The sequence below is a fragment of the Sciurus vulgaris genome (assembly GCF_902686455.1).
Source record: "Sciurus vulgaris genome assembly, chromosome: 16".
NCBI lineage: Eukaryota > Metazoa > Chordata > Mammalia > Rodentia > Sciuridae > Sciurus > Sciurus vulgaris.
This window is the reverse complement of record NC_136477.1, coordinates 6,737,887-6,809,975: the sequence shown is the minus strand read 5'-3', so window position 1 is coordinate 6,809,975 and position 72,089 is coordinate 6,737,887. Positions and strand designations below refer to the sequence as shown.

At 39.3% G+C, this 72,089-nt stretch overlaps 2 protein-coding genes and 1 pseudogene across 3 annotated transcripts; 1 reads left to right on the top strand and 2 right to left on the bottom strand.

Annotated features, from left to right (window-relative positions):
* Nucleotides 1–2,592: 2,592 nt before the first annotated feature.
* On the bottom strand, nucleotides 2,593–3,569 carry LOC306647069 (olfactory receptor 7G2-like; annotated as a pseudogene). The gene has a single exon. The product of its transcript is annotated as an olfactory receptor 7G2-like (transcript).
* Nucleotides 3,570–19,313: 15,744 nt separating this feature from the next.
* LOC306646503 (olfactory receptor 7G2-like) lies at nucleotides 19,314–20,249 on the bottom strand (the record flags this gene model as incomplete). Its single annotated transcript, XM_079115099.1, has 1 exon — nucleotides 19,314–20,249. One exon carries the CDS (start codon nucleotides 20,247–20,249, stop codon nucleotides 19,314–19,316), a length of 936 nt encoding a protein of 311 aa, XP_078971225.1.
* Nucleotides 20,250–40,919: 20,670 nt separating this feature from the next.
* Nucleotides 40,920–41,858, top strand: LOC306646133 (olfactory receptor 7G2-like; the record flags this gene model as incomplete). Its single annotated transcript, XM_079114592.1, has 1 exon — nucleotides 40,920–41,858. One exon carries the CDS (start codon nucleotides 40,920–40,922, stop codon nucleotides 41,856–41,858), a length of 939 nt encoding a protein of 312 aa, XP_078970718.1.
* Between the last annotated feature and the right edge of the window lie 30,231 nt (nucleotides 41,859–72,089).

The following is a 72,089-nucleotide window of genomic DNA, read 5'->3' as shown; positions in this document are numbered from 1 at the left end:
TGCATAGATGGAAATTATTAGCATTGATTATGAATGTTGTCATAATAACTTGCAAATAATCAGGAAAGCTGTTAACCTGTGATACAAAGGCTAGTCTGGTTGTAATAAAATAGTTAGGGATTGCTATCACATTACACTTAGTTTCCTAGGTCTGGGGTGCTACAGTAATTAAGAGGTGATATCACTGAAGGAATAGATGAGGCAGGTCAGAAAAACATCATCACATAAATGAACTATTTGTTTATTGGTGAATCTTATGTAAAAATGAACTTGGACTTGTAGCTCAGCTCAAAGTCAAAAGTAAATTCCAAAAGATATCAGGCCTCTAAACTAAAAGGCATGCCTTAGATCAGCTTTCATGGTCTACAATTTTCTAGAATTATTAAGCACTAGCCATGATGGAATATTGACGAATTACAGTGAAACTGACAATTGTTTGCATTCACTAAACACTGTGTAGATGATTAAAAGTGATACACATGACTAAATAAACCACCAGTTCATAGAACTTTCAAAGGATTACACACCAATTAAGGAATACTTATATATTAATTTTTTGCAACATCAATAAGGCTGAGGCTGTATCTTACTAGTAGGGTACTTGTTTATTAACCAGAAGAGGAAATATATATGTCAAATGTATGAAAAGAGTCTCAACATAGTAAGAGAAACAAGATTGTCAAGGCAACCAAACAGGTTTTGTGATGATGTGGAACTCCAGCACCACCAAACGGGTAGGCAAATTAGTTCAACCACCTAAGAAAACTCCCCAGATATGAAATATTGTCAATTATGGCAGCTCTTCAGGGTGCAATCCCATCAAAAGTCAATACACACCTGTAGAGATGGTCACAATGGTAATGATCTGCGGAGGACTAATTGTGGTGGTCAGAATGATCCAAATCAAGGACAGCAAACTTCTACTGTAAAGAACTAGATAACAAATGCTTTCAGCTTCAGGAATCACAAAGTTTCCCCTGCAACTTCTCAACATTTCCTGCAGTGGAAACAGCCTTAGATACTATCATGAGTAAGTATGCTTATATTTAACAACACCAAAAAGAAAAGTTGTTGAAACTACACATAGGAAAAAAAGAAACCCCTAAGGTCAATAATTTTTCCTGAGGTTAAAACTATACTTCATCTTCACCAGAAGACCTGGAAAAAGAACATGGAGTCCTCTTTATTCACAATTTCAGAAAAACAGCCACCCAAATTTGATATATATGGGAAAGACTACCTATATTATTCTGTCACCACACACCATGCTAAAATGGAGAGCACTGTAAATAAATGCACAACTGCTAAACCCAGACACTTGACGTGATCTCAGAACTATACTGATAAAAATAACAACTGAGATATAGAAATCCTCATTCTTTTGACACTTTATCAAAGGGAAACAAATGAGTTGCACAGACATCAAAACAGGGTGAGAAGAACGTAGTGAAGTCCAAAGAAATGAGCATTCTGGGGACAAACACGGGCAACACTTGCAATCAAAAACTGGGTGAACGAATCCAGTATTTCTCTCTACTTACATCTGTTTTATAATTTAGGAAATTACATCTAGGGGATGCCCAGAGAATCTGGGACATGTACCTTCTCTGCAAAGACACCTTTGTACATAAGTCCGTTCATCTTCTTATTAGGCTCACACCCACAAGTGAAAGGGTTTCAGAGGTGGAAGTGTTGCTCTGAGGGCCACCATTCCACTCATGACAGAGATGAGTTCTTGGTGGCCCCAAGGAAAGCTCCATCATCAAAGGACCAACAGCAGGGCACTGCTTCCTGTCTCTGGCATCGTGTTGAGGATGGCACCTATGTCTGCTAGAAAGACCTGGTGACTCTAAGAACAAGTCCTAGGAAGAGGTCACTTCATGTAGAACTCAATGAAGCTCGAATGCCCTAAAATACACCTTTCCAACCCCTCGGGCCCTTGTAATGAACAATAACTCTCCTTACAGCTGTAGCATTTTAAACACAGGGCTTTTATTTTTTCATGAGAAATAGACATCTTCCTTCATTGATGAAGCCACAATCTCAGATATCACAAAAGCATCTCAAACTGCTGAGATGTGTTGATATTGTAAACAATGAAACTGAATAGGGTGGATGGTGACATTGCCTCCGTAGGATACCATTGTCCACAGATGAGTCTCAGTAACCTCTTAGTAGATGGTGAAAATCGAACTTTTGCTTCACATTAGGTCCAGCTGGGGAGAGCAACCCACCTGGCCCTAACCATGGGATCCTGCAGAAGTTGTTCTTCATGGTACTAACACAGCCTTCCTGGAGCCTTTCTCTGCCCTATCCTCCTACCTCAGTGTTCTTTCTTTTGAAACTGACCCAACAATAATTGCTAAAATTCAAACACCTGACTTAGTCTCTCATTCTATGGAGTAAAATCAAGAAAATGCAGTTTAGGGATGTGGTACAAATCATTTGCCAGATATCACAGATCTGGAAAAACAGCCATGCCAGGTTTGAAATCCAAGTTGCTATGTATTTAGACACCATATTATGTTGTCATTTGGGAGTAACTTGATGATGGAAGAGGCAGGCATTCTGACTTACCAGTGTTCCCTCACTTTAGTTCATTCTAGAAACGCAGACCAAAAGCCCATGACACAATCTCAGAGGAGGCATCCCACTGATGAGATGCCTCAGGGCCCCCTTCATTTCCCTGTTCCTCAAGCTGTAGATGAAGGGGTTCAGCATTTGAGGGACAACGCTGTACATCATTGAAGCCACTACATTCTTAATGGTAGAGTCCGTAACTGCAGAGCTGAGGTAAACTCCAAAACCTGTCCCACAGAATAAGGATACAACTGAGAGGTGAGTCCCACAGGTGGAAAAAGCTTTATACCTTCCACCCACTGATGGGATCCTCAAAATAGAGGAGACAATTTGGATATAAGAGAAAATAATCCCAGAGAGGGGAACCCCAAAAAATACAATACTCGCTAGATACACCAAGATGTTATTGATGAAAGTGTCAGAACAGGCCAGCTTGATGACCTGAGAAAGTTCACAGAAGAAATCAGGTATCTCCAGGTCTATGCAGAAGGACAGCTGCAGCACCATCAGAGTATGGAGCAGGTCATGCACAATGCTGAGGAGCAGGCAGAGTAGAAGAAGCAGGACACACAGATGGGGGTTCATGATGACTGTGTACCTCGGGGGTGACAAATGGCCACATAGCGGACATAGGCCATTACTGCAAGAAGTAAATTTTCTAAACCACCAAAAATCAAGACAAAGCAGGCCTGGGAGAGGCAGCCTGTGTAGGTGATCCTCTGATCCTGTGTTTGGATGCTCACCAGCATCTTGGGGATGGTGGTTGTACCCATACAGATGTCATTGAAGGACAGGTTGGAGAGGAAGAAGTACATAGGGGTGTGGAGGTGGGAGTCAGAGCTGACAGCCAGGATGATGAGCAGGTTTCCCAGGATGGTGACCAGGTACATGGACAGGAACATGCTGAAGACAAGGGGCTGTAGTGCTGGGTCCTCTGTCAGTCCCAGGAGAAGGAATTCTGCAACGGATGTTTGGTTCGTGGGTTCCATTTTGCTGGTGAATCTTATGGAAGAGAAGGGCCAAAAATAAAATAAGATGAATGGTTTCTGGAAAACCAGAAAGAGTCTCAAATGGTGACTTGATAGAAATGAAAAATCTTGGAACCACCAGGGCCTTCCTGATGATAAGATCTGAGGCTTTGGACCAGAGGACCTGTCTGAACAAACAAGGCAGATCAATTTCCTATCTCTAACAATTAAGATCCAGCACTTTAAACAATATCCTTCATGCATGCTCCGAAACCAAGGCAACATGCAGGTCTTCTCTGCTTCCTCTTTCTCCCATCCCTCTGCTCTCCTGCCTCCTCTAACTTCCACGCCTTTTATTAGACAGCAACACTTTGACCCACATTGTGGTGGGTGCTGAATAACACTCAGCATCTCACCTGGATGCTGAAGGTGAAAGATCCGTTCTCAGCACAGGTAGACAGATGGATTGAGCCAGTAGGCTCCCGCTCAGGAAGGGTTATCTCTGGGAGGAGAGGCGCAGGTGCTGCTTCCTGACTGGGGTAGGGCTGCTGAGGGAGGTGGTCCCAGGCTGACTCCTGCAGTTCTGTGTCCCTGGGGTTCAAAATCCAGAGCTCCTCATTAGGGCAGCTATTTCACTATCATTCTTATCCCAGGAGGACACAACCTTAAAGGCCCAGACCACAAAAGAGAAGAATTGAGAATGATGGATCCCCTGACCCCAGATATCTGTCCACTGCCTCAATCAGTTCTCTCCATGGTTCATGCTCATAATTTCTCAGACTTTGCACACATAACACATGGCTATATCCTAATAAATTACAATGTTCTATTTTTTTGCAATAAACAAAAGCATCTCTACCTATGTCATGATATTAGAAAACCTGATTCTATTGTAGGTATGAAAATAAGTCTTAGACATTTGAGAATACATAATGCAATGATAAAGATGGCTAAGATATAAAGTGCAAATATTCAAGTTGCCTCTTCCTAATTGCTATTGATTATTTACTGAATCTTAATTTTTGTTCTCTATATTTTGCACAGAAGATTCTAATCTGTTTCTTTGAATGCTGCTGACTTCCAATTATATACAAACAGGCATTGCCCAGAAGCTTGTTAATCTGATGCAATCCTATCATCTGTTTTTATGTCTTTTTCCTGTGCTTTGGGGATTTTATTAGTCAGAGTTCCCTAGAGGAACAGATCCTCGAGGAGGTATGATCGTGAAAACACTATTTATTAGATTGGCTTACACACCTAGAAGCTGGATAGTCCACAATGGCCATCAGCAGGCTGGAAAGCTAGAGGAATCTGTAGTTGCTCATCCCAAGAGGCTGAAGCCTCAGAACAACAGGGCTCAGCATTGCTGCCCCAGTTGTAGACTGAAGGCTTCTGCAGACTCCCTGGAGAATCACTGGCTTGATCGAGCTTGCATCTGCTACAGCATCCTTGTTCTTCCAACTTGTATTCCACCCAAGCCTCCAACCTACTAGAAAAGAAAGAAAAAGGACTGGAGACTGAATTAGAGCAAATTATATCCCATAATTGTGTCAAAATTAACCCCAAAATTATATATAACTGTAATGGATAAAATGTATAAGGAATGAAGAGACACACTACAGAGTGAGAGAAATATTTGCCAACTATCCTTCTAACAAAGGATTAATAACCATAGCATATAAGACACTCAAAAAAACTCAACAACAAAAACACAAGTAAAACAAGTTTAAAAATGTGCAAATGATCTAAATAAACATTTTCCAAAAGAAGACATACAAATGGCCAATAACTATATGAAAAAAAAAATGCTGCACATTTGTAATCATCAAGGAAATGCAAGTCAGAACCACACTGAGAAACCATCTCACCCAAGTCAGAATCCCTATTACCAAAAATCATATTAGCAACAAATGCTGGTAAGAGAGTGGAGAAAATGGAATCCTGATACTGTTGATAGGTGTACACGTTAGTACAGCCACTGTGAAAAACAGCACAGAGGTGCCTCCAAAGACTGAAAGTAGAACCACCATCTGATCTAGGGATCCAAGTCCTGGGTGTAAGTTGAAGGAAAGGAAGTCAGTACACGAAAGAGACACCTTCATTCTCCCATTACTGCAAAGTTATTCACAACAGTCAAGCTATGAAGTCTGCCCAGGTGCTCATCAACACATGAATGGATAAAGAAAATACAGCATATATACACAACAGAATATCGTTCAGCTATAAAAGAAGTATGATATCTTGTCATTTGCAGCAAAACGGATGGAACTAGAGGACATCATATTAAGTGAAATAAGCCAGACACAGAAAGATGAGTATGGCATGTTCACTCTAATGTGTTAGGACTGAAGAACTTAAAAAAATACATAACCTGAAAATAGAAGAGGGATTAATAGAGCCTGGTTAGGGGTCTGAGAGGAGGGTGAGATAGGGAAGGGAAGAAAGGGTAGAAAAGGATGGATGGATTCCATCAGCATATGTTATAAAGCAATATAACACTGAATCTTATTATTTTGTATAACTAATATGTGTTCATAATAATTTTAAATCAAGAAAAGTTTCTGATTGATTGCATATCTGCTTCTGTTATGTGCCTGTTTAGTTTCTTAGCCCATTTATTAATTAGGTTATTTGGTGGGTTTTTTTGTGTTAGGTTTTTTTTGAGTTCTGTATCTATACTAGAGATTATCATATTCTCATGTACAACAAATTAGAACAAATAAAAAAAATTTTAAAGAAATAAATTAAGTTTTTGTTCTACAAAAGATGCTGTCAAGCCAGGTATGGTGCATGTCTGTCATCCCAACAATTCAGGAAGCTGACGCAGGAGGATCACAAAGTTCAAGGCCAGCTTGGTCAAGTTAGTTGAGACCCTGTATTAAAATAAAAAACACAAAGGATGGGGGATTAAACTCAGTGGTAGGCCACCCCTGAGTTCAGGCCCCAGCACTGCACTCACACAAACATGCACACACACACACACACAAACACACACACACACACACACACAAATGTAAAAGGAGAATGAGAAGACCAACCACAGAATGAGAGAAAGTATCTTCAAGAAATATATCTGATAAAAGAACTACTATCCAAAATATATAAAGAGCTTTTAAAACTCAACAATAAAAAATTACTTAATTTTAAAATGGACCAAGGATCTAAGAAGTATGACAAATTTACTTTTATTGAAAACATAATCACGAAAGAAAACAGAAAAAATAAAAATTGTTACTTATGAAGAGAGGAGGGAAACTTGTAGCATGGAGGAGGATAAATCCAGACATTTCCGAATTCTTCTTTTTGTGAATGTGATTTTGGAAACCTGCTAGGTTTTTATGCATTCATTAGATTCAATTCACTTAAACATAAAAATCAAAAACTAACAAGTATCATGCACATTGTGTTGGAAGCTTTAAAATACAAAGAAAAATTCTTTAGGAGCTTTAAAATACTGGAAATTAACTACATTCTGAGTGGGATATGCTCTAAATTTTTCTTAATTCTCCCAAATAAATGTATTTTTAGTAGCAATATTTTTGGTGGGAATGCTGATATTGATTTTCTGAAACCAACATAGAGGAATTACAAAATAACACTATTAATGTGCTGTCTTTGTCTTGGGAACTGGGAATTCCAGAACATGAAAAGGATTTCCAGATAGGAAAATAAAGCAGTTTATAAATTAAGAAACATTAATCACAGGAACAGGGGATACAGGTTAGTGGCAGGTGATTGGCTAGCAGGCTTCAGACCCTGGGTTCAATTCCCACCACTGCATAAAATACAATTCTATGGCCCAGCTCTGCTAGGCACAGTTGCCCAGCTACTCAGGACCATGAAGAAACAGGATCCCTTGAGCCCAGGCATTTAAAACTGGCCTGGACAACATAATAAAATGTTGTCTCAACAAAATAAAAAAAGCCCTATAATCTCTCATTTGAATTAAAATGGTCTCCTGACTACTTGACACATTTTATCTTTATGTATTTCCTGACTTGGGGATGGTGCTTGTGCTCAAACAGACATCAGTAAAGAACAGGTTTGAGAGGAAGAAGTACATGGGGGTGTGGAGGTGAGAGTCAGAGCTGACAGCCAGGATGATTAGCAAGTTTTCAAGTACTGTGACCAGGTACACGGTCAGGAAGAGGCTGAAGAGGAGCGACTACAGTGCTGGATCCTCTGTCAGTTCCAGGAGCAGGAATTCTAAACCAGCTGTGTTGTTTCTTGGTTCCATGCTAACGATGAATCTAAAGCCAAAGACCGGTGACATGACAAGAAATGCTGATTCTTGGGCCCATGCAGCAGCAGCATGACTTAAGGACTTGTGAGAAATGCTGGTCTGTGGACCCCACAGCAGACCTGCTGATAATGAGCTCCTGGATGAGGAACAACAGTGCATGATTCAACAAACTTCCTCTTATGTTATTTTTTTAATTTTTTAGAATTTTGTTTGTTCTAATTACTTGGACATGAGAATTGCTGGTCAAGGTTCTCTATTCTGAATGAAAGCCCAAATAAATGTCAAAATCTGTCCCTCTGCTTCTCTCTCCTTCATTCCTTCACCCTCTTCAATCTCTTCTCTGTACTCATTTATTCACCCTCGTTTTTACTGAGAATTAACTTTCTCACACATGGTGAAAAGTGCTGAGAATGCAATAAATTGAGATTTTTTTTGTTTCAGAACTATTTTATGCTGTCTAATACAAATATATACATAAAATTCAGAAGTCCATCTCATATTTAGAGAATTTATCTCCCAGTGGTGGTAGGTGGCAAATGATTGAAAAAAAACAAAAATAAATGAATGAGAGAAAAGATAAAATTTTGTAGGTTTGTAAAAATGCACAAAAAGCAACAATTGGTGCTCAGAAGATAAAGACATAAGAGATGGTTAGCACTAGAATCCTGTAGATCCTGTAGAACTTGGATCTCCTTCGGGAGACAGAGGTAGCCATCAGAGCATAGACAATTTGTGGAAATTATTAGACTCACACATGCTAAATTATTTTCATCCTCTTGCCCCTGTTTGTTAAAGAAGCAAATTCTTTAACTGGGGATGGAAGACCTGCCAACCATGATTCAACAAGCTCTCTGGATGGTTTTGATATATGATGATTTTTTTTTCATACCAGGGAATGATCTCGGGATGCTTAGTCACTGAGCCACTTTCCTGGCCATTTTGTTATTTTTTATTTAGTGACAGGTTTCACATAAGTTTCTCAGAGCCTTGCTGAGTTGCTGAGACTGGCTTTGAGCTTGTGATCCTCATGCCTCAACCTCTCAAGCCACTCAGATGAGAGTCATGCACCATCGTAGATATGTATGATGAAATTAAAAAACCCTAAATAATAATAATAAATCATGGGTACTGTGTCTTCAAGTGAACTTTATGACATTTTCCTCCACTGCTCTCTATCCCTTTTCAATCATTCCTCTTTTCCCTCCACTCCCTTTATTAAAATAAATATGATTGATTGCCAACCCTCTTTTATGTGCAAAGTGCTGAGAGGGAAACAAAAGACAAGTAACACCATTCAATCAAAATTATTCAAAGATATCTTTAAAAGACCAGAATGAAATTTTGAATTTTGTTTTCTGTAGCACTGATTCCCTAACTTTGGCTTGCTTCAGATCATCTGAAGGTCTAGTCAAATTGTACATGTGTGAGCTGTTAGTATCATCCTCCTTCATCCATGAGGACACTAAGGTATGAAGAGCTTACAACTTGAATGTGACACCCACAGGGGCCAAGACTAGGTTTGTGCTCAGATATCCTAACATATCTGATATATATCCAATAGCCCTGTTTATGACTCTGAATACTACAGAAATTCCATTCTTAAATGATGACTCAGACTTCATAGATTTCCTGTGCAACTTTAATATTTTCTTCCCGACCAAAATCTCTAGTCTTTCTCTTGCCTTAAAAACATGTCAATCTCTACCCATGAAATTAATGATAGCAGGTAGATGACATCCATCCATGTGAATCTGAGGAAAGATTAGGAACCTCCAAAGTTGAAGTGCATTAAAAAAACCCTCGTATCATAAGCCATGTCCTTTAGCAGTTAATTCTAATAAATTCAGGGAACTCATTATGGGATTCTCTGTTCTATCTTGAGGGAGTTCTTCTCTTAATTTGATATAGGGCATATCATTTTTTCAAAAACCTGCTAACTGTAAAAGTACATGAAATAGATGAATATTTAACAAAACAGATGAAAATATAAATGTTTTATTATTATTCAGAAAATAAAATATTATAAGATGAACACACAAGTTAATCAGAGTTCAAGTATGAGCATACTTGCAGAGAAATGGTTCCATTCCTCAAGGAGAAGATGCTATGGCAGCATTACCATTGGTGTAACACTGGCCTCACACACTCTGAATGTGTATATGCATCTCCTACCATCACTTTGTATATCTTGAATATATGAAAATTTTATTGAATTTTGCTCATATGAAACTGGAAGAAACAGTGGGGGATGTTTCATAATGAGAAATGGATAGAACAAAGTGCCCAGAACAGTGCTTCACTTATCAGCCTCTCATACTGTCATTTCCTGTTGGGTTCTTTATGGAATGTCATGAAATACTATTCCTTCCTCAGAAATTGGTAGTGTTTCAGGGCAGTTGACGAAAGGGTAAAGAAAGGAACCATCTCTTCCATGATGAATGCGAATATCAGGGAAGACTTTAATGTACTAAAACTACCTTTGGGAATGATGGTCAGGTAGAGAAAAATGAAGGGAACATGAATGATACCAATATATTCATCCGGTATGGGCATATGATGAAGTACATATGAATTAAAATGTATCAGAGAAGAAATGATTTAGATACATGAATAACATTTTGAAAATGTTTACTAAAGAACTTTAGTTATTTGGTTTCAAGAAGAAAATTGTTCAACATCTACCTGGATATTGAAGATGGAAGATGTGTCCTCAGGAAATACAGACAGACTAAATGCGTCAGTGAAGACTGGCCAGGAAAGTTTTCCAGAAAGGGGCTCAGCTATTGCTTCCCACCTGGGGCACGACTTTTGAGTGAGGTGATCCCAGGCTGAATTCTATAGTCTGTATCTCTGGGGCTCAATATCCAAAGCTCCTCAATATACAAGATATTTTAGTTAGCATTCTGATCTCGAGAGTGCATGTCTTTAAAGACCGACTCTACATTACCCTATGTAAATCTATGATTACACAAAAGGTATGCCTTTACTCCATGTACAAACAGAGAAACAACATGTATCCCATTTGTTTACAATAAAAATAAATAAATAAAGACCAACTCTGCAGAAGTGAGGGATTCAGGAAAATTGATTCCTGACCCAAGAGGCCGTGGTCACACCACTCAGTTCTCTCCATATTTCTGCTCAACTCTATCTCACAGACTTTGTCAACATAACATGAATTCAAATGAATTCAAGGTCTCCATTTTGGTCAAAATCAAACTCATCTCTATTTAAATTCTATCAAATTGAAAATATAAATCAATTTGATATCTCTAAGCATTGAGAATCAGTGCTTTAAAATAAATCTATTTGTTACATATACCGTGTACTTAAAGGATATTATATGTTTTGCTGACTTGTCCCTCTGTTCTACTTTTTCAGAGCATTCACTAATTCCTACTTCCTTTCCTGAGCACCAAGGTTTTTACACATATTTCTAAGTGATGAGAATGTAACACAGTATAAGACATTGGGTTTCCTTCAGAAATTTTCTACATTTTGAAAAATTGAATGCACTATTTTCTGAAGCCATGTTCTCCAACTTTAGTATGCCTCATAATCATCACATGATTAGACGGGGTAGATCATGACCCTGTCAGGTCCAGAGTCCCAGGAGGACATGTTGGGGACATGACACATGGTTAGTAATGGCCAAACCTGGACTAGTCAGGGTGACTGATTGCTGAGTTGACTCTCATGACCAGTCTTTGCAAAGGACTGAGCAGAGCACAGCATTCACATTCTTAAATCATCTTTTGATTTTCATGATTTCCCTATATCACTAAAATATTTTCTTCCTAAACAAAGCTCCAAGTTGTCCCTTGCATTCAAGTTATGTCCACTTCTACCCATTAAGTTAACTGTAGCAAGTGAAGAGCAACCATCCAGATGGTCATGAGAAAGGGTGAGAACATACTGACTTGGAACTTGAAGGTCCTAAGACTCTCCCTGGAGACTGAAGTAAACTGCCCTAACAGTTAAGTGTGTGGATGACATGCTCCACCATATCCTAAGGAAACTCCTTCCATTAGCATGACTGGCAGCATATCATTAAATTAAGTAAATGAGCAAACAGCAGCACGGCTACGCAAGAGAGGCAAGCAAATGCATGTAGTCCTATAAGAACAGAAAGAAGCCAAAACTATGTTTTATCTCCAGGTGACAAACTCAAGGTAGCACAGGCTTAGATCACCAGGCTTCCCATCAGGAGTGTCCCTTGAGAACAGTGGCCCATTTCATGACAAGCTGTAATGTCAGCACTTAGCATTTGGTAAAATTTGATACTTGCAACCAGCACTAGCCAATGATATCATTGCACTAGCCAATGATAGCAAGGTCAAGGTCAGCCTGGACAATTCATCAACAGCCTGTATCAGTAGAGGAGATAGAAAGTGTCGAGGATTTAGCTCATGACAAGACACTTGCCTAACAGGTTTAATGCCTGGAATTTGACCCTCTGACCACACACACTCTCACACACACACACACAATATAGACTGGTACATCTGAATTTAATCCAGGCTCCTGCCTTACCTTTAGTGATGGAGTGGTCTTAACTGGGTGATAGGCCTGTTTGTCCTCTTTTTTAAAATGGGAGCTCTGATGGATGTGTTCATTAGCTGCAGTGTGGTAATTTTCCAGAAAGCACACTTCTCCAAGCATCACAATGCTTACCTTACATATGCACATGTTATATCTTGACAATCATATCTCAATAAAAGTATGGCAAAAACTTCTTGTAATTTTTAAATAATGTGAAGAGAATACAAAAAAAAAAATAGCCAACACAGTGCTGAACAGGGGAGTTTCTCCTAGTGACCTTTCCTGTGCTCTGTGTCTGTAAGTGTGTACACTCACATGTATTTCTGCTTCACATAAGAAAAAATGCACTTTGCACCCCTAAGAAGGACTGATATGTTGGAGCGTTTGGGTGAGGAGAGAGGACATAAAGATTAATGAATGCAAATTTCAGGAAAGACTGAAAATAAATCTGGGTAATTTGGTTAACAAAAAAATTAAGAAAATAAACATCAATCACACCAATATTTATTTGACCTGGATATAGAGTATATGTAAGAATGAAAAAGGAATTAAATTATACATAAGTTAAGCACATGGATCAAAACAATTATGAATATATAACTACCACAGTATTCTACGGTATCATTAGAAGACAATTGATTACTCATTTTTTTTCTGGCTTGAAAAAATATTGCAGTTTACTATGGACTCTGAGAAAATAAAAGTGCTCCCTAGAAACACCAAAATGTGAGAGTGCAGACAAATCGTGTGTAATCAGAGCTGACATAACAATGAGAAGACATCTGAGCTCCTCTCTGTCACCTACACTGAGCTCACGGTGAGATTCATACAATGGCTGAAATTGTCCAGTTCAGGTTTCATTCACTACTTAAACTCACATATATTGTAATTCTGAGTGATTTACTGTTCTTCAATACATTCAGTTTTTCTTGTTTTATCTTTCTTTAGTTTTTCTGGTTCACTGTAAGTACACACAACACTGGGAGTCATTAGGCCACATTTGTACACACACAGAACATCATTGGTTCAGTCTCATTCACTCTCATTCCCCAGTAGTTCTTCATTCCATAACTAATGCATAGCAAGGTTACTGCCTTTCACATGTGACCACACATACCAGAGACCAGGGTGGGGCTGTAACCATCAAGGTGCAGACCATGGGGAGGGAAGGAGAGGAATGGAGGGGAAGCCAAGGGTCTGCACTCTATGTGCTTCTCCATCTACTGCTTCATTTAAAAAGACCTGAGACCAGAAAGTGTCAATATATCATGCTCCTGGGGAGAGAAGTAGGTGGTCATGTGCTGCTGTCCTTTTCTAAACAATCTCTGCAGCTCCCTATTGATCTAGTTGGTAGTTACAGAAGAAAAACCACTTGGAAGCTGCTGGCACCTCCACCTTCTTCCCCAGAGACCTCAGAGCCCCCGATGTTGGGACTGGACATATCTCACTGTGGAATGATGAATCAGGAAGTGGCCAAGGGAAAGAGAGAGGAGTGGATGCTATGGGCTGCCCTGCAGCCTCAGAATTCATTCAGGAAAATCTTGGATTCCAAAACCATCGTACATGACTGTATGTGGAGATGGTTCCTTGAATTTGATTAGCAGGTGGTCATGAGAGTAAGACCTATTCTAACACGACTGGTGTCCCAGTATAAGAGTTGATGAGGGCACAGATGCCCAAAGAGGAAGGACCACATAAACCACATCTGCCAGGTGAGGAGAGAGGCTTCAGGGGGATGAAACACACTGGATGCACCCATCACTCCACCTCCAGCCTCAAGAAGCAGGTGGAAGGAATTTCTGTTATCAACACTCCTAGTCTGAGCCACTATCCTTGGAAAGTTCTAGAGAACTAAGACACTTACCAAAACTCCTCCAGCACCAAAAGAATTAGCAGTACATAATTAGCAGAATAGTTCTAAGGAGCTATCATACTTCTCTTTAGGAAGAAATGGACCTGCAGCTGTCCAGAGAGAGTAGGTTCCCAGCAGAATGGGAGCTGCTTGAATGTTGGGGAATGTGTGAAGAGAATGTGTCAAGAAGGGGAAGTCAGGAGCAGTTTCATGAACCTGCTTCTCATCATCCTGCGCCCCAGGTGCCTCACCACTTCCCTAGGAAGAAACCAGAGAAAATCATCTGCCGTCCTGTCCAAGTCATGAACTAAGGGGCTTTTGGTGGCCTGGCTGGCTTCACTGAAATGATGCAGGATCTCACCTGGAAGTTGAATAGTGAAATGCATTCTCAGGACCAGAAAAGTGTTCTCAGGACCCTCAGAGGCAGAGGACTCTGGATCAAGAAGGACCATCTGTGGGAGAAGGCACAGCTACTGCTTCCTGGATTCCCAGAGCTTCTGAGTGAGATTTTCAATAGCTGACACCTGCAGCCTCTGTGTCCCTCAGGACTCAGTATCCACAGCTCCTCATTATACCAGAACTGTTACTCTCATTCTGATCCCAGGAGTGCATATCCTTAAAGACCAAGTCTGTAGAAGAGAGGAAATCAGGGTGGTGATCTCCTGACCCATGAGTCCAGGTGTACATCACCCAGTCCTCTCCAATGCTTCTGCTCAGCTGAGTTTCATGAACCTTTCCCACAATCACATTGAACTTCCCTAGTAAATACTCATCTTCCAATTCACCTGTCTCCATCCACTTCATCATGTAGGAAGCCTAAATGAATTTCAGGTGTGAAAATAAACCTTTCATACATATAGGTATATATAGGTATACATATACATATAGGTATATGTAAATAGATCTAAGATATCATAAAATTGCAAACATCCAAAGTAGCTCTCCATGACTGTATTGTTTTTTAAATCATAAGCTTTTTTGTTTCTGATACACTTTCATATGATTATTAATCATTTCCTTGTACACATATATATTTATTTGCTATAATTAGTTTTACATGACAGTAGAATCCTTTTTTACTTTTCGATACATAATATATAAATAGAGTATAGTCTCTCATTTTCCTGATATTCATATTGCAGGATCACATGGGTCATGCAGTCATACCTGTACATGAGATAATAATATCTCTTTCACTCTACTATCATTAGTGAAAATTTTGATTCCATAATATTTCAACAACTATTAATGTTTAAAGTTCATTTGGGAGACACGCCACATATTAATTTGACCAAGAAAGATTTAAGCTAAAGAATTATCAAGTATTACAAGTGGTGAAAATTAATTAAAAATAAAAAGACATCTCTGCCGAATATGTACACAGTATGGAAAACCTGCTCAAACAGATGGCTTGGCAGAGGTGCTCTATGCGAAACCATTCCAGGGGCCATTGGGAAAAGCAGTCACCTGCTGGGTGTTCTGAACTACCAGGAACCAAGGGACCCTGACATGAAGAAGACACCCATGCTATGGATCCAAGCACTAAAAATATGTGATTTACTTGAATTTTGTACTTTTCATGAGAAATTGTGTTCATGTATTCTTATTTTATGTTTTGTTATAGATCACTATATTTATTCTCTATATATTATATATAAGATTCTTATCACCACAAGCTTGTTGGCACATGCCTCTAATCTCAGTGGCTCAGGAGGCTGAGGAAGGAAGATCACGAGTTCCAAGCCAACGTTAGCAACTTAACAAGGATCTAAGCAATTAGGGAGACTCTGTTTCACTGGCTCAGTGACAAAGCACTCTGGGTTCAATCCTCAGTGCGCAGGAAAAAAAAAAAAGACTCCAACCATTTTAATTGACCACTTCTCATTATATTAATATTGGCTATAATTTCATAATTACACTTTGTAAACTCTCTTCCAGTTCTGTCACAATATTTCCAGTGACATTTTTCTTCATTTTAGGAGACTGTGGAATAGAATTATAGTCCTACCTTTTCAATTGAGGTGATAATTCATTCACAGTATCACCAAAAGTTTAAGGAGTATCAGGTATGTCTTTTTCAGGAGGTTTGATTCGATCTCAACCCTCATTTAATAGAAGGAGAAGGAAGAAGGGGCCCATGGTAGTAATACATTCAAAACTTTGGTAATTAAGGACTTCAATAATATGTGTTTATTCACTCATTTAACCATATGTTAACTTATTTCTATTTAAACTCCCAATCTATAACTTTCAAAGTCATTATTTTAAAGGATCTTCTAAAAATGATGACATTACAATGTCTCTCTTCCCCATCTCCTACCCATTAACCTTCTAAACACATGAATAATAGATAAGCTATAAGAAGACATCGGAAGGGCTACAAAATAAGACCAAGTATTCCACATACCAATCAGAAATAGGTAAATGTAAAAACAAGATGACATTTTACAGGTACCAAACAATTAATCACACAACATGTGCAATGGGCAAAAGACCAGAGGCCTCCTGAACTTATCCCCATAACAAACAAGAAATTGATTCTTCTTCCCAGGTAATGAGGACTCAGTGCCCTAAGAGGAGAGTAGTCCGCAGGCAGAAGTGAGGCTTCTGTATTTGAGCAATATGTATGCGCTCAAGATTTGAGCACTGTCTAGACCGTGGCTGTGGACACATGAGGCTTTCAGGAAATTCTCCCAGGAGGAAATAGCTGAGCTAACGCCTTGCTTAGTGGATGGATTTATAAATTCTCCCTCCATAACCAGTGGAGTGCAGTTAGCAGAATCCAGGAGCAGAGACCTGAGTGGTGATTGGCGAGGTCAAGGGTGACCCAGACAGATGGGAATTCAGGCCCAAGCCCCATTGGATTGAACTCAGGAAAGTGTGGGAAAAGAACTGAGTGTTGTGAGTGCAGATCCCTTCTGAGGAATATTGGCAAAAATGAAGAAAAGATAGAGAACTGAATGGGAACATTGAATAATCAGAGAGAGAGAGAGAGAGAGAGAGAGAGAAAGAGATTTTACACAGGTACATTCAAACCTAGACAAGGTTGACTGGGTTCTCTGCATGAGAATTTTTCCAAGCTCAGTTTGTATACAACTGAGCACATTTCTTTCTTATAAAAATGAATAAGTAAAAGAAAATCCTCTTTGACTCGTGAAGTATTTTAAAATCATTAATGATAGATCTACCGCATAAACAAATGCAACTAAACTGTTTTGTATAAACATTCTTCAAATCACTCTTTAAAAGTCATTTACAAGAAGAAAGGGAAAAATTCAGCCAACACTGCTGAGAAATATCCCAATTCACTGTAAAGTCCACCATAACAAGGATGGCCAGATCAGACAAGATAAGCACAATACAAGAATAAACACAATTCCAGGCTTTCACTAATATACTCACACACCTGTACCAAACAGTTACCCAATTTTTCAATAATATATAAAAACATACAAAAACTGATGTCCCAAGAGTTGTCTTGGTAATGATGGAAAGTTATTTGGAAGTAGAAGAATCATCTCTACCGCGTCACAGAACACACACATTTGTATTCTCTCTCTTTCTCTCTCTCAAAACATACAGCCTTGAACTTTAGGCATTCATGTATCTCAAGTAGCCAATTTTACAGTTATTCCAAGTATTTCACTTCAGCAATGAACCTCAAATATATTGTGAAAGATGGAAAATAAGTAACTTTTCATGAAGTCCTTGGATAACTTGACTTTGAAGTCTCTCATGTAAGAATTCATCTTATTCCAAGGTTTCCTTTATTTCTAATAAAATAAAAGGAGGAGCTAAGTATGGAATACGATGATACTAAATTTTATTGATATTTGCTGTTTGCCAGGAAGTGTGCCAAGCTCCTCCCCATAATTCTGTACCCTGTCCCCGCTTCTCCAGAAGCAATCCACAAACTATCCATATTCCCATCACCCATGGTCTTGTTCAACATGCATATTCCTGAGTACACCCCACATGAATGAAGCACCATCTCTGAGGACTGGACCGAGGGACCTGTGCTCTCATGAGCTCTCTGTGCTTCTCATGCACAGTCACGTTTGAGAACCATCTGGATGCTCGCTCTAATCTCCTCATGGTATCCCATTCACCTTGCCAAGGGCACAACTATGGATTTGTCTGGACTATGGTATGTGAAAGGATGCTTTCCGAATGACAGCTTGGAGAGGTGTTTTCTCTTTTGAAACAACACCCAGGGAAAATATACCCATCTTTATGTCTCCAGGAACCATGTTGGAATATGACACCTGCTATCAGTCCAGGAACCCAGTGACCACCAGGGGAACAAGCACCAGAATGGTGCTTACTCATGGAAGGCCAATGAACCTTACTGTGCTGGGCCTGCAGATACATCCTCTGAACTCTAATTTATGCAAATTGTCTTTTTAGTTCTTTGAGCAAATTGAGTGACAGCATTTGTTTTTCTTATTGGAGCTAGAGTCATCCTCACTCATGAAGTTCGAATATTTCATAATTGTGTCAAATCCTGGGGACAGAACACACACTAATTTCATGAATGAGAAGCCAAGTGCAGTGGGCATTGCTGCTGCTGTGCAGACAGAACATGTACCAACCACTGAGTCCACCCCTGCTGCCACCAGGATTGACTGACAGCAAAGAACACTGCTCTGCTCCCTGGAGAAATAAATACCCAAGCCCAATAGAAGCCCCAGAGAAAAATCTTAGAATGTCAAAGGACTATAAAACAGATCTTAAATGGGCATATTTTGGGAAGCCATAAATTTGGCCCTATCCCTAGGCTGACGCAGAGGCTATTCCTTCAGCTATAGTAAAATTCTTGTTTAGCATCTTGTCCTACTGTGCTAATTTTCTCCTGAGAATTCCACCACCAACCCACTAAAATCACCATAACAATCATTTGCTCAGAGTCCGTTTCTATGGAAGCCAACAAGGATATCAGTCTCAGAAAGGTCACATGAATTGTCAACCTTTCCTGTGCTATAGAAGGCCCAAGTCAGGTTTCAAACCTAAATTGGAACACCCTTAACCTTTATGCCATCCAATCACCATAGCATAAGAACTGTGGCTTGTCCAGTGTCCCTGCACATTGACATTTACTAGAAGCCCAATCCCAAAGCAAATGACACAGTCACCAAAAAAGATGTTTAATGATGAGATTCCTCAAGGCTTCTTTCATGTCCCTGTTCCTCAAGCTGTAGATAAAGGGGTTCAGCATTGGAGGAACCACAGTGTACATCACTGAGGCTGCAGCGGAATTTGTGGAAGAGTCAGTAACTGCAGAGCTAATGTATACCCCAAAACCTGCCCCATAGAACAAGGAGACCACTGAGAGGTGAGACCCACAGGTGGAAAAGGCTTTATGCCTTCCCCCAGCTGAGGACATTCTCAGAATAGAAGACACAATTTTAATGTAAGAGTAAATAATCCCAAGAAGAGGAACTCCACCCACTATACTAGACACTAAATAGAATAGGATGTTATTAAGGAGGGTATCAGAACAGGACAGCTTGATCACCTGATCTAGTTCACAAAAGAAGTGGGGAATCTCCAGGTCTGTGCAGAAGGACAGCCTCAGCACCATCAGACTGTGCAGCAGGGCATCTATAATGCTGATGGACAAGGACAACAGGATCAAAAGGACACACAAGTGGGGATTCATGATGACTGAGTACCTGAGTGGATGGCAGATCGCCACATAACGATCATAAGCCATCGCTGCAAGGAGAAAGTTCTCCACTCCAGCAAAAACCAGGACAAAGCAGACCTGGGTGAGGCAGCCTGAGTAACTGATGGCCTTGCTCTGTCTCTGGATGTTCATCAGCATCTTGGGGACAGTGGTAGAGATGAAACTAATGTCAGTGAAGGACAGATTACAGAGAAAGAGGTACATGGGGGTGTGGAGGTGAGGGTCAGAGCTGACAGCCAGGATGATGAGCAGGTTCCCAAGCACTGTGACCAGGTACATGGACATGAAGAGTCCAAAGAGGACAGGCTGCACTTCTGCATCCTCTGAGAGACCCAGGAGGAGGAATTCTATTGGGCCCGTTTGGTTTTCTGATTCCATGTTGTTGAGGTGTCTTCTAGAAAAAAAAAAAAAAAAAACAGGAGTTGCCACAGATCACAGATCCTTTGTGTAGAAAGCTCTCAGAACTGTACTGTCCCTGTAGGGTGGCCCTTCTTCCCTCTGCTTCTGCCTCTCTCTCCCATCCCACCTTCAGTTCCTCCTGATGTCCACTCTCCTGCACTTTCCAATAATCCATGTTTTACTTGTTGAAAACCTGATCTTTTTTCACATTGCACCAGAAAATAATAGAATGAAATAGAAAATGGTACATGGTTTTTTCTATGAGAATTCTCCAAATCCATAATAAGCAGAGGAAGAAACGATGTTAAATCTAAATCAGTAGTAACAACTTCAATCAAGTCTTCACCTCAGGCTTCACTTCCAGGGCTTTCTTTGTAAGGAAGAAAGCATTTGGAACTATAGGTGGAGCCTCAGTCCCCTCCATCCTACGATGGGGAAACCATTGTAAATGCCTCTGGGAACTGTGCAGAGATGAGGAACAGGAACACAAAATATTTTTGAATAGGGCTTGATGGATAAGGCACTTTATATTTCTATTATGATTTGTTTCTGCCATGACTATAACCAGTCTGTCTCACACAGGACATTATTTTAGGGAAGGGACGGGTTAGCCAAAATGTACAGAGATGAAAGAAGAACAGAACACATTCTTAAAAAAGAAAAAAATTAGCTCTGTTTATAATTGCCAATTTAGCTGGGCATGGTAACACATGCCTGTATTTCCAACTGCTTGGGAGCCTGAGGCAGGAAGATCATGAGTTCAAAGTCAGTTTCAGCAAATTAGCAAGGCACTAAGCAACTTAGTGAGACCCTGACTCAAAATTTTATAAAACGTGTGCCAGGGATGTGGCTCAGTGATTGAGTACCACTGAGTACAATCCCCAGGACTAAAAAAAAAGAAAAGGAAAGAAAAAAAGGGAAATTTAAGGATAGGATCAATATACTGAAATTTCCACTGAGCATCCTCCATATGTAGAAAAGTAAGAAGACTAACAACCCAATGAACATTAATGACCTCAAGATTTGTTTCTCATGAGCATATAATAAAATATCTAGCAATTTAAATAAATAAACCAGTTCTAGATGTAACAACAAAATAACACAAGCATCAGGAAAAATAATTTTCTTAACAAGATATCTATAGCATGATAAAATTTGAATTATTTCCCAAATCCCACTTACAAAACTTTTAATTTCTTACAGAATATTTCAAATATTCAAACATCACTTATAAATAAAGACCTGAGTGTCAACCTCTCACCATTAAAGTATACCATGATTGCTTGCATTTTTATTGTAACAGAAATACAATATGAGATATTGATTGTTGGGATCCTCAGTCCTACTAACATCACGTTTTCTCTTCCCCAAAGGATCCACTGTACTGAAATTCATATTGACTACTCCCCTGCAACTTCAATGTATTGAGTGATTCTATCTGAAAGCCATGTTCTTGTTTTAAGTTCTTTTTCTACTTTTTTCTTTTTAAAATCCACATATATTATTGGTACATAATAATGGGGATGAAGAGATATTGACATGCATGTATACAGCAAGTACTGATCAAATTCAGCCACCCTTTTCCACCCTCTCTCTCCGCACCTTCCAAACCTCTAGAAATCACTGCTCTACCATCAGGCTAACAATTTTAGCTTCCACAAGGAGATAGATCATGTACTCATTTAACGTTTTAAAACCTTATACTGTACATGGTATTTTATCATCAGTTCTTCAAAAACAATGTGTTTTATCAATTTTAATCTTAATCTTGGTATATTTTTCTCTAGTTCAATAATTTTAATGTCCTTACCTGATTCCAGTGTCTTATTATATCACATACGAACATAGGCATATATTACACATAAAATCCTTTGCAAATCTATACACACATATGTACATGTACATTTCATACATAAGCACATACATATATACAGGTGATATAATAAAGAAACATATGCTTTCAGGCATAAAACACTCAAATGTAAAAATGTGCAATGTGTAAAAGCATCAAATAACATTTGGAGAAAATTAAGTAAGGATTGTGTTTACCTCTGCAAAATAGAGAGTGAAGTGGAACATACAGGCTACATTATATTGATATGTAGTTATTTGTTATTTTAAGAAAATAACGTTGATGGCAAAATATTATCACTGGCTAATTCAGAAAGTATATGTACATGTTTATTTGTTCTAGATTTGTTCTGTTCTGCCTTTTCAATTTTTCAATAATTCATAGATTGATGTGAACAAATGGGTAGACTAGTTTATAGTCTTGGGGCCTGCCTGTACAATATATACATTTATGCATGTATATTTTCACATACATGTACCCTGCTCCCTCTCAGAACATTGGAGACCAGTTTGGCCAAAGATCTGCTCTACAAAGGAATGCTACAAGCTAAGAAGAGAAAAGTGAGGAACAGTGGTCCATAGACCTTTGTTCCTTTGCCAAATTAGTTAAAGACAATGATAGGGAATTCTATAACATTCTACAAACTGAGCAAGAGAAGGCTGCCGTTGAGTATGCAAAACATCCCTGGACTTAAGAATCAAAGTAAGGTATTAGCAGATGAGAGTTGCTAGGTCTTGGTGAATTAGAAAAAGAGAACATGGAGATGACAGATGATCAGGCAGACACCTGACAGGTGACCGAGTTCTTCCAATCTTCTTCATGTCCTCACCTCACAGCTGCCCAAAATGCACTGGGAAACAAAGACCTGTCACTAAAGGCAAAACATAAGCTGGGAGACTTCAGATTACCTGGTGCCAGCACTGAGAAATGACATTCATTTCCTTTCTGCGTGTGAAAGAGAAAGGTGAATGGAAGAACTATTTTTAGAAAATGCAGAAAGACAGTGTGGCACTTGCATCTTATGGAGAAATGATATTCATGAGACCAGGGCCAGGTGAGCTGCGTACTCCCCTGGGCAAGCTGTAGAGTGGGTGGGTGATTACAGGCAGACTGTCATCTCTGTGTCTCTTGGAGCTTCAATATCCAAAGCTCCTCATTAGTCAAACCCTTAGTCCCATGTGATTTCCAAGCAGCACAATTCCTTAAGGATCCAGGCTCAAGGATGAAGAACTTTGCTTTGGCTGACTGTCTCTCCTGGAGAGGCCAAGTGGATGTCTTCTTCCCTCCCTGTTTATGCTCACATCTGCTTCGAGTACCATGTACACCCAACCCATCTTGCTTCTGTTATTGGATTTTAGTTTTCTTTTTGTATTCAAGGGTAACTCTGTTCTAACAACAATATCAGGAAGACTCATGCCACATTTCAGACAGTAATATACTTTCTTTATATGGCTGGATATAAACATTACCTGCATATGATACTACAATAAATGTATGCTAAGACACACACACATGGAGGCTAATTCTATGGATGCCTCATGGAACACCGATCCCACTCATGCATTTTATATTCAACAGTTAAAAATATATTCAGGGTCATCAAGTGGAAAATGTGGCGGCGGAACACAGTGGCACATGCCTATAATCCCAGCTACACAGTAAGCTGAAGCAAGAGGATTGTGAGTTCAAGACGGTCTCCCCGTCTTAGGGAGATGACAAAAGAAAACACAATAGGCACTGCCTTGCAAGAAGTACAAATTCCTTCTATAGAAATAAAGAATAAAAGGACAAATTTAGCTGTCTAAAAAGACAGTTCACTGTTCTCATTTCACTCACACTTATTAACAGTCTTAAATGAATGGGATGATTTGCTAATTGAGTCACTTTTAACCAAAACAACATAAATGAAGTAATGCTGTGTGAAAATGTAGTATAAAAATACAGAAACAGACATACTGGTTACAGTAAGGAATTTAATTATTATATTCATTTTTTAAATTTTATTATATTTTATTTGTTCTAATTAGTTGTATAGACACTACAATGCATTTCTACATTTTGATTGAACATACATAAATAGAGGGTAATCTCTCATTTTTCTGATTATACATGTTGAAGTTCATTTTTAATAATTCACAATTATGTTTAGGAAATCATATAAACAGATTGCTGAGTTAAATGAAATGCATAATCTGTATTACACATCTTTATTATGCTAAGTATGAAACACAATGATACTAAACTTTATTGTAGCAAAGCATTTTAGTTAAAAAAATACAAAAAAAATACCAAATAATGCACAATATTGAAGTTTGTTCTGCCTCTGTATCATATTCCTGGGTCCTTCAACACTGTTAAAAAGCTGAAATCAGAATCACTAAGGGAAACAAATAAATTAAAATCTACTGGTCATCTGCAAGAGGACAGCAATGATACTGATGTAAAAATAAACAGAAAAGTAAAGATGTACCTGCAGGTCCACCACAGTAGGGTTCATTCCCTTCCATGAGTGAGTGTCACTCTGGTGCTGAATCCCCTGGTGGTCACTGGGTGCCTGGACTGATAAAGAAGATTGATAAGTTGAGCTACATTAAAATGAAAACGTTTGTTCATTAAAAGACATTGATGGCAGGTGTCATATTCCAACATGGTACCTAGAGACAGAAAGATGAGTATATGTTCCTTGGGTGTTGTTTCAAAAGACAAAACACTTTCCAAAAGGTCATTCAGAAAGCATCCTTTCACATGTCATAGTCCAGACAAATCCATAGTCGTGCCCTGGGCAAGGTGAACAAGAAACCATGAGGAGATTAGAGTGAGCATCTAGATGGTTCAGAAACTTGACTGTGCATGAGAAGCACAGAGAGCTCATGGGAGCACAGGTCCCTTGGTCCAGTGCTGAGATGTTGCTTCATACATGTGGGATGTACTCAGGAATGTGCATGTGGAACAAAACCGTGGGTGATGGGAAAGTGGATAGTTTGAGGATTGCCTCCTGAGAAGTGGGAACAGCGTGCAGAACTATGGGGCAAAGAACAAATATCAATAAAATTTAGTATCATTGTATTCCATACTTAGTTCCTCCTTTTATTTTATTAGAAATAAAGAAAACCTTGGAATAAGATGAATTCTTACATGAGAGACTTAAGTCTAGTTATCCAACTTGACTGCTTAAAAAATTACTTATTTTTCATCTTTCAGAAAATGCATGAAACTTTTCTGGATGGAAATACTTGGAATACCTATAAAACTTGATATTTCAGATAAATGAAGCCCTGAAGCTCAAGCTACTATGTTTTTGAGAGAGAGAGAGAGAGAGGCGGGGGGAGAAAGTGAGCAAGCTGTAAGGAGGAGATGAGTCTTTTACTTCCAAAAATTGGAAAACTATTGGAAGAGGTATGTGAGTGTGTTAGTAATAGACTGAAATTGTGTTTATTCTTGTCTTATACTTATCCTGTCTCATAATGGCATCCTTATTACGGTGGCCTTATACAATGAATTAGGATATTACTTGCCAGTCATTGCTGAATTTTTCACTTTCTTCTTGTAAATGACTCTTAAAGAGTGATGGAAGAATTTCTATATGAAACTGTTTATTTGCATTTATTTATGGGATAGTTCTATAATTAATGATTTTAAAACACTTCATGAGTACAAGAGGACTTTTCTTTCATTTATTTTTATGAGAAAGAAATGTGCTCAGTTGTATATAAACTTACCTTGGAACAACTCTCCTTCAGAGAACCCAGTCACCCTTGCCTAGCTTGAATGTACCTATGCAAAAGCTCTCTCTCCCCCTCTCTCTCTCTCTCTCTCTCTCTCTCTCTCTCTCTCTCTCTCTCTCTCTCTCTCTCTCTCTGATTATTCATGCTCCCATTCAGTTCTCTATATTCTCTTCATTTTTGCCAATGCTACTCAGAAGGGATCTCCACCCACAACCCTCAGTTCTTCTCCCACGATTTCCTGAGGTCAGTCCAATGGGGCTTGGGCCTGAATTCTCACCTGCCTGGGTGACCATTGACCTCTCCAATCACCAGTCAGGTCTCTGCTCCTGGATTCTCTTAACTGCACTCCACTGCTTTTTGGAGGGAAAAATTATAAATCCATATTCTAAGCAAGGATTTAACTCAGTTATTTGCTCCTGGGAGAATTTCCCAAAACCTTCATGAGTTGTATGTCCACAGCCATGGTCTAGAAAGTGCTCAGATCTTGAGTCCATACATATTGCTCAAATACAGAAGCCTCACTTCTGCCTGTGGGCTACTCTCCTCTTTGGGCACTGACTCATTACCAGGGAAGAAGAATCAAGTTCTTGATTGAGACCCCTTACCTTTTGCCCATTCCACATGTTGTCTGATTTATTTTGTTCTGAGTGGGATTTGGAAGCCTAAGTCTTATTTTGTAACCCTTCTGATGTCTTCTTATAACTTATCTATTATTCAGGTGTTTAGAAGGTTAATGGGTAGGAGATTGGGAAGAGAGAAATTACAATGTCATCATTTTTAGAAGTTCCTTTAAAATAATATATTTTGAATATTATAGATTAAGGGTTTAATAGAAAGAGTTAACATGGTAAAAATAGTGAATAAATACAAATTATTGCAGTCCTTAATTACCAAAAAAAGTTTTGAGTTGATTACTACCATGAAATGCCTTCTCCAGCTGTCAAATGCTGTTGAGATCTAATCAAACATGCTCAAAATGACATATCTGATACAACTTAAACTTTTGGTGATACTGTGCATGAATTATCACCTCAATTAAAAATTTAGAACTATAGTTCTATTCCACAGTCTCATAAAATGAAGAAAAATGCCCACTGGAAATATTGTGACAGAACTGGAAGAGAGTTCACAAAGTTTAATTATAAAATTATAGTCAATTTTAATATAACAAGAAGGGGTCAATGAAAAAAGGTAGGAATCTTTTTTTTTTTCTGCACTAGAGATTAAACCCAGAGGTGCTTTACCACTGAGACAAACACTCAGCCCTTTTATTTTTTATTTTGACACAGCATCTCCCTAAGTTGCTTAGGTCCTTGCTAAGTTGCTGAGGTTGGCTTTACAATTGTTTTCCTACTGCCTTGGCTTCCTGAGCCACTGGTATTACTGGCATGTGCCAACAAGCTCAGCAATAAGAATATTATATATAGAGAGAGAGAGAAAATAAAATAGTAATCTACAAAAAATATAAAATAAGAATATGTACACATAGTTTCTCACCAAAGTACAAAATTCAGGCAAATCACATATTTTAGTGCTTGGATCCATGGCGTGGGTGTCCTCTCCATGCCAGGGTCCCTTGGTTTGTGTTAGACCAGAACACCCAGCAGGTGGCTGCTTTACCCAGCAGCTCCTGGAACGGGTTTACACAGAGCACCTCTGAAAACACATCTGTCTGAGCAGATTTTTTATATTCTATTTCTATACTCTACAGAGTTGTACTTCAATATCATTTGTTTTCATCCCTTTGTAATACATAATAATTCTTTATTTTAAATGCTTCTTGATCATATATCCATGCGGTTTGTCTCCCAAATGAACTCTAAACTTATATAGCTGTTGAAATATTATGCGATGAAAATTTTCACTGAATATATATATATATATATATATATGTATAAGAAATGATAATCACCAAATCAAAGAGTATGGAAAACAAACAAACATAAAGTTTATGATTCAACAAATATTAATGTACTTATGGAGAGCCATTTTCAAATGTTTACAATTTTATACTATATTAGCTCTTTTTATGCTTGGGCTATAAATACATGTATGCAAGTTTTATTTTCAACCTGAAATTCATTTAGGATTCCTCATATGATGAAATGGATGGAGATAGGTGATTTGGAAGGTGAGTATTTACTAAGGAAGTTCAATGTGATTGTGGGAAAGGTCCATGAAATTGACCAGAGCAGGAGCATTGGAGAGAAATGGGTGATGTACACCTGGACTCATGGGTCAGGAGATCACCACCCTGATTTCCTCTCTTCTACTGATTTGGTCTTTAAGGACATGCACAGCTGGGATCAGAATGACAGTAACAGTTATGGCATAATGAGGAGCTGTGGATACTGGGTCCTGAGGGACACGGAGACTGCAGGTGTCAGCTAGTGAAAGCCTCATTCAGAAGCTCTGGGAATCCAGGAAGCAACAGCTGTGCCTTCTCCCACAGATGGTCCTTCTTGATCCAGAGCCCACTGCCTCTGAGGGTCCTGAGAACACTTTTCTGGTCCTGAGAATGCATTTCTCTATTCAACTTCCAGGTGAGATGCTGCATCATCTCAGTGAAGCCAGCCGACTACCCAAAGCCCCTTCGCTCATGATTTGGACAGTATGGCAGGTGTTTTGCTCTGATTTCTTCCTAGGGAAGTGGTGAGGCACCTGGGGCACACGACAAGGAGAAGCAGGTTCATGACACTGCTCTTGACTTCCCCTTCTTGACACATTCTCTTCACACATTCCCCAACATCCAAGCAGCTCCCATTCTGCTGGGCACCTGCTCTCTCTGGACAGCTGCAGGTCCATTTCCTCTGAAAGAGGAGTGTGATGGCTCCTTAGACCTATTCTGCTAATTACGTACTGCTAATTCTTATGGTGCTGGAGGAGTTTTGGATAACGTCTTAGTTCTCTAGAACTTTCCAAGGAAAGTGCCTCAGACTAGGAGTGTTGATAACAGAAATTCCTTCCACTTGGTTCTGTAGGCTGGAGGGGGTGTGATGGGTGCGTCCAGTCTGTTTCATCCCCCTGAGGCCTCTCTCCTCACCTGGCAGATGGCCCTCATCTCCCAGGGTGTTTATGTGGTCCTTCCTCTGTGGGCATCTGTGCCTTAATCGGCTCTTATCCTGGGACACAAGTCATGTTGGAATAGGTCTCACTCTCATGACCACCTGCTAAACAAAGTCAAGGAATCATCTCCATATAGAGTCAGGTTCTGTGGTTTTGGAATACAAGATGTTTCTGAATGAATTCAGAGACTCCAGGACAGCCCACAGCATGCATTCCTACTAACTTGTTCAAAAAGCTGCAGAGATTGTGTAGATAAAGACAGCAGCACATGACCACCTACTTCTCTCCGCAGGAGCATGACATAGTGACACCTTGTGGTCTCAGGTCTTTTTAAATGAAGCAGTAGATGGAGACGCACAAAGAGTGCAGCCCCTTGTTTCCCCTCCATTCCTCTCCTTCCCTGACCAGAAAATTATAAAAATAATATATTTTGAAAATTGTAGATTAAGGAAGTTTAAATTGAGAGCTAACATATGGTAAAAAGAGTGAATAAGCACAAAATATTGAAATCCTTAATTACCAAAGTTTTGAATTGTTATTATCACTGAGCACCTACTCCTGCTATTACTTGAGGGTTGAATACTAATTAAACCTCCTGGAATTGACATATCTGATAATACTTAAGCTTTTTTCTGATACTATGAATGAAATAACACTTCAATTAAATATATAGAACTATAACTCCATTCCACAGTCTCCTAACATGAAGATAAAGGTCCACTGAAAATATTATGACAGAATTGTAAGAGAGTTTACAAAGTATAATTATGAATTTATAGCAAATTTTAAATTAATGAGAAGTGGTAATGAAAATAAATAAGAATCTTTTTTCACGTGGGAAACTGGAGATAGAACCCAAGGGTGCTTTACCACAAAGACACATCCCCAGAATTTTTTGTTTTTTATTTTGAGACCGGATCTCCCCAAGTCCTCGTTAAGATTCTGAGGCTGGCTGTGAGCTTGTGACCTTCTGCCTCATGTGCCTGAGCCACTCAGATTACCAGCATGCATCACCAAGCTCAGTGATCAGAATCTATTTGCAAAATACAAAGAATAAAGCTTAAGATTCAACAAATGTTACTACACTTATGGAGATCCATCTTTGAATGTTTGCAATTTTATGATCTATTAACTCTATTTATGATTCTGTTGAGTATATCTACATGTATGCAAGCTTTATTTTCACACGTGAAATTCATTTAGGATTCCTCATTTGATGAAATGGATGGAGATAGGTGAATTGGAAGGTGAGTACTTACTAAGGAAGTTCAATGTGATTGTGGGAAAGGTCCATGAAATTGACCAGAGCAGGAGCATTGGAGAGAAATGGGTGATGTACACCTGGACTCATGGGTCAGGAGATCACCATGGGTCAGGAGATCCTCACCATAATGAGGAGCTGTGGATACTGAGTCCTGAGGGACACGGAGACTGCAGGTGTCAGCTAGTGAAAGCCTCATTCAGAAGCTCTGGGAATCCAGGAAGCAACAGCTGTGCCTTCTCCCAGAGATGGTCCTTCTTGATCCAGAGCCCCCTTCCTCTGAGGGTCCTGAGAACACTTTTCTCGTCCTGAGAATGCATTTCTCTATTCAATTTCCAGGTGAGATGCTGCATCACTTCAGTGAAGCCAGTCAGACCACCCAAAGCCCCTTAGTTCATGATGTGGACAGGATGGCATGTATTTTGCTCTGGTTCTTTCCTAGGAAAGTGGTAAGGCACCTGGGGCACATGACAAGGAAAAGCAGGTTCATGAGACTGCTCTTGACGTCCCCTTCTTGACACATTCTCTTCACACATTCCCCAACATCCAAGTAGCTCCCATTCCGCTGGGCACCTCTTCTCTCTGGGCATCTGCATGTCCATTTCCTCCTAAAGAGAAGTATGATGGCTCCTTAGAACTATTCTGCTAATAACATACTGATAACTCTTTTGGGGCAGGAGGAGGAGCTTTGGAAAGCATCTTAGTTCTCTAGAACTTTCCAAGGAAAGTGGCTCAGACTACAAGTGTTAATAACAGAAATTCCTTCCCCCTGGTTCTGGAGGCTAGAGGTAGAATGTTGGGTGCGTCCAGTGTGTTTCACCCCCTGAGGCCTCCATCCTCCACTGACGGATGGCCCTCATCTCCCAGGGTGTTTATGTGGTCCTTCCTCTGTGGGCATCTGTGCCATAATAGACTTATCCTGGGACAGAAGTCATGTTGGAATGGGTCTCACTCTCATGACCACCTGCTAAACAAATTCAAGGAACCTCCATATAGAGTCAAGTTCTGTGGTTTTGTAATCCAAGACTTTCCTGAATGAATTCTGAGACTCCAGGGCAGCCCATAGCATGTTTCCTCACTCATTCCCTTGGCCACTTCCTGATTCATCATTCCACAGTGAGACCTGCCCTGTCTGACCATCTGGGGATCTGAGGTCTCTGGGGAAGAAGGTGAAGGTGCCAGCAGGTTCCTAATGGTTTCCCTCTTTAGACTAGTAACTCTTTTAAGAAGGAGATGCAGAGATTGTGGCGATAAGGACAGCAGCACATGACCACCTACTCTGCTCCCCAGGAACATGATATATTGACTACTTGTGGTTTCTGGTTTTTTTTTTTTTTTTAAATGAAGCAGTAGATGGAGAAGCATATAGAGTGCAGAATCTTGGTTTCTCCTCCATTCCTCTCCTTCCCTGCCCACGGTCTGCACCTTGATAGTTACAGTCCCACCCTGGTCTCTGGTATGTGTGGTCACATGTGAAAGGCAGTAACCTTGCTATGCATTAGTTATGGAATGAAGAACTACTGGGGAATGAGAGTGAATGAGACTGAACCGATGATGTTCTCTGTGTGTACAAATGTGGCCTAATGACTCCCAGTGTTGTGTGTACTTACAGTGAACCAGAAAAACTAAAGAAAGATAAAACAAGAAAAACTGAATGTATTGAAGAACAGTAAATCGCTCAGAATTACAATATATGTGAGTTTAAGTAGTGAATGATACCTGAACTGGACAATTTCAGCCACTGTATGAATCTCACCGTGAGCTCAGTGTAAGTGACACAGAGGAAATCAGATATTTTCTCATTGTTAAGTCAGCACTACTCATACACTATTTATCAGTACTCTCACCTTTTCATGTTTATATGGTGCACTTTTATTTTCTCAGAGTGCATATTAAACAGCAATATTTTTTCAAACCAGAAAAGAAAATGGGAAACCAATAGTCTTCTACTGACATAGTAGAATACTGTGGTAGTTATGTATTCATAATTCTTCTAATTCATGTGCTTAACTTGGGTATTATTTAATTCCTTCTCATTGTTACATATGCTCTATATCCAGGTCAAAGAAATATCGGTGTGATTGATGCTTATTTTGTTCCTTAATTTTCGATGTAACCAATTTTTGCAGACTTAATTTCAGTCCTTCCTGAAATTTGCATTTGTTAAACTAGAGATGTCTCTCTCCTCACTCAAACGCTCCAACATATCACTCGTTCTGAGGGGTCCAAAATGTATTTTTCCTTATATGAAGCAGATACACATGTGAGTGCAACCATACACACAAATAGCACAGGAAAGGTCAGTAGGAGAAACTCCCCTGGTCACCTCTGTGTTGGCTACTTTTTCTGTATTCTGTTCATATTATTTAAAATTTACAAGAAGTTTTTCCCCTAAATTTATTGAGATATGACTATAAAAATATCATATGTGCATGTTTAAGGTAACATTGTGATGCTTGGAGAAGTGTCCTTTCTGAAAGATTACCACGCTGCAGCTAATGAACACATCCATCAGAGCTCCCATTATAAAAAATAAAGAGGACAAACAGTCTTGACACCCAGTTAAGATCACTCCATCACTAAAGGTAAGGCAGGAGCCTGGATTAAATTCAGATATACCAGTCTATAGTGTGTGTGTGTGTGTGTGTGTGTGTGTGTGTGGTCCAGATGATCAATCCCAGGGCAATAAACCTGTTAGGCAAGTGTTTTCTCATGACCTACGTCCTCAGCACTTTCTATCTTCTCTACTGATGCAGGCTGTTGCTGAGTTGCCCAGGCTGACCTTGACCTTGCTATCATTGGCTAGTGCCACCAGACTGGCTGCAAGTCTAATATTACACCAAATGCTAAGTGTTGACTTGACAGCTCCTCATGAGAGGGGCCACTGCTGTCAAGGGACATTCCTGATGGGAAGCCTGGTGATCTAAGCCTGTGCTACCTGGGGTTTGTCATCCAAAGATAAAACATAGTTTTGGCTTCTTTCTATTCTTATATGCATGTGCCTTTGCTTCTGTCTCTTGTGTAGCTGTTCTGCTGTTTGCTCATTTATTTAATTTAATGATATGCTGCCCATCATGCTACTGGAAGGAGTTTCCTCAGGACATGATGGAGCATGTCATCCACACACTTAACTGTTAGGGCCAAGGGCTTCAGTCTCCAGGGAGAGTCTTATGAACTTCAAGTTCAAAGTCAGTATGTTCTCACCCTTTCTCATGACCATCTGGACGGGTGCCCTTCACCTGCTACAGTTAATCTAATGGGTAAAAGTGGACACACCTTGAAAGTAGGGGACAACTTGGAGCTTTGTTTAGGAAGAAACTATTCTAGTGACATCATGAAATTGTGAAAACTGAAAGGTGATTTAGAAAGTGTACTCTGTGCTCTGCTCAGGCCTTAACAGGGACTGATCTTGAGAGCCAACTCAGCAATCAGACACACTGACTAATCCAAGTTTTCCCAACACTAACCCTGTGTCATGACCACAACACATCCTCCTGGGTCTGTGGGCCTGACAGGGCCATGATCTACCTCATCCCTAATACAGAAAGCCCTTCGGATGATTATGAGGCACACCAAATTTGGAGACCATGGTTTAGAAAAGAGTGCATTCCATTTTTGTTTTAGCTTCAAGATATAGAAAATTTCTGAAGGAAACCCAATGTCATATGCTTTGTTACACTCTCATCAATTAGGAATGTGTGGAGAAGCCTTGGTTCCCAGCAAAGGAAGTAGGAGGTAGTGAACACTTTGAAGAAGTAGAAAATGTCTGTAAAAAATACATTTTAATATCGTTTAAGTACACGGTATATGTAACAAATGGATTGTTTTAAAGCACTGATTCTCAATGCTTAGAGATAACAAACTGATTTATATTTTTTGTTAAAATATAGATTTTTTGTTAAAATATAAGTTTTTGTTAAAATACACATTTTTGTTAAAACATATATTTCCTAAACCCCATAGCTTGTCCTAAGTCCGTTGGGATATGAAAGTTTTCCTTAGTATCAAAGGGTGATATAACTCCTGATCCTCATCTGGAAGGCATTCATTTAATTTTTAACCCATGTTTTCAGCAACTTGGAGAGCACAAACCATGCAGATCTTTCAGAATTCCTCCTTCGGGGACTGAGAGAAGCCAGCCCTGCAGCCCCTCGTCTTCAGCCTCTTCCTGTCCATGTACCTGGTCACCATCCTGGGAAACCTGCTCATCATCCTGGCCATCAGCAATGACACCCATTTCCACACCCCCATGTATTTCTTCCTCTGCAGCCTGTCCTTTAATGACATCTGTTTAAGCACAAGCATAATCCCTAAGATGCTGGTGAACATCCAAGTTCAGGATCATAGCATCACATGCTCAGGCTGCATCACCCAAAGTGGCTTGGTCATAGTGTTTGGATACTTGGAAAATTTTCTGCTTGCAGTGATGGCCTATGACTGCTATGTAGCCATCTGTCACCCCCTGAGGTACACAGTCATCATGAACCCCTGCCTCTGTGTCCTGCTGGTTATGGTTTCATTGTCCATTAGCATTGTGGTCGGCCTGCTGCACAGTATGATGGTGCTGAGGCTGTCCTTCTGCAGAGTCCTGGAGATTCCCCCACTTCTTCTGTGAACTTTCTCAGTTCATCAAGCTCACCTGCTCTGATACCCTCTTTGTAAACATTCTGGTGTACATTTCATCTTGCATGTTTGGTGGTGTTTCCATCTCTGGGATCATTTTCTCCTATGTTCACATTGTGTCCTCTGTCTTGGGAATGCCCTCATCAGAAGGAAAGCATAAAGGCTTTTCCACCTCTGGGTCTCACCTGTCTGTCATCTCCTTTTTCTATGGTAGAGGTTTTGGCGTGTACATTAGCTCTGAAGTGACTGACACCCCCAGGAAGACTGTTGTGACTACAGTGATGTACACTGTGGTTCCTCAGATGCTGAACCCCTTTATCTACAGCCTGAGGAACAGGGACATGAAGGAGGCCTTGAGGAAGTTCCACGGTGGGATAGCATTTCTTGTTCGATTTTTCCTTTTGTGATCTTGGGTTCAGTGACAGGCTCATGGTGAGTCAAAGTGCCTCCTTCAGTCCCAACGTTCTTCTAAAGGGAGGAGGTAGAGTTATAATCACATAGATTTCAGAGTTGGCTTTAAAGATAACTTTTTTTGTCTAGCTCTATGATAATTGACATGTGACTCGAAGTCTCTAAACACAGTTTCTTTGCTCTGGATTCCTAGAAGCAGAGCCTGAAGGAAAATATTAGAAATTAGAAACTTTAGCAAGTCTCATTAAAATAAATCTTAGAAAGACGAGTTTGCAGATGTGCAAAGACTCAGAAAATATTTAATTAATGCCCTGGCAATAAGTAGAAGATCCCTTCTCCCTGGTCATCCAGTTACGAGAATACGACAGATAAGTGCATTTCTCTTTGGACCTCTAACGTGGGTTTGGTTTTTGTATAGTTCCAGAGATAAGTTACACAAAGAATCCTTTGTCAAAGTTCACAGAATCCATCAAGTTGAGTAAAAGCATGGGGATTCTCATTTAGTGATATTGTATGGATGAGTCTCAGAAGGAGAGTTGTGGAAGTTGTCTAAGGTGAGAAAACATTTCCTCAAAGTCCAGTTCTCATCTGGAAAGTAGCTTCAGCTTGATCCCATGGTTGGGTCATCCTGCGTTTCATCTCATAGGTAGAACTACTGGGAGGCCAAGAAACTTACTTTTCATGTCTGATGGAGTGATTGCTGACATGATTCCTGGCAAACTGTGTATTAATGAGGTCTCAACAGCATCCCCTTTGCTCAATTTCATTATTTAAGAAATCCACATAGTTATATTATCTCAGTGGTTGAGATCGTTGTACAGTATTGGAAGTCTATTATTGATGATGTTGTTAGTTCTCAAACATGAGCTGTAATTCTAACATCATTAGAGAGTCAAGAGATTTATTATTCATTACAAAGATTCTGACATCATTACCCTACGTACATGTATGATTACATGAATGGTATGAATCTACGTCATAAAAAACAATAGAAACTAAATGAAGTACCCCATTTGTGTACTATGAATCAAAATTCAGTCTATAAAAATTTTTTTTAAAAGTATACATAATATTAAAAATTATAAAGAAATTTTTAAAAGATTCTGAAAGAAGGAATGTATAGATTGGGGATTAAGTCTTTATTTTGTCCTACATGATATGACCTCTTCCAAGAACTGATTTTCCTTATACACACCAGGTGGTTGCAGAAGATGTCAATGTTGTGTCTAGACATGATGTCACAAACAGAAAGTCGAATGTCCTTCCCTTTGTCCATTGACCTATCTATGGAGTCACATGTAATGTCACTGTCATGATTTGAATGCTGGCCCTCAATGTATTAATTTCATAGCCTAATTTTCCTCATTTATGAAACACATGCTAAGTGATTTTATCTTTGTCTATTCAGTGCCCTTTAAGGACACATTTGTTGAAGGTTTGATCCCTAGAACAGCAATGTTGTGAGGTGGAACTTTTAGGAAATGGTTGGGTACTGAGTGACCTGACTTCATCAGTGGATTAATCTACACATAGCTGACTAAATTTCACAGAGGTGCTGGAAACTGTAGGCAGAAGGCACAAGTCGAAGGAAGTAAGTCATGGAGAGCATGGCCTTTGGAAATATATCTTATCCCCATCCTCTTCCGTTCTCACTAAAGACTGTGCTTGTGAGTTTTCACATTCAAATGATGACTCTGTTGGGAAATTTGGACCAGAAACCACATATGTTGCATTCTGGCAAACAACTTGTCAATATTTGGTTCATGTCCTGAGATTTTGTGTGAAGTTGAATTTAAAGTCAATGGAATAAGTAATCTGGTGGCAGAAATATCAAGGCAGCGCTGCATTTAAGCATCAGGATGTGTATTGATGGCAGTTTTAAGCTAGGTTTACAGTGAGCATCAGGAGAAAGAAGAGCAGAAATATTTCAGAAAATATTTTCAGTCTAGCCAGAAAAGTATGTGCAATATTGGAGTCAAGGAAGGTGTGGCTTCTGAAGGGAGTAGTGCCACTAAGGAGAAGCTAAGTACTTTGCTCTGGCACAACTGGAAGGATGACTTCAAGTCATCATAGGAATTGACCAAATCCCACCCTTCTTAGGTTCAAGGATGTGAAAGTGTAAGCTAATTTGAATGACTTTGCTTTGAAAAATGAGCATAGGGATTCTCTAATGGCATATGGAACCAAGAAGTTTTTTTCTCAGAATTCGCCATGCTCAGCTGTCCAGGCACTGAGTCTTTTGTGGCTATGTATTCCTGAAACCATGAGGCAAAACAAATCATTTCTCCTTTAAGTTGTTCTGGTCAATCATTTGGTCACAGTGATGAAAAAAAATCTGACTAACACAGGGTGAATATTATCCATTTTGAAATAAGATTTTTCCAAATTAACATATTTTGGATTATCTCATGGGCCTACATTCAATTTCACATTTTGTATGTGATAGAGAGAAAAATTGGATTAATGCTGGTAGTTTTGATTATATTATACATATTTATCTAAATTTTATTTCGTAGAATTCTAAGCCATTGTTATCACTCCATTATATATGTCTGCATAATTTATTTCATCAGTTACCTACATTTTGACATCAATAATTTTTCAAGTTCGTAAGTGATTTCTGAGTCATTGTTGTTATTTTCTTCTTTGGACTTACAAGAGTCTGTGTTTTGGGGTTTAGCAACCAGTCACTTATTGTCTGTTATCTCTATCTTTGTGGTCGCTAACAAAATGGGCAATCTTTCTCATATTGGAATCATTTGGATAGCTATTCTTTTACCTTTCTGCATTAAACACACTAAATAATTTTTTATATCTCTTGATAGAATTGAAGGATTGTTGAATAACTGAGAAGGAACCATTGACTTCAAGAGTATAACTTTCCTCATAAAAGTTTGAGAGTCAAGGCATTTGTCATATTCAAGTCCTTTTCCTCCACCTTGGATTGTGAAAATCTTGCATAACAATGACATCACTTTCATCAAGTCGGAGTTCTCTGCTGAGCCATTTGTATTGAATAAATATTTTATTTCCCTCAAATCTAGCAACTATTGGCATGTGCATGCATCTCTGTAAATGTTCTCTTTCCCTCTTTGCAATCTTTCATGATTTCTTAGTCCTGTACATGACAAGCAGCCTGGTCACTGGTGTTCAGAGACTGTGTCGTTATCCTAGGATTCAGTTTAGTACATATGTTTTAATCAGATTTTTTGCTGCTGTGAAAAAAAGACTCAACAAGAACAATTTTAAGGAGGAAAAGTTTTATTTGGGGGCTTTTGGTTTCAGAGGTCTCAGTTCATAGATGGCTGACTCTACTGCTATGGGCCCTGGCTGAATTAAACAGTCACTAAAGAAGAACATGATAGATGAAGCAGCTTAGGACATCACACCAGGTAGCAGAGAGTCATTCCTCCCTCAACACAGATAAAATAAATAATCCTAAGCTATGCCCCTAATGACCTGCCTCCTCCAGTCACACGCTAGCTGAAAATATTGTGTATATGGAATCATCTTAAAAGCCCATCAACACAGAAATGAATGAAGAAAATGAGGTATATATACAAAGAGGAATATCATCTATCAAAAGCATGAAATCCTGTCATTGGCATCAATACAGGTAAACTCAAGTGATACTGATTTAAATAAGTCAAGCATAGAAAGATGAATTGATCGGTGCCAAATGGATATGAGAATCAAAACTTTGTTAACTCAGAAATTGGTACAAATATAAGTCATCTGAAAATAAGTGAACAAATTTCCAAAAAGGACTTCCATATGTGCACTTGAGAACCAATCTCCTTCAAAGGTACTTAGTCCTCATTACCTAGAGAGAACAAAATACTTTCTTTCTTACAGAAACAGATTTACTGAACCTATTTCAGGCCAATCATTATGTCATGTCAGTATTTTGTTTTGGTAATCAGGATAAATTTACTTCATATGTGAGTTTTCCTATGGTTGATGGAATCTTTGAACATTTTTTTTAAAATAATCACTTTGATATATTTCTATATATTACCTGTTATTTATCCTTTTTGAAGAAAATATGGTTAAGATGATAAAACCCTCACAATGCCATCTTGGTTAAAATCTAATCTACTCAAATGTGCTGAGTCAATGGACAAATTGGCATAGTATTACACCTTTTTGTACAGAGAATTTAAGCCAGGGCTGCTTTAATACTGATCAGACATTATTGCCTCATGTACATGTATGACTGCATAACCAATATGATCCTGCAATATGTATAATCAGAAAAATGAGGGATTACACTCCATTTATTTATGGTCTATCAAGATGTATAAATCCATTCCACTGTCATGTACAAATAATTTGAACAAGCAATATTTAAAAACTAAAAACCAAGATGAAGGACCATAATTTCAAACCACGGAGCCCATTGGAAACAAAGCTATGGAAACCCTGTGACAATATTGAAAAAAGTATTCACAAAGTTTTAACCAGGTAGTGACAATCCTGTGTATTTGTTTTTTGCCATCATCATTGACCACATAAAGGGATGAAAAACTGTGCAAATATAAAAAGTAAAAATTATGGTTCAATAAACATCAGTGATACATTGGGAAAGATACCATTGGATATTTGTATTTTTACATCAGCTTGGTTGATAATTAGATAAATTGCAAAATTATACCCACATATGTAGAATGTATTTTGCTACTCTACATAAAAATAAGTGTACTTGATATGAGTGATTGTATGGATTCATTTATAACTTAAAATCAATACTGAAATTTATTAGAGAAGTTTTATTTGCCAGGTACAAGAAATGGAGATGAGCAGGAACAAATGAGAGAGTTAAAGGTGTAGATTTGACCTCAGGGATCAGGAATCCATCCCACCTGAACCTTCACTGCTACAGAGTTGGTCTTCAAGGATATGCACTCCTGGGGTCACCATGAGAGTAAAGTAACTGATCTAATGAGGAGCTTTGGAATTTGAGCCCCCAGGGAAATTGAGGTGATAGGAGTCAGCCTGTGACCTCCTCATTCAGGCACCCTGCCCCAGCCAGGAAGAAACACCCGAGCTTCCTCCCAGAGATGACTCTTCCTGAACAGGTGCATCTTCACTCAACTGTTCTCTCTGCACTTCTTGAGACAGATCATCCATCTCCAATGTCCCCGATGAGGAGCATCATTTCCCTGGAAGCCAACCATGAACTTGAGTCCCTTAAGTAATGCTTGGGAAATCAGACTAAGTGTATCCGCAGAGATTCTACCTGTGAAGCAGCAAGGATGGTAAGAAACAAAGGAGGGAGAAACATGATGAGGGTCAGTCCATCACACGCTCCTGGTCCCTGTGTCATCCTCTGCACACATATATTTGCTCTGGTGCTCTCCAGATCTCAGACTGCTGGTCTCATTCTGTATGAGACAGTGTCCATTTCCTTCTGAGTGGAAATCATCCATTTCTCAAACATGATGATTGCTACAAAGCACACTTGAACTCTGTAGAGTGGTTGGGGAGGCGGTCTGTAAGTACATTAATTGCTAGGACTATCATAACCAGGCAACAGAATCTTGGTCCTTTAGCAATCAAATTTTAAATACTCCCAGTTCTGGAGTTCAAAATATGAAGATCAAGGGGTCCACAGGTTTGTTTTCTAACTTGTCTCCAAATGATGGTGTTACTGCTTGTCACACATGCTATTATAGATACACACCATTTTTTGCTTCAGATTCTTAACTGACATGAGAGCTAGGAACCAAACAGTCATTTCAGAATTCCTCCTCCGGGGACTGACAGAGGACCCAGCACTGCAGCCCCTCATATTCAGCCTCTTCCTGTCCATGTACCTGGTCACCATCATGGGGAACCTGCTCATCATCCTTGCCGTCAGCTCTGACCCCCACCTCCACACCCCCATGTACTTCTTCCTCTGTAACCTGTCTGTTAATGACATCTGCTTAAGCACAAGCACAGTCCCCAAGATGCTGGTGAACATCCTGAGACAGGATCAGAGCATCACCTACACTGGATGCCTCTCCCAGGTCTGCTTTTTCATAGTTTTTGTTGGCATGGAAAATTGTCTCATTGCAGTGATGGCCTATGACCGCTATGTGGCCATTTGTCACCCCCTGAGATACACAGTCATCATGAACCCTCGTCTCTGTGCATTCCTAGTTCTATTCTCCCTGATCCTCAGCTCTGTGGATGCCCTCCTCCACACTGTGATGCTGCTGCACCTGTCCTTCTGCACAGACCTTGAGATCCCCCACTTCTTCTGTGAACTTGCTCAGGTCCTGAAGCTGGCCTGTTCTGATACCTTCATGAATAACCTGCTGGTGTATTTCATGGCTGCTCTATTTGCTGGTGTTCCTCTCTCTGGAATCATTTTCTCTTACATTCATATTGTGTCCTCTGTCTTTAGAATGCCCTCATCAGGAGGGAAGCATAAAGCCTTCTCCACCTGTGGGTCTCACTTATCTGTGGTCTCCTTGTTCTACGGGACAGGTTTGGGGGTGTACATTAGTTCTGCAGTGACTGACTCTTCCAGGGATTCCGCAGTGGCTTCAGTGATGTACTCTGTGGTTCCTCAGATGCTGAACCCCTTTATCTACAGCCTGAGGAACAGGGACATGAAGGCCACTGTCAGGATGCTCATGGGTAGGACAGCCTCTGTTCTGTGATGTTTCCTTTGGACTTGTGTTTCTAGAGTGAGACAGAGGGACAGGGTTCCTGGTTAGCCAGAATGCCAGCACTTTCTGTCACTGCATTCTGCTAGTTGATGAGATAATGTAATGACCAGGTGCCTTGTAACTCCACTGTAACTTCCCAATCCTTATGGCAAACTCTGAGAGGTTTGACAGTCTTTGCTTGTCCAGAGTCAGAGCCTAATGCAGAGATCCTATTGTTAGCAACACACAGGAAAGGTATCTCAACAAAGCAGAGGGAAGGGGAAGAGGGTGAGGTTGATCAACAGGTGCTACATTACTGTTTGATGTGAAGAACCAGTTATAGCATTTTATGGCATAATAGGGTGAACATAATTTGCAATGATGTATTATATACCTTAAAAATAGTTATAAATGTGAAATTTGAATGATCTCACCATGAGCCATGAAAGTTTAAGTTGATATATGTGCTAATGCTAAGTACCCAATTAGCTCAACACCCAGTGTATCTGACAACCCAAACATTCCACTCTATCTGATATGTGGTTAGAAATATTATGTCAATAAACAATAAAGAAATTTTTAAAAATTGAAAATAAAATGAAGCTCTACCTCTGTCCCTGGCAATTTCCTCCTAAGACATTTCCTCCTTACCTGCAAAGAGCAAGTACTTTCTTGTTGATAGAAATAAATCTAGAAAGTCCTTCAATCAGCAGTCAGGGGTCCAGGGAGTTCCCCTCACAAGGGTGCAATGGTACCTCAGTTCTCCCTGGGCAGGTTCTTGACTTTAACCACTGGAAAGAATTCCAATTTGCATCAAAAGCAAGACACAAGGAGTTTCTTGAGATGACAGCAAATTTATGTACATCCCCAAAGCAGGATGCAGATACCCCTTTTCTCTGAGAAGAGAAGATGGTGGTGTGCCCAGGTTGAGCTCTGATCATATATATGGTGTTCCCGGGAATAGATGTGCAGGTTCCTAAGGAAGCATTTTAAAATGAAATCTCACATCAACTTTGATATTGGGGGTTCAGAATGCTCCTTTCTTATTAAGCTATTCTAGCCATAAATCAGTTCTGGGCACAACACAATGATTGAATAATGGGGGAAAATGTAAATTGATTATGATTTTCTTCTAGTTGATGTGGTACAGCATATGCTGGGGGTTTTGCTCATCTAACTAAAGGAATGAGTGTGGCTGGTCATGCTCATAGATCTGGGTCTCTTTCTCCCCCTGAGAGCCCACCCAACTCACTTGGGTTTCAGCCCACTCACCACGTTTTTTACATGTGTTACTATTTCCTTTGAAGTTCATGGAAAAATTGAACCTCATTTTGTAATCCCATTGCTGACTCTCCATTTTATCAACTATTCCTTTATTAAAGTCTCAGTGACATTGAGATGCCCAAGAAAGACATTACAGTGCTATCTGGCTTTACGTTCTAAATGATTTACTTTGAAAAGTATAAATTCATGTAATATGAGTTAATATTGTATAAGGTACAGTGATTAACAAGTAAAACATTGAAGTTCTTAAATATAAAAGTTATGTAAGTTTTAAAATTTTACAGTGAGCATCAGAATGGACCAGCATTTCCACCTACTAATCTGCCTAAGTGGGTAGAACGCAGGGACATAGCAACATTCCAACAATAAATAAATAAATAAAAACAAAATCTAGAGAGAGAATGATATTCACAAATATTCAGCAAATATTCAATGAATTTAAGAAGAGAACTTTTTAGTATTTGCATTGAAATATATAGGGAAAAAGGCTTAACAGTCAGCAAACATCTATTAATGAGTAAGGTGTAAGGAGAAAAATTCTGAGTGTCTGTGCTTTTACAGTCCTTCTCTCTGGGTATTTATCCCCCAATGTCCTGTCCACATAAGGTGTGATGGGTGTTCTGCTGTGATATTGGGGGTGGAGGACCTTTTGAAGGTGTCCACAGTGGAAGATGGATGGGTCCCTGGGGGTGTGTCCTATAAAGGACAATAGAAACATTCCACAATCTCTCTCTCTCTCTCTCTCTCTCTCTCTCTCTCTCTCTCTCTCTCTCTCTCTCTCTCTCTCTCTCTCTCTCTCTCTCTCTCTCTCTCTATTTTCCACTGGCCTGTGTTATTCAGCCTTTTGTTTCTGTGAACAAAATACCTGACATGAACAACTTAAAAGGAAGGTTTATCCTGGCTGGTGGTTTCAGAGGACTCCGTCCATGGTTGGGAAGCTCCAAGGAGAAATGTCATGCCTGAAGAGTTTACAGAGGAAATCTGCTCAGCACTAGGTAGCTGGGGAGCAGACAGAAAGTGAACAAGGGCTGTGGAAGGCTCAAGATTTCCAGGCATGCCCCCTGTGGACTGCTTCCTCCAACTGGGTCTCATCTCCCAGTAGTCCTCAGCTAAGACTCATACAACCTTTGGACTAATGCACAGATGAGGTCAGAGCCCTCATGATCCATCATTGATTAAAAGTCCCACCTCTATAGAAGGCTGCCTTGGGGTCTAGGCTTTCAATGCCTGAGTTTTTTGCATGCATAATATCTAAGAAATGAGGATCAATAAAACACCATGTTCCTGTATGCTGCCTTTTTCTTCCAAAAAACCTAGACAAGATAAAGAAACAAGGAGAGCAATACTGTGCTTGAATGTACAGTCACATATTGCCTTGAAGGACTCTGGATGTCTCTTACCCCACTGGGAACAAGAGTAAGTGACTGGTATCTGGAGAATCTGCTTTCTTGCATGTATGCCAGGACATTGCTCCTGGGAATGTTGGTCACACAAGCAAGTAAATGCTAGTGATATTGCTGCTTCTGTAGACTAACATATAAACCTCTCTAAATGGGGACCTGGCTGGAACTCAGGCGCCCTGGAGATGATATGCGTCACTTGTCCAGCAGCTGCTTCTGCACAATTCACTATGAGGGAAAGGATGTACTGCTCGGCAAACACTGTGAGAGATAAAGGTGCTATTGGTTGAGCCTACTGACACTGAGCCCTTCTTAGTGCAGTCACTGATCTCTTTCAAGCTTTCCTTAATCAATCATATGTCTCACATGCCACTTTCATGCTCTGTCTTTGGCCTTTCTTCAATCTACCCCACTGACTTGGCACAACTAACTGGGTTGTGGACAAGACATTCTAAATCCAAACCTTATATTCTACCTCTTGCCCCCAAATGTTCATGAACAATTCACGGTATAAAATGCATTCAGGTCATCTCCCAGAGTCCCCAGAGTCTTCAGAGTTCCAACATTACTGAAAAGCCCAAGTCCAAAGTCTCCTCCAAGACACCAAGTGGTTTCTCCTCAGCCTGAGCAGTAGCTGCTTAGGACCACAGCTGCAGTGGACTTGACTGCATGTGCAGCTCTCATGCCTGGTGAAATGAACCCTAAGGGTAAATCTTCTTAGGTGGCCTGTGTGACCAGGTTGCTGCCAATATCCTCTTCGAGCTGAGTTTTCCAGTGAGTTTTATTTTTGTACCCGCAAGCCTGAAACCAGCAGGGTGTGGTCAATTCAGATATTCTCTTAAAGCATCTTTCCTACTGTCAGGATGCAACATACCTTTCAGGTACTTGGTCAGAATGCGAGGTATTTAACTTCTCTGAAGTGGCAGTAACTTCTTCAGCAACATCACATTCTGAGCTCCAATTTTACACATGCATTTGAGTCAAACCACAATATTTTCAAATTTTTCTCTTCTCTTTTACTTCTTTTTTTTATTGTAAACAAATGGGATACATGTTGTTTCTCTGTTTGTACATGGCGTAAAGGCATACCTTTTGTGTAATCATAAATTTACATAGAGTAATGTTGTTTGATTCATTCTGTTATTTTTTCCCTTCCCCCCATTCCTCCCACCCCTCTTCACCCTCTATACAGTACTTCCTTCCTCCATACTTGCCCCCCTCCCTAACCCTAACTCTAACCCTAACACTAACCCTTCCCTCCCCCCCATTATGTGTCATCCTCCACTTATTAGCGATATCATTCGTCCTTTGGCTTTTTGAGATTGGCTTATCTCACTTAGCATGATATTCTCCAATTTCATCCATTTGCCTGCAAATGCCATAATTTTATCATTCTTTATGGCTGAGTAATATTCCATTGTATATATATACCACAGTTTCTTTATCCACTCATCAATTGAAGGGCATCTAGGTTGGTTCCACAGTCTGGCTATTGTGAATTGAGCAGCTATGAACATTGATGTGGCTGTATCTCTGTAGTATGCTGATTTTAAGTCCTTTGGGTATAGGCCAAGGAGTGGGATAGCTGGGTCAAATGGCAGGTCCATTCCGAGTTTTCTAAGGAATCTCCACACTGCTTTCCAGAGTGGCTGCACTAATTTGCAGCCCCACCAGCAACGTATGAGTGTACCTTTCTCCCCATATCCTCGCCAACACCTGTTGTTGCTCATATTCTTGATAATCGCCATTCTAATTGGGGTGAGATGGAATCTTAGGGTGGTTTTGTTTTGCATTTCTCTGATTACTAGAGATGTTGAACATTTTTCCATATGTTTGTTGATTGCTTGTAGATCTTCTTCTGTGAAGTGTCTATTCATTTCCTTAGCCCATTTGTCGACTGGATTATTTGAATTCTTGGAGTTGAGTTTTTTGAGTTCTTTATAGATTCTGGAGATTAGTGCTCTATCTGTCTCTTTTACTTCTTTTTCTAACATTAAACCCGACTAAAACATCCAGCAATACTTACGCAAATGCTGGAATGCCATACTATCTTCTAATTTCCCCTTTCTGATTAATTAGTAGAACTCTTTTAAATTTAGCCTCACATGTCCTCCAGTCTCAGAGACGCGAAATATAGACAAGTTCTCTGACAGAATGTAAGATGAATGGACTTCAGTCCAAGTCCCTGAATATTCCTCATTTCCATCTGAAACCTTATGAGCACAATCTTTGCTGTTCACATTTCCAATGAAATTCTGATCTTCTGAGCTCTCACAGAATTGCCTAGTAAGCTCTACTAACTACATTCCACAGCTTCTGTATCCTCATCTCCACACCTTTACAAACTCTTTTCACGAACCATCTCCAAAAGCTGTGTACAACCTGGTCAGGTAGAGTCACAGCGATGACCCCAATTCTCAGTACCAATATCTATATTAGATTTTTCTTGTTGTGGACAAAACAAGTTTGAGAAGTGAAGATTTATTTTGCCTCAGAGTGTCAGGGGATTCAGTACATGGCCAGCTGGCTCCAAGGCAAAAATTTCATGCTGGAAACGCCTGAAAGAGAAGAAGTGCTCAGGTTGTGTTGGTCGGACAACAGTGAGGACAAAGAGGGAATAAACCCTTCTAGCACAGGCCAATTGTGACTTACTTCCTCCATCTAGATGCTGTTTCCCAGTAGTCCATCCAGCTATTAATCAAATAATCTTTCAAATGGAGTATCCACTGATGAGGTGATTAAGCAATCATTTCTAAAATGCCACCTCTGAACCTTGCTGAACCAGGAACAGTGATTTCAACACAGAAGCATTGGTAGGGGGGACATTCCAGATTTAAAACAAACACATTTCTCCACCGCATACTTTTTCTATGTTATACAGAGCTATTATAGGTGCAGAACAACAGGCAAAACAACCATAAAACAAATATCCAAAGCCATGAGTAAAAATGAAACTTTCCTATCTCAATGATTTATCTTGTGTTTTTGTTACAGCAACAGAAAGGTGTCTAAAAAATACTTTAGCAAATATTAATAAATATATTCTTTATACCCACATATATAAGACATGGTCACAACTAAAATGAAACCAAGCTTCTTTAAAGCATTAATTAAATAGAGATGATTTTGATTCTGACCTAAAAGAGACCTTAAATTCATTTGAGGAATACCCCATGTAATGTGGACAAAGTCAATGAGATGGAGTTGAGCAGAAATAATGGAGAGAACTGAGTGGTGTGACCATGGCCTCTTGGGTCAGGAATCAGTCTTCCTGAATCCCTCACTTCTGCAGAGTTGGTCTTTAAGGACATGCACTCTCGAGATCAGAATGCTAACTAAAATATCTGTTATAATGAGGAGTTTTGGATATTGAGCCCCAGAGATACAGACTATAGAAATCAGCTTGGGATCACCTCACTCAACAGCTGAGACCCAGCCAGGAGCAACAGCTGAGTCTCTTCCCAGAAACCCTTTCTGTCCATTCTTCTCTCATGCATTTAGTCTGTCTGTATTTCCTGAGGACACATCTTCCGTCTTCAATATCCAGGTAAACGGACATTCTTCTTGAAGACAACAAACTAAAGTCCTTTACTTAATATTTTGAAAATGTTATTCATGTATCTAATTCATTTCTTCTCTCATACATTCTAATTCATATGTATTTCATCATATGCCCATACCAAATGAATATATTGGTATCATTCACGTTCCCTTCATTTTTTTCTACCTGACCATCATTCCCAAAGGTAGTTTAGGTACATTAAAGATGTCCCTGATATTCACATTCATGATGGAAGGGATAGTCCCTTTCTTTGCCCTTTCCTCAACTGCCCTGACACACTACCAATTTCTGAGGAAGGAATAGTATTTCATGACATTCCATAAAGAACCCAACAGGAAATGTCAGTATGAGAGGCTGATAAGTGAAGCACTGTTCTGGGCACTTTGTTCTATCCATTTCTCATTATGAAACATCCCTCACAGTTTCTTCCAATTTCATTTAAGCAAAATTCAATAAAATTTTCATATATTCAAGATATACATAGTGATGGTAGGAGATATACATATACACATTCAGAGTGTGTGAGACCAGTGTTACACCACATGGTATTGCTGCCATAGCATCTTCCCCTTGAGGACTGGGACCATTATTGTGCAAGGATACTCATACTTGAACTCTGATTAACTTGCATGTTCATCTTATAATATTTTATTTTCTGACTAACAATACAACATTCATATTTTCATCTGTTTTGTTAAATATCTATGCATTTCATATACTTTTACAGTTAGCAGAATTTTGAAAAAATGATATGCCACCTATCAATTTAAGAGAAGAACTCCCTTAAGAAAGAACAGAGAATCCCATAATTAGTTCCCTGGATTTATTAGAATTAACTGCTAAAGGACATGGCTCATGATATGAGGTGGTAGTTTTATGACCTTCAACTATGGAGGCATCATCTTCTAATCTTTCCTCAGATTCACATGGATGGATGTCATCTACCTGCTATCATTAATTTCATGGGTAGAGATTGACATTTTTAAGGCAAGAGAAAGACTAGGGGTTTTGGTTGGGAAGAAAATATTAAAGATTCACAGGAAAACTATGAAGTCTGAGTCATCATTTAATCATGTAAGCACTATGCAGAGGCATAAACAGGGCTATCAGATATATATCAGATATGTCAGAATATTTGAGCACAAACCCAGTCTAGGTCTCTGTGGATCTCATATTCAGGTTGTAAACTCATCATACCTTAGTGTCTTCATGGATGAAGGAGAAATGATACTAACAACTCACACACGTACAATTTGGCAAGACCTTCAGATGATGTGAAGCAAGCCAAAGTTAGGGAATCAGTGCTATAGAAAACAAAATTCAAAATTTCATTCTGGCCTTTTGAAGATATCTTTGAATAAATTTAATTGAAAAGTATGCCTTGTCATTTGGTTCCTTTTCAGCACTTTGCACACAAAAGAGGGTTGGCAATCAATCATGTTTATTTTAATAAAGTGAGGGGAGGGAAAAGAAGAATGATTGAAAATTAATAGAGGGAGAGAGCAGTAGAGGAAAATATCATAAAGTTCACTTGGAGACACAGTACCCATTATTTATTTTTATTTTTCAGGATTCTTAAAATTCATCATACATTTCCAGGATGGTACATGACTGTAATCTCAGTGGCTTGAGAGGTTGAGACAGGAGGATCACAAACTCAAAGGCAGTTTCAGCAACTTAGCAAGGGTCTAAGAAACTTATGTGAAAACCTGTCTCTAAATAAAAAATTTTAAAAAGGGCTAGGAATGTAGCTCAGTGTCTAAGCATCCTGGGTTCAGTCCCTGATACCATTAAAAAAAATCATATATCAAAACCATCCAGAGGTTTTCAAGATGGCAGCCTAGAGGGTGGCTGCATTATGTGTTGCTCCAGAACTCAGGATTCAAGAGAGGAGATATTGAGACGCTTGGGACCAACTCAAAGTAGCCGGGTGACTCTCACCCCCTGGGGGGGCATCCCGGATGGGACTGGGGTCCCGGAACGCAGGAAACTTTGTGAAGTAGAACTGCCGGCAAGACGCCCCTCCCCCCGTTGGAGCGCCATAGAGGAGGCCGCTCGGCACAGCGCTGGGACTCGGAGCAGCCACTGGGGCTCCGGCGGCTGCCCGGGGGAGGAGTGGCGGGGAGAACTGTGTGGACTCAGGACACCGGGGCCTGCCCTGAGGAGGAGGAGAGGAGCGTGGCCACTTGGATTCGGAGAGACTGCACCAGAGCTGCAGGCGGTTGCCAGAGGAGAAGCCGCGCGGTGAGCTGTTTGAAATCAGAACGACGCTTCTGAACACCGGGGCCTGCCCTGAGGACGAGGAGGAAGAGGAGCGGCCGCTTGGATTCGGGTGACTACACGGGAGCTACAGGCGGTTGCCAGAGAAGGGGCTGCGTGGCGAGCTGTTTGGACTCTGACCACTTCTGAACCCCGGGGCCTGCCCGGAGGAGTAGGAGAAGGAGGAGAAGGAGGAGCGCGGCGGGTCCTTTGGACTCGCAGTGACTGCATTAGCGCTCCAGGCGGCTGCTCAGAGGAGAAGGCGAGTGGTCAGTTGTTTGGTCTTAAAGTGACAGCTCCTGAACACAGGGGGGCTGCCTGGAGGAGAAGCGTGGTGGGACGCTTGGTCTTGAGGGGCCACACCAGAGCTCCGGGCGGCGCCCAGAGGACCCGTGCAGCGGGTCACGTGGATTCAGAGCCACTCAGAGGGACTGCTCCTGAACACCCGGGGGGTTATCTGGAGAAGGAGGAGGAACGGGCAGGGTCACTTTGACTCGGAGTGATTGATTGCCCAGGGCTACGGGTGGTTGGTGGGAGGAGGAGGCACGAAGTGAGTTTCTTGGACTCCTAGTGACCGCACCGGCATACTGGGCGGCTGTCTGGAGGAAGAGGCCTGTGGCGGGTCTCTGGGACTCAGAGCGATTGTTCGGGGCCACAGGTGGCTGCTCAGAGGAGGGGACACGCAGCCAGGCGATTAGGTGCAGAACAGGGTCCCAGGATCTAGGAGGCTTCTGAGTGGAAGAGCCGCACAGAGACAGGCTTAGGGCGGAGCGAAGGTTCCAGGCCTATGGGCAAATTCTCTGAGGAGGAGCAGCCTAAGGAGATTCATCTGCGAAGGGTGAGGCTCCCAGGCCCAGGAGGTAGGGCCGGGCCCCTGGAAACTTTGCAGAGGAAGGCAGCCCAGCCCAGGCAGTAGCTGTAAATTGAGGGGAACCTCTAGGAGGAAACTGACCAGCGAGACCTCCCCACTGGGTGAGTCTTCCCTGCCTGGTGAGGTTTCCCCACAAGGACGGTAAAACCAGAGACACAGGCCCAAACAGGCCTTGCCTCAGCCCACAGCATAGGTCCCCTTTGGATGACCATTGGTCAACAAGTGGAGGCACCTCTGCCCACTAGCAGGGAATATACCCCACCTGAAGGCCACCACTCCTAGAGAGGCAGCTTCCTTGTGGAGCACCGCATTATCAACCTCCTCCAAGACTTCAGCCTACTGAAGGCTAAGAGGGGATATATATAGAAATCTTCAGGGTCATTGTAAATCAACAGAGGAAATCTGCAATATCTCAGCGGTCCACTGATATCTGAACAACATGAGAAAACAAGGAAAGAAAATGCTGCAAACAAATCTAGATGTTACATCAATAAAACCCAATGACAGCATGGCAGAAGAAATGACAGAAAAGGAGTTCAGAATGTACATAATTAAAATGATCAGAGAAGCAAACGAGGAGATGAAAGAGCAAATGCAAGCATTGAATGATGAGATGAAAGAGCAAATGCAAGCATTGATTGATCGCACCAATCGACAGTTAAAAGAGCAAATACAGGAAGCAAAAGATCATTTCAATAAAGAGTTAGAGATATTGAAAAAAAACCAAATAGAAATCCTTGACATGAAGGAAACAATAAACCAAATTAAGAACTCCATAGAAAGCATATCCAATAGGATAGAACACCTGGAAGACAGAACCTCAGACATTGAAGACAAAATATTTAACCTTGAAAACAAAGCTGAACAAACAGAGAAGATGGTGAGAAATCATGAACAGAATCTACAAGAACTATGGGATATCATGAAAAGGCCAAATTTAAGAATTATTGGGATTGAGGAAGGCCTAGAGAAACAAGCCAAAGGAATGAACAACCTATTCAATGAAATAATATCAGAAAATTTCCCAAATCTGAAGAATGAAATGGAAAATCAAGTTCAAGAGGCTTACAGGACTCCAAATACACAAAATTACAACAGACCCACACCAAGGCACATTATAATGAAAATACCTAACATACAAAATAAAGACAGAATTTTAAAGGCTGTGAGAGAAAAGAACCAAATTACATTCAGGGGGAAACCAATACGCATATCAGCAGATTTTTCAATCCAGACCCTAAAAGCTAGAAGGTCCTGGAACAACATTTTTCAAGCCCTGAAAGAAACTGGATGCCAACCAAGAATCTTATACCCAGCAAAACTTACCTTCAAATTTGACGATGAAATAAAATCCTTCCATGATAAACAAAAGCTAAAAGAATTTACAAAAAGAAAGCCAGCATTACAGAACATTCTCAACAAAATATTCCATGAGGAAGAGATGAAAAACAAAGAAGCAAATCAGCAAAGGGAGGAATTATCCTAAAGGAATTGTCAAATAAAGGAGGAAACAAGTTGTGTCAAACAAATAAATAAACAAAATTTTAAAAATGAACCAAATGACCGGGAAACCAAATCATTTCTCTATAATAACCCTGAATGTTAATGGCCTGAATTCATCAATCAAAAGACATAGACTGGCAGATTGGATTAAAAAGAAAGATCCAACAATATGTTGCCTGCAAGAGACTCACCTCATAGAAAAAGATACCCATAGATTAAAGGTGAAAGGATGGGGAAAAACATACCATGCACATGGACTCAGCAAAAAAGCTGGAGTATCCATCCTCATTTCCGATAATGTGGACTTCAAGCCAAAGTTAGTCAGAAGGGATAAAGAAGGTCATTTCATACTGCTTAAGGGAAGCATAAATCAGCAAGATATAACAATCATAAACATCTATGCCCCAAACAGTGGCTCATCTATGTATGTCAAACAAATCCTTCTCAATTTCAGAAACCAAATAGACCACAACACAATAATACTAGGTGATTTTAACACGCCGCTCTCACCACTGGACAGATCTTCCAGACAAAAATTGAGCAAAGAAACCATAGATCTCAACAACACAATCAATAATTTAGACTTAACGGACATTTATAGAATATTCCATCCAACCAAGAGTGAATACACTTTCTTCTCAGCAGCACATGGATCCTTCTCTAAAATAGACCATATATTATGCCACAAAGCTAATGTTAGCAAATACAAGAAGATAGAGACACTAGCATGTATTCTATCAGATCATAATGGATTGAAGTTAGAAATAAATGAAAGAGTAAAACACAGAAACTATTCCAACATCTGGAGATTAAACAATATGCTATTATATGATGAATGGATAACAGAAGATATTAGGAAGGAAATTAAAAAATTCTTAGAGGTAAATGAGAACAAAGAAACATCATATCAAAATCTCTGGGACACTATGAAAGCAGTACTTAGAGGGAAATTTATTTCATGGAGCGCATTTAATAAAAGAAGTAAAACTCAACAAATAAACAACCTAACCCTACAGCTCAAAGCCTTAGAAAAAGAAGAACACAACAGCACCAAAAGTAGTAGAAGACAGGAAATAGTTAAACTCAGAGCTGAAATCAATGAAATTGAAACAAAAGAAACAATACAAAAAATTGACAAAATAAATAGTTGGTTCTTCGCAAAAATAAACAAAATTGATAAACCTTTAGCCACACTAACAAAGAGAAGACGAGAGAAAACCCAAATCACTAAAATTCGGAATGAACAAGGAAATATCACAACAGACAGGATGGAAATACAAAACATAATTAGAAGCTATTTTGAAAATCTATACTCCAACAAAATAGAAAATTTCGAAGACATCAACAGGTTTCTAGAGACATATGAATTGCCTAAACTGAATGAGGAGGACATAAACAATTTAAATAGACCAATTTCAAGTACTGAAATAGAAGAAGTCATCAAAAGCCTACCAACAAAGAAAAGTCCGGGACCAGATGGGTTCTCAGCCGAGTTCTACAAAACCTTTAAGGAAGAGCTCATTCCAATACTTCTCAAAGTATTCCATAAAATAGAAGAGGAGGGAACCCTCCCAAACTCATTCTATGAAGCCAATATCACACTGATACCTAAACCAGACAGAGACTCATCAAGGAAAGAAAATTTCAGACCAATATCCTTAATGAACATCGACACAAAAATTCTCAACAAAATTTTAGCAAATCGCATACAAAAACATATTAAAAAGATAGTGCACCATGATCAAGTGGGTTTCATCCCAGGGATGCAAGGTTGGTTCAACATCAGGAAATCAATAAACGTAATTCACCATATTAATAGACTTAAAGTCAAGAATCACATCATTATTTCAATAGATGCAGAAAAAGCATTTGATAAAATACAGCACCCCTTCGTGCTCAAAACACTAGAAAAAATAGGGATAGTGGGAACATTCCTTAATATTGTAAAGGCCATTTATGCTAAGCCCATGGCTAATATCATTCTAAATGGTGAAAAACTGAAAGCATTCCCCCTAAAAACTGGAACAAGGCAGGGATGCCCTCTTTCACCACTTCTATTCAACATCGTTCTTGAGACTCTGGCCAGAGCAATTAGACAAACCAAAGAAATTAAAGGGATACGAATTGGAAAAGAAGAACTCAAACTATCCCTGTTCGCTGATGACATGATTATATATTTAGAGGAACCTGGAAATTCCACCAGAAAACTCTTAGAACTCATAAGTGATTTCAGTAAAGTAGCAGGTTACAAGATCAATGCCCATAAATCCAACGCATTTTTATACATAAGTGATGAATCTTCAGAAAGAGAAATTAGGAAAACTACCCCATTCACAATAGCCTCAAAAAAAATAAAATACTTGGGAATCAATCTCACAAAAGAGGTGAAAGACCTCTACAATGAGAACTATACAACACTAAAGAAAGAAATTAAAGAACACCTTAGAAGATGGAAAGATCTTCCATGTTCTTGGATAGGAAGAATTAATATTGTCAAAATGGCCATACTACCTAAAGTGCTATACAAATTCAATGCAATTCCAATTAAAATCCCAATGACGTACCTTACAGAAATAGAGCAGGCAATTATGAAATTCATCTGGAAGAATAAGAAACCCAGAATAGCTAAAGCAATCCTTAGCAGGAAGAGTGAAACAGGGGGTATTGCAATACCAGATCTTCAACTCTACTACAAAGCAATAGTAACAAAAACGGCATGGTATTGGTACCAAAATAGAAAGGTAGATCAATGGTACAGAATAGAGGACACGGACACAAACCCAAATAAATACAATTTTCTCATACTAGACAAAGGGGCCAAAAATATGCAATGGAGAAAAGATAGCCTCTTCAACAAATGGTGCTGGGAGAATTGGAAATCCATATGCAACAGAATGAAACTAAACCCATATCTCTCACCATGCACGAAACTAAACTCAAAATGGATTAAGGACCTCGGAATCAGACCAGAGACCCTGCAGATTATAGAAGAAAAAGTAGGTCCAAATCTTCACCTTGTTGGTCTAGGACCAGACTTCCTTAACAGGACTCCCATAGCACAAGAAATAAAAGCGAGAATCAACCACTGGGATAGATTCAAACTAAAAAGCTTTCTCTCAGCAAAGGAAACTATCAGCAATGTGAAGAAAGAGCCTACAGAGTGGGAGAATATCTTTGCCAATCATACTTCAGATAGAGCACTAATCTCCAGAATCTATAAAGAACTCAAAAAACTCTACTCCAAGAATTCAAACAGTCCAGTCAACAAATGGGCTAAGGAAATGAATAGACACTTCACAGAAGAAGATCTACAAGCAATCAACAAACATATGGAAAAATGTTCAACATCTCTAGTAATAAGAGAAATGCAAATCAAAACCACCCTAAGATTCCATCTCACCCCAATTAGAATGGCGATTATCAAGAATACGAGCAACAACAGGTGTTGGCGAGGATGTGGGGAGAAAGGTACACTCATACACTGCTGGTGGGGCTGCAAATTAGTGCAGCCACTCTGGAAAGCAGTGTGGAGATTCCTTAGAAAACTTGGAATGGAACCACCATTTGACCCAGCTATCCCACTCCTTGGCCTATACCCAAAGGACTTAAAATCTGCATACTACAGAAATACAGCCACATCAATGTTCATAGCTGCTCAATTCACAATAGCCAGACTGTGGAACCAACCTAGATGCCCTTCAATTGATGAGTGAATAAAGAAACTGTGGTATATATATACTATGGAATATTACTCAGCCATAAAGAATGATAAAATTATGACATTTGCAGGCAAATGGATGAAATTGGAGAATATCATGCTAAGTGAGATAAGCCAATCTCAAAAAGCCAAAGGACGAATGATATCGCTAATAAGTGGAGGTTGACACATAATGGGGGGGAGGGAAGGGTTAGAGTTAGGGTTAGGGAGGGGGGCAAGTATGGAGGAAGGAACTACTGTATAGAGGGTAAAGAGGGGTGGGAGGGGTGGGGGGAAGGGAAAAAATAACAGAATGAATCAAACAACATTGCTCTATGTAAATTTATGATTACACAAATGGTATGCCTTTACGCCATGTACAAACAGAGAAACAACATGTATCCCATTTGTTTACAATAAAAAAAAGAAAAAAAAAAAAAACCATCCAGAGGGCTTGTTGAATCATAGATTGCAGGTCCTCCATCCCCAGTCAATGAATTTGCCTCTTACAAAGCAAGGACAAGAGGATGAAAATAATTCAGCATGTTTGAGTCTAATAATTTCCCCAAATTATCTATGCTCTCATGGCTACCTCTGTCTCCTGAAGGAGATCCATGTTCTACAGGATCTACAGGTTTCTAGTGCTATCCATCTCTTATGTCTTTATCTTCTGAGCACAAATTGTTGCTTTTTGTGCATTTTTACAAGCCTCATATCATAAGCCATGTCGTTTAGCAGTGAATTCTAATAAATCCAGGGAACTAATTATTATTAGTCTCATTCATTTATTTTTATTTTTTCAGTTATATGCCACCTACCACCATAGGGAGATAAATTCTCTAAATACGCGATGGACTTCAGAATTTTAGGTATATATTTCTAATCGACGGCATAAAATAGTTCTGAAACAAAAATCATCTCTATTTATTGCATTCTCAGCACTTTTCACCACGTGTGAGAAAGTTAATTCTCAAAGAAAACGAAGGTGAATAAATGAGTACAGGGAAGTAGTTGAGAAAGAAGAGAGAGAAGCACAGGTAAGGATTTGGATGTTCATTTCGGCTTTCATTTAAAAGAGAGAACCTTGAGCAGCAATTCTCATGTGCAAGTAATTAGAACAATTTTTTCATAATTTTAAAAGTTACCATGTGAAGAAGTTTGTTAAATCATTCACTATTGTTCCTCATCCAGGAGCTCATTATCAGAAGGTCTGCTATGGGTTCCATATATCAGCATTTCTCACAAGTCCCCAAGTCATGCTGTTGCTGCATGGGCCCAGGAATCACAGCTTTTCTTGTCATGTCACCCATCTTTGGCTTTAGATTCACCATTAACATGGAAACAAGAAACAACACAAGAATTCCTGCTCCTGGAACTGACAGAGAATCCAGCATTGGATCATGCCTCTTCAGCCTCTTCCTGTCCATGTACCTGGTCACCATTCTGGAACACCTGCTCATCATCCTGGCTGTGAATTCTGACCCCCACCTCCACACCCCCATGCACTTCTTCCTCTCCATCCTGATCTTTACTGATATCTGCTTGAGCACAAGCACCATCCCCAAGATGCTGGTCAACATCCAATCACAGAGACAGAGCATCTCCTACATAGGCTGCCTCTTCCAGGTCTTCTTTGTCCTGGTTTTTCTTGTCTTAGAGAACTGTCTCCTCACAGCAATGGCCTATGACCGCTATGTGGCCATTTGCGGGGGTGCCTGGCTCTCCTTATACTGCTTGACAGAGTTCCAATGAAGGATGACTGCAAAGACTCATCCTAAAAGAATTGCATGCCAGATGTATGCCTCCCTAGCTTGGATGTTATTCTGTGCAGTTTTCCTATTAATATATTACTCACTTCAGTCTGGGGATCTTGCTAGAGGTGATGGGAATAATTCTACAAATTTCCAGAAAAACATCATGGAGACAAAACACATGTTGAAACCCTGTGATGTTAACCTCACTACAGAAGAATGTTTTTATTATTTTAAAAACCAAACACTGCATTTACTGGCACAGCCAGAGCCTGTCAGGGCACAGAAACTTATAGATAACAATGTTTCCCCAAGTTCTAAGCACAAAGCACATCCCACAGTAGCTACTAGATATGATATGGACCAGCTTATTTTATCAATGGCAAGCCCTGGTGATTAAGTAAGGATAATCTGTAAGGTTACTGTTTTCTCATAATCTTTCGGTCAAAACAATTTTTGCCTATGCTTTGGGAACCTCTTTGATTTTATTCGTCACAAGCCTGTCACCAAAGCCTGAAGAAAAATGTATATAAACCCAGCCTTCCCCAGAATAAAGTGGGATTGATTGCACCAGAACTAGAGTCTGTGTCTTTCATTCTCCATCCATCGCCGATGCTGTCTCCCCGCGCCCCTTTACCAGTGTGGAACCCATGGACTCCTGCTAGGGCTGGACCCCGGTACCATTTGTCACCCACTGATGTACCCCATCATCGTGAATCCTTCCCTCTGTGTGACACTTGTTCTGATCTCTCTGGGCATCAGCTCTGTGGATGCCCTCCTCCACACTCTATGGTGCTGTCCTTCTGCACTGACCTGCAGATCCCCCATTTCTTCTGTGAACTTGCTCAGGTCATCAAGCCTGCCTGTTCTGATACCCTCATCAATAACATTTTGCTTTATTTTTTCTCTATCATATTGGTTGGTGGTTCTCTGTCTGGAATCATTTTCTCATATACTTAAATCATCTTTTCTCTTTTGATAATGCCATCAGCTCGCAGAAGACATAATGCTTTTTCTACCTGTGGGTCTCATCTCTTAGTCATTTTCTGGTTCTATGGCACAGGTTTTGGTGTGTGTTTTAGATCTGTAGTTATTTAGTCATCTAGGAAGACTGCAGTGGCTTCAGTGATGTACACTGTGGTCCCCAAATGCTGAACCCCTTTATCTGCAGCCTGAGGAACAGGGATGTGAGGGAAGCCCTGAGGAAAATATTAAGTAGAATAACATTCTTCAGGTGTTTCTCATCATATTTAAGCCAGTTTTCCAAAGTACATCCAGTGAACATTTAACACTCTCATGCAAAACTTAATGTTGTATTTGTGAGGAAAACAATTTTTCTGTGGAGAAAGAGGCCAGTTTTGTGGGAGATATTAGGGTTTTTGTTTTGTTTTGTTTTGTTTTGTTTTTTGAAAATGCAGTGAAAGAGAAAACAAGCAGGTAGTGTAAAAGGTCACTACATTCCAACAAAGATAAAAACTTCTCAATGTCATCTCTCCATGTGTGGAAATAAAACCTCAGCAGAACATGACAGTCTGTCATTGGAGTAGGAGGCGGGGAGGGTGGCACAAGGAAAAGCCTTCAGCACCTCTCTCGTGGACAGCTCCCTGTCATTCCCTCATGGTCTTCCAGAGCAGAACTTCCTCCACTGGTGCCCACAGAGCCCTGCAGAGGTGAGTTGCCTGAGGAACATGTTCATAATGCAGGTTCATTGATCTCACTCAAGGACTATTGAGTTTGAATCTTTGTCGAGATGTCTAAAGACGTGATTCATAAATAAGCCCTTTGTGAGGTTTCAAGGCTCTCAAGTCTGGGAAGATTTTAAGTACGAATATTTCAAGAACAAAAGATAATGCACTTGCTTTAGGTAATATGCCTCAAATAACATAGTATCAAGTGTCATACACTTAGTATACAAAACTTACCTATAGGCTTAAATTTGTTGTAACATAATAAAACATACATACAGACCACCAGGTTAAAAATAAAGATAGAATATGTATAAAGAATCCTCCAGTTATATATTCCTTTCTCCTCTTCTTATAATCAGTTCCACTAAAATTTATATTTATTATTTACAATATTATTTGATTTCCCTGAATCCTTTGAAATTGGCAGTCATTGGTCATGTGTGCCCACACACTGGCATTGTCACAAGATTCAACTGTGTGATTTTATCATCCTTGTAGGTGAGCATGCAAAATTTATTACATAAATTTATTAAATATACTACATACTAATATACATACTATATGCATACATACTACATATACACATACTATATACATTCTAATATACATACATACATACTAATATACAAAATATACTATACATACTATAGTAATACCATCACTAGTCCATGAAGCTCACCCATTAAATAGCTGCAATAATATTAATAGTAAAAGTAATCATAATGGGAATAATAACAACAATGATGGCAATATTTGATGAAGTGGAATTCAGCAAAGAAAATTAGTTCTCAATAAAACTATTTCTTTTTGCCCTCTATATTATGAGACAGACATCATTACATGATGTTCATGTATGATTAAACAAATGGTGTGAATCTATGTTGCATATAATCATGGAAAGGAAAACTTGTACCCCATTTGTGTACAATGAATCAAAATGCAGTCTGTAAAAATAAAAAATGAATAAGTAAGTAAATAAATTTTAAACATAAAGAATTCTGTCTTTTTGAAATTGATAAATTATGCAATATCTTTTAAAATGTTTTTATTAGTACATGATGCTTCCACATAATATGAGGGCTCGCTTTTATGTAATCATACATATAAGGATCATAATTTGCAGCATTTCAGTTCCCAGTACTTCCTCCTCTCCTTTCCTCCTTCCCCTCCAATCTTCTGGTCTGCTTTCTATTTACTGATTGTTTTTTAAACTAGTGCTTTGAAGATATTCATAAATGTGGAATTCACTGAGGTATCTTTACATAAGTACAGAGCATAATTTTTTCGATTTCATTGTGCAGTTCCTCCCTTTTCCTATCCCTCCTGCTTTCCCTGGAATTCTGTTCCTCTACTCCACTGTTCTCTCTTCTATTTTCATGTAACTGCACACCACTCCTCTTCTTAATTTCCTCTAGCTTTCACATATGAGAGAAAAGATTTGACCTTTGACTTTCTGGGTCTCACTTATTTCAGTTACCATGATGTTCCCCAGTTCTCTTAATTTATAAGCAAATGCCATTATTTCATTCTTCTTCATGATTTAAACACTATTACATATGTGTACTATATTTTCTTCTCTATTAACCTCTGGACAGACAACTGGCCTGATTCCATAATTTGGCTGTTGTGAATTGCACTGCTATAAGCATTAATACACCTATATCATGATAGTATACTGATTTTATTCCTTTGGGATAAATACTGAGGAGCAGAACAGCTGGGTCATATGGTGGTTCCATTCCTAGTCTGTCAAGGAATCCCCGTCTTGCTTTCTAAATTGGATGAACTAATTTGCAGTCTCACCAACAATGTATGAGTGTACCTTTTCCCCCACATCCTCACCATCATTTTTTATTATTTATCTTCTTGATGATTGCCATTCTGACTGGATTGAGATGAAATCAATCTCAATGTAGTTTCAATTTGCATTTCCATAATTGCTAGGGATGGTGTTGAATAGTCTCTCATATATTTGCTGACAACTTGTATTTCTTCTTTCAAGAAATGTCTGTTTAGTTCTTTTGCCATTTATTGATTTAGTTATTTGTAGGATTTTTATGTTGTTTTTTGAATACTTTATATATTATGTATATTAATCCCTGTTGGAAGAAGGAAAAATATTTTATCCCTTTCTGTAGGTTCTCTATGATCTTCATTCTTTCCATTGCTGTACACAAGCTTTTGAAGTAGGTGCCACTTCACTTATTGATTCTCTGGTTCATGTACTGAACTTTAGGGTTCTTGTTAAGAAAGTCAGTATCTGTGCCAGATTGTGGAGTGAGTATTTAACCCATGTTTTCTTCCAGTCATTTTAAAGTCTCTGATGTAATTCTTAGTCCTGAGTTAATTCCACTTTGTGTTAACGTTTGTGCAGAACAAAATATGGGAATCTTCATTCTTCTACATGTGAATATCCAGTTTTCCCAGCACCATTTATTTACAAGGTTACCTTTGAGAATTATAAGATGGAACAGTATAAGAACAGGACACTTCCCAGTTGCTCTGCTGCTTGGAATTGAAATGATAGGAATGCAGTTTTATAATGCGTTGTAGTTCTGGTGATATTTACAGATTGTTTCATGTTTATACATGTTCACATTTCTGCTTTTTCTAACTTATTTTATTATTTCTTTTCTTTTACTAATCTTTTAAATTTTCTTCTATTTTTCTAAGAAGTAGTATTTTGGGGGTTGGGGTTTTCTTTAGGTTTTTGTATTTTGTTTTAGTTCAATTTTATTAATGGTGTGATTTAGCTGTATATGTTTGTTTGTTTTATTGTTCACACTTTTCTCATATCTCCTCCAATTGTGAAACCTCTAGTTCTCTCCTTTCTACTCCATTTCCTCTCTCTTTAGGACCTTCATGCACTACCTTGCTTTCCTCTCACCTTTTGATTATTTCAAACGTCTTTTGCCCACATACACCTTCTTTACATGCAAAGAAAAATATTTTGACTTCCTTTAAAGCCATGTAGATTATCTCTTTGGGTAATGGAATAAGGAGGAACAAAGGGAGCCACACAATTATAGCAGCTCCACAAAAATGATTAAAAATACAATGATTCAGGAAGTGTTATATTGAGTCTACAAAGCTGAGAAGAGCTAAGAACTCTTACTTGAAACAGGCAGTCTGAGCTCTAGGGAAGGAACTGGCTGACAGTAGGCAGGGTAGGAAACCAAGTCCAATTAAATTCTGACCAAAGTGGGTGATCCCTGAGTCATTTCTTCCAAGCCTAGAAAGGCCTGGATGTAGGCTGACAAATTCCACTCTCCTTGAAACAGTCTATGTTCTAGACTTCCAAAAAGAGTGATGTATTAGAGCTGTACAGCCAATAAAGGAGTGAAATCCTGAACTGAAAATCTTCACACAAACTCACTTAAGAAGCTTGTCTATTTTGGGTCAGAAATGAGAATTTAAAAACTACATAACTAAAGTCCCAATAAGAAAATATTCTCTTTCAAAGACCTCAGCAAGAAAAATAAATAAACAAACAAATTTGCTCCAAAAATCGGTGGAGGGGACATGGTAAGTCTTGACTCCTGTATATCCCAGAACTAAAGCAGGGAGGGAACTGCTGAGCTGTGAGCCAAGAATCGTTTAAAAGCAATTTTACCTTCTTAGGATCTAATTTCTCAACAAAGTCAAGAAAATCACTCCCAATTGCCATGCAGATTAAAATCCTCCTAGAGAACTCTTTTAATAATTACATGTTTATAATTTATTAGTATAAGGCATTGTATTCAGTGTGGTGTTAGAGACTACACATCAAAGCAAATTCAAATTGAGTTAAAATATTAACAGGAAGACATTTTTCCAATCCAGAACACATAGTAAAGGGAAAGAAGCTAACTAAAATTCCCACATATAAAAGTAGAAGTGATAACCCTCCCAGAATATGAGTAGAAATACTAAGAATATAAAATATCAAGGTAACAATAAGGTTGAGAAACCCTCATTCAAACTAACCAAAATAAAGAGAAGACACAAATAAACAAAATTAGAGGTCAAAATGGAGATATCACCACAGATACTTCTGAAATCCAGAGACCTTTAGAAACTATTTTTAAAATTAATACTCCAACAAATGGGAAAATCTACAGGACATTGACAAATTTCTTCATACATATAATCTACGAAAATTGAACCAGGAAGATATACAAAAACTAAACTCACCAATTATCAAGTAATGAAATTAAACAGTGCTGGGGTCCAGCCCCAGCAGGAGTCCATGGGTTCCACACTGGTAAGGGGGCGCGGGGAGACAGCGTCGGCGATGGATGGAGAATGAAAGATACAGACTCTAGTTCTGGTGCAATCAATCCCACTTTATTCTGGGGAAGGCTGGGTTTATATATATTTTTCTTCAGGCTTTGATGACAGGCTTGTGACTAATAAAATCAAAGAAGTTTCCACAGCATAGGCAGAAATTGTTTTTACCAAAAGATTATGAGAAAACAGTAACCTTACAGATTATCCTTACTTAATCACCAGGGCTTGCCATTGATAAAATAAGCTGGTCCATATCTAGTAGCTACTGTGGGAGATGCTTTGAGCTTAGAACTTGGGGAAACATTGTTATCTATAACTTTCTGTGCCCCAACAGGTTCTGGCTGTGCCAGTAAATGCAGTGTTTGGTTTTTTGACATAATAAAAACATTCTCCTGTTGTGAGGTTAACATCACAGGGTCTCAACGTGTGTTTTGTCTCCATGATGTTTTCCTGGAAATTTGTAGAATTATTCCCATCACCTCTAGCAAGATACCCAGACTGAAGTGAGTAATATATTAGTAGGAAAACTGCACAGAATAACATCCGAGCAAGGGAGGCATACATCTGGCTACAATCCTTTTAGGATGAGTCTTTGCAATCATCCTTCAGTGGATCTCTGTCAAGCACAGTAAGGAGAGCCAGGCGCCCCCGCAAAACAGTAATTAAAAGCTTTCCAAAAACTATAGCTGAGGACAAGATGTATTCTCAGCTGAGTTCTACCAGACCTCCAACATAGAACTAATACCAATCTTCCTCAACTTATTCCATGACATTAAAGTGGACAGAACACTCCCAAATATATTCTATGAAGCCAGTATAACTGTGACACCAAAACCATTGTCTGGTATTCCTCTATTTATGCTTTTTTATGTCCACTTTGTTCACTTTGGTAGGTATTACATGGACAAAAATTAATCAGTTTCTTCCAGATTTCCCATCATGTCCAGAATTTAGTCATTTTCTGCTATTATCACACTGAGTAGGTTTTCTATATCATTAGCATGTAACTGAAATCCCTCATCTAATCCTATGATTTGTACATTTGGTCTTTAATGTTTTCCCAGAGATTTTCATATGTTTTCATCATACTTCCTTTTCTGTCTTCAATGCTGTCTGAAGTGATAGTTCATCTTGTCTTCAATCCCTCAAATTCTTTCTTCCTCTTGATCCTGCCTACTGGCAAGACATTCAACTGAGATTTTATTTGAATTATTGAGCTACCAGTTCCCAGATTTCTGTTTGGTATATTTTTCAGGATCTCTTTCTCTTTATGGAATTGCTCTTTCATATCCTGCAATGTCTTTGTTAATCTATTCAGCTTTTATTTGTATCCTCTTTGAATTTATTGGTCATTTTAAAATCGGTCTTTTCCATTCTTTGTCCAATATTTTCAGAGTTTGTGTCTACATGGCTGTTAATTTTTAAAAGTCATGTTGCCTTGTATTTTTTTTTCATACTTCTTGGGTTTCTATGTTGAGATTAATGCATCTGTTGGGGTTGAATTTTCTTCCACTTTATGTGGGGGTCTTCTTAGTGAGGAGTCTTCTCTCAATGGTGTGCTCAGGGAAACCAGTGTATGTATAGCATTGAGTTTAATTCCAAATGGACTTCATAGGGTAATTTCCTCTGCCTCCATTGGCTGTAATTAGTGGGTTTTGACACAGTGCAAGCTGTGTCAGAGTCTATTGTCTCATTTCTATATGGACTTTCCAATATTGGGAAACCTCTGGAAATTCAGGCAAGTGTGTTTTAGATGACTGTGTATGTGGGGTGCATCTTCTTTGGTTACTTCTCCAGAGTTGTCATTGACACGTACCCTAAGAGGCATCAAATCTACGTATACTTAGGTCATTGGTACATGTTGTGTGCACTGCAGTTGTGTTATTTCTCCAAATGATTTCTATAGGGGTAATGATCTGAAACAGGGGTACAGGCTTCCTTAGCCATGACTACATGGGTTGAGTCCTGAGCTAGAGGCTTTTATCTCGTCTATCCTTGATACTGAAATTTTCAAAGAGAGTTGAACGGGACCAAGTTGTGATTGGATTGAAGTGCAGTTTTGCACCACTGGGCTGGGGGTGTAGCTCAATATCAAGACTACCATCCATCGTGTTTGGGGCAATGAATTCCAGTATTGTTATAACTATATTTCACTAAAAAGCACTTAAAAACCTCATATGAACTACAAAGGGAAAAAGGCAGTTCAATAGAAATAAAAAAAACAGTTATTACCAAAAAAATGGAGAAAATACATTGTCCATGTGTCTGAGAAGACAGTCTACCCCAAATTTTAAAATGTAAACTTCATGAAATAATATTTTACATGCACTAGATTTTAAGAGTGATGAAAATGAGCTGGAAACTATTTGTATCACAAGAAAGTCTATCAGGAGTGTAATTTTGTTCAACCACTTAGGAAAACACTTTGAAACTACTCAAAGGAAAAGAGCTGCTCTCAAATACACAATAACTCCACTCCCAGGGCAAAAATATTGCTTATCTCCACCAGAGGGCATTACAAGATTACACAAATATGTTGACTCATAATAGTCCAAAATGTGGACTCGGGGAGATAGCTCAGTGGTAGTGATTGTACAGCGTGTACAAGCCCTGATCTGATCCAACACACCATTTAAAATAATACACAAAGGACAGAAAACTTGCCACTAAACATTGCATCAATATCAGGCAAGATAACTGTATTTTGAAAACATTTTTAGTTGTAGATGGATGTAATAACTCTTTTTTATTTATTTGTTTTTATGTGATGCTAAGGATTGAACCCAGTGTCTCACACATGCTAGGCAAGCATTCTACCACTGACCCACAAACCCAGACGAGGATAACTACTGAGGGAAAGCCCAATTTCCCTCACTCACCCTCAGGTGGACATTTAGTTGATCCCACATTCTTGCTGTTATGAGCAGTGCTGCAAGACCATGGTGGTGCAGGGGTCTTTCAACACGTTGACCTCACCACCTTTGGTTGTACAGCAAAAAGTGGCCTTCCTGGGCCCTGTGCTAGCTCTATTTCTGGTTTCTACAAAAGCCTCCATACTCTTCTCCATTATGACTCTACTAGTTTACATTCCCACCAACAGTGCACTTAAATCTTCTTTCTCCACGTCCTTATATAATTTACAAATGTTTTCTCCCACTCTCTGGTTCATTTCTCTGATACGTTGCTTTTTTCCTTGATTGTACAGAAACCTTCAGATATTATGTAGTCCAATTTGTCAATTTTTGTTTTTAACCTGTGCATTTCGGGACTAATTTTTAAAAAATTATTACTCAGGCCAATGTCCCATAGGGTTTCTATTATGTTTCCTTCTAAAAAATGGATAGCTTTGGGACACACACTTAAGTGCCTAATCCATTTTGAGTGAATATTTTAACTGATGATATATAGGCGATTAATTCCAAATGTCCTGAAGTATTTTTCTGCATTTCCTTCTAATAATTGATAGCTTTGAGTCTTATACTAAAGTCACCAATCCATTTTGAGTGGATATTTGTAACTAATGATAAACAGGGTTCTAGTTTTATTCTTGTGCATTTGCTTCTTTACTTGAAAACTATGAGTGAGTTCAAGAGTGAAACACTGCCCAGACCAGGACTCTGGACTCACAACACCTCAAAGTTTCAGGAAAGTCTCCAAGAAATAATTTAACCAAGGTCACTGTTGGTTGGGTGGATGGATTTGTGATGCCTTCCATAACATCCAGCATCAGAAGTCAGTACACTGAGCTAGGAGAAGAGACCTGACTGCTGATGGGTGAGGACAACCTTGGGCATGCCAGAGAAGGAATTAGACCAAAGCCTGATTGGTCTGACCTCAGAAAACATGGTGGAAAAATGGGTAGAGTGAACACAGAGATCTCTCGGAGGACTTGGGCTACACGAGGAAGAGAATGAGACTGTAACTAGAGTGGGATGAGAGGTTTTCATTTAGGAAACACTCATGTACATTTGAAGCCAGGATATGATACTTCACAGTTGACCTCATACCACCATTTGAAGTAACCTATAGTAGGACCAGATCAGGAACACTCAAGGTCAACAAGACTCCATCATGAGCCTTCTAAATAAAAGCCCCGAAGGCCTCCTTTAACATACAAGGGGTCCATTCTCTGGCCATGTGGATAGAATGAAATCAGTTAGAGCAGAGAAGCAGGATCTGTGCTCCTGACTCGAGAGTGTGCCTCCTGGAGCCAAGCTGCTGTCACTAGCATTTTCTAAATTATCTATTTAATTTTTTACTTTTTACAGAGTGCATGTTGATTCATTGTACACAAATGGGGTACATCATTTCATTTCTGTGGTTGTGCATGATGTTGTTTCACACTATTCATGTAATCATACATGTACATAGGGTGCTGATGTCTGCCTCATTACCGTTTTTCACACCCCCTCCCTCTTATTTCCTTCTAGATAAAGTTCCTCCATTCTTCTCTCACTCCCCACCCACCCACCCCCATTATATATCATCATCCATTTTTCAGGGAAGGGTGAATATTTTCCCTGATAAGTGGGTGATGATACAATTTTGATTAGATATTCTTTTCAAATATTGCTAGAAGACTAAACCATTATCATTTTTTAATTTGTAAATTTTATTTGTTCTAATTATTTGTGATAGTTCAGACATAATGGAGTGTAATCTCTAATTTTTCTGATTATACATACTGCAGGATCACATGGGTCATGCTGTCATACATGTACATGAGGTGATGTCTGTTTCACTCTACTACCATTCCTTCCCCCATACCCCTTCCCCTCCCTTCACTCCCCACTACCTAATATAAAATAACTATTCTTCCCTATCCAACCTCCTATTGTGAATTAGCTTCCACCTATCCAAGAAGACATTCAGCCTTTGGTTTCGGGGGTTTGACTTATTTCACTTAGCATGATTTTCTCATTTCCAGAAATAAATTTTTATTCAACTTTCAACATTTCACAGTGGTGAAATTTGTGTTTTTTCATCTTTTTATTCCTGGATTATACTTGTACACACTGATGAGCTCTGTTGTTATGTGCTCATACATGCACACTGTACAACAATGGAATTTGGCCAATATTGCTCCCCAGCACTTACCTTCCCCCCACCTCCCACTCCTGGTTCCCGTTCCTTTACTCATCTAGGAGATCCCCACGATCCACCACCTTTGTTTTCTTGTTTCCACTCTAGTTTCTGCAAACCATTATCTTTTTTTATTTAGATTTTAATTTTTTGCAGACTGCATTTTGATTCATTGTACACAAATGGGGTACATCCTTTCATTTCTATGGTTGTACACGATGTAGATTCACACCATTCCTGTAATCATACATGTACCTAAGGTAATGATGTCTGTCTCATTCCACAAATTTTCATACCCCCGTCCCTCTCATTTCCTTCTACATAGTCTAATGTTCCCCCATTAATCTCTCACTGCCCACCCCCAACCCCCCATTAGATATCATTTTCCACTTATCAGGGAAAACAATTGGCCTTTGGTTTTTTGGGCTTGGCTTATTTCACTTAGCATGGTATTCTCCAATTTCCTCCATTTATTTGCAAATGCCATAACATTATTCTTCTTTTTGGCTGAATAGTAGTCTATTGTGTATATCCCAGAGTTTCTTTATCCATTCATCTGTTGAAGGGCATCTAGGTTGGTTCCACAATCTAGCTATTGTGAATTGCACTGCTATAAACATTGATGTGGCTGTGTTACTGTAGTTTGCTGATTTTAGGTCCTTTGGGTATAAACAGAGGAGTGGGATAACTGGGTCAAAAGGTGGGTCCGTTTCAAGTTTTCTGAGGATTCTCCATACTGCTTTCCAGAGTGGCTGCACCAATTGGCAACTCCACCAGCAATGTAAAAGTGAGTCTTTTTCCCCACATCCAAGCCAACATCTATTATGGCTTGTGTTCTTAATAATAGCCATTCTTTGGAGTAAGGCGGCATCTTAGAGTTGTTTTAATTTGCATTTCTCTCATTACTAGAGAAGTTGAACACTTTTTCTTATATTTATTAATTGTCTGTGTGTCTTCTTCTGTAAAGTGTCTGTTCAGTTCCATTGGAACATTTTACACATATTTTTTGCAAAACAGAGAAATGAGAACATAAAATATGCAGGATTTGAAAAAAAAATTGATGGAAAAAATGACAATTTGTTAGTTCACCCGAAGATGGATATCAGAGTGAGCAAGACACAAAAACCTGATACCTGTGCTCGGGAGCAGCTGCAGTAGAAGGGAAAAGAAGATCGCAGATACAGTGGGTTGAGGACAGTCCACCTGCAGACATCAATCCCATGAGACTCACGGAATTAACACATTAAATAAATACAAAGAGCTTAGCAGCAAACTTGCACTGGGTGAGTGTCATGTCCTGATTAAGAAAGACCATCACATAGACAGTTGAGGAAAAGAACTTGAACTGGACAAGTCCCTTACTTCCTTCACCAGGTACTGGCTGATCTCCTCTCCCTGAGACATCAGAATTGCACACCTGTCCTCCTCCCCTTCCTGCTCACGTCTCTCTCACGAGCTCCTCACATATGCCAGATCCTCTCCTCCTGAATGGATTCTGCTTTCTCCAGGTACCTGTAAAGGTACCTTTATCCTGACACACATTATGTGAAGAACACCATGTTTCACTCAAAAATACAACTTAGTTCTAAAGATGTCTATCTGTCTGTATCCTGCGTAAGTACAAGTGAGAATATAGAAAATGTATCCCAAAATACACATATTGAGGTCCCAATTCCATGTAAGCTCAGAGAGAGCAAATCCACTTTTAATATTATACTAAGATGTTGCTAAAATAGCATCTACAATGAGTACGTATGTACTGTAAGAAAGTTTCATCATCTTTTTAGAAATGTCCAAGTTTTTCAATTTCACAATACTAGTTTCAATACATAATTTGTTAAACCCAACAAGGGGAGGCTAAAAAAATTACTTTCAGGGAATTAAACAAAGGGGGATGAATGGAAGAAGGGGGGATAGGAATAGAACAGTGAACGATTCTGACCTACCTTTCCTATGTACATATATGAATACACCACCATGAATATCACCACAGTGCACGTCCACAGGACAGGGATCTTAATTAGAATAAGATATAGTCTATGCTTGTATAAATACATTAAAACAGATTCTACTGTCATGTATAACTAAAAAGAACAAAAAAATACATAGACGGAAATTATTAGCATTGATTATCAATATTGTCATAGTAAATTGCAAATTATCAGGAAAGCTGTTAACCTGTGACACAAAGGAAAGTCTGGTTGTCATAAAATAGGTAGGGATTGTTAACACAATAAATTTAGTTTCCTAGGTCTGGGGTGCTACAGTAATTAAGAGGTGATATCAGTGAAAGAATAGATAAGGCAGGTCAGAAAAATACCATTACATAAATGAATTATATGTTTATTGATGAATCTTATGTAAAACTGAACTTGGACTTGTAGCTGACCACAAAGTCAAAAGTAAATTCCAAAAGATATCAGGCCTCTAAACTAAAAGGCATGCCTTAGATCAGCTTTCATGGTCTACAATTTTCTAGAATTATTAAGCACTAGCCATGATGGAATATTGACAAACTACAGTGAAACTGACAATTGTTTGCATTCGCTAAACACTGTGTAGATGATTAAATTGATCCACACATCTAAATAAATCAGCAGTTCATATAACTTGCAAAGGATTACACTCCAATTAAAGAATATTTATATATGGATTTTTTCCAGATCAATAAGTCTGAGGCTGTATCTCAGTAGTAGAGTACTGGTTTATTGCCCAGAGGAGGAAATATACATGTCAAATGTATGAAAAGCGTCTCAACATAGTAAGAGAAACCGATTGTAAAGGCAACCAAACAGGTTTTGTGATGATGTGGAACTCCAGCACCACCAAACGGGCAGGCAAATTAGTTCAACCACTTAAGAAATGTCCCCAGATATG